This window comes from Dasypus novemcinctus, chromosome 16, assembly GCF_030445035.2.
Source record: "Dasypus novemcinctus isolate mDasNov1 chromosome 16, mDasNov1.1.hap2, whole genome shotgun sequence".
In the NCBI taxonomy this organism is placed as follows: domain Eukaryota; kingdom Metazoa; phylum Chordata; class Mammalia; order Cingulata; family Dasypodidae; genus Dasypus; species Dasypus novemcinctus.
The window spans coordinates 15488918-15560758 of record NC_080688.1 but is presented as its reverse complement, the minus strand read 5'-3'; the positions used below and the strand labels follow the sequence as shown (position 1 = coordinate 15560758).

The 71841-nt window shown below is 45.3% G+C and overlaps 1 protein-coding gene and 1 long non-coding RNA gene across 3 annotated transcripts; one reads left to right on the top strand and one right to left on the bottom strand.

Annotated features, from left to right (window-relative positions):
- Positions 1–41227: 41227 nt before the first annotated feature.
- Positions 41228–55963, bottom strand: SH3BP5L (SH3 binding domain protein 5 like). Of its 2 annotated transcripts, none has more exons than XM_058277259.2 (7): positions 55876–55963; positions 54872–55482; positions 47789–47851; positions 46721–46849; positions 44647–44808; positions 43517–43690; positions 41228–42746 (listed from the first exon to the last, which is right to left on the bottom strand). In XM_058277259.2, exons 2-7 carry the CDS (start codon positions 55052–55054, stop codon positions 42324–42326), a joined length of 1134 nt encoding a protein of 377 aa, XP_058133242.1. In that variant the 5' UTR covers positions 55055–55482; positions 55876–55963; the 3' UTR covers positions 41228–42323. The 2 variants fall into 2 exon arrangements, with proteins under 2 accessions (XP_058133242.1, XP_071064507.1); XM_071208406.1 differs by having other exon boundaries at positions 55742–55881.
- Positions 55964–56344: 381 nt separating this feature from the next.
- Positions 56345–63214, top strand: LOC139436650 (uncharacterized). Its single transcript, XR_011645915.1, has 2 exons — positions 56345–60563; positions 62430–63214. It is a non-coding gene; the product is annotated as an uncharacterized lncRNA (long non-coding RNA).
- The last annotated feature ends 8627 nt before the right edge of the window (positions 63215–71841 follow it).

The window sequence follows — 71841 nt, the reverse complement described above, 5'->3', positions numbered from 1 at the left end:
AAAGAATATTGAATTCCCATTCTGGGGAGTCCTGCCACATTCTCTAATAGAGGGGCAAGAATCTCAAGAGTACATGCTCAGTGCCTAGCAAGGGAAGACAGCCCAACATGCAAGGCCCTTGATGCTTGTACTTATGACCCTTTTCTCATGAAATTGAAACTTAGCCTAGTATTATATATTGCCTAAGTTACCTCCTGAAAGCCTCCTTGTTGTTCAAAGGTGGCCTCTCTCTAAACCAAATTCAGCATATACATTTGCTACCTTTACCAGGGCATTGGGCATGACTCCCAAGGATAAGCATCCTTGGCAATGAGGAATTATTACCAAGTGCCAAGCAATGATGCATATAGAAAAAGACTTTGACCAAAAGGAGGAAATATTAAATCCAAATGAGTTTTTATGGCTAAGAGATTTCAAAGTGAGTTAGGAGCTCATTCCAATGGATATGTTTGTGCACATCTCAGAAGGATCTCCCTGGCTGCTGCAGTAATAGGGAGAAATGAGAGAAAGGAGAGCTCATGAAGGATCTAGAGTCATCTAGACATATAGGCAGGGCAGAGAATCCCAAGAATTTAGCACCCTGGTCAGTGGGCCTTACGTTGGAATATATGATAACCTATCTCCCAATCTATTGGAGTTGGATTCATTTATAATTTTCCTACACATTGTTCCTATGCTCCTTTTATTTTAGCCTATAATTAGCACTATACCCATTAATAATGTGCCCCCAGAGACTTAACTCTTCTGGCTGTTAATATGCCTATTGAGCCCTAAGTTCTCAGCACAGTTGCAATCAATACCTACTCTCTAATTCATTAGACCTACTCAGGACAAACTAATAAAAGGATGATGTTACAGAATGCCCATACCTGAAACAGAGTATCCACAACTGCAAGCAAGATAGTTCCATCCATCTGTCCCATGGGATCTAAGCCCCCTCTCAATCAGAAGCAGAGTGGGTATAACCAACCCAAAATCCTCAATATTGGGGAATGAACAAACATAAGGATCCCCATGCAACTATGAACTAAAGTATGATTATTATTTTTCTAGTAATGAAAGAACTTGTAACACTGACATAAAAGCAGTGGCAACCAGAGGTTCTGAGGGGAGGGAGAAGGAAGAATAGGTACAACATGGGTGCTTGGGAGACATTGGAGTTGTTCTGCATGAGATTGCAATGATGGATACAGACAATTATATGTTTTGCCATAACCTATAAAATTGTGTGGTGCAAACTGTAAACAACAATATAAACTATAGGCCATGGTTAGTAGCAATACTTCAATATGTGTTCATCAACTGTAACAAATGTACCACACTAATGAGAGATGTTAATGGAGAAAAGTGTGGGAAGGTGAGGGGGTGAGATATATGGGAATCACCCTATATTTTTGATGTAACATTTGTGCAATCTAAAACTTCTTCAAAAATAAAAATAAAAATTTTAAAAAGCAGGTGTGGATAATATCTTAGATAATTCATGAAGCAAGTAGTCAAAGAAATTGAGTGCCATGTAACTTTTGTAGTTTTGTAAATTTCTTTTTCAATGATGTGGATGCAAATTTCAAAAAAAAAACAATGCTTAAAAACCAACAACTTGTTATAAAAGAAAGCCAATAATGTAGATAAGTGTCAGTAAGTTTCTCATCAGGTGGATGGTTTTCAAGGATAGGTATTTGTCATATATATTTGTTTTTTTCCCTGAGACCATCTTGACAATGCTGGTTTAGGAATTTTTTGTTTTGTTTTTTTTTAAAGAATACTCTTTATAACCTCTCATTAAGAGTTAACCAATAATCTGAGAAAATTTCATTATTTTAACAAGGAGAATTCATTCCCACAAACCCTCCACAACTTTCCATATTCACCAAAGCCTTGTACTACACATTCCTGCTTTTCATTCTGTGAAAAAACATTCATTTTACTTTAAAACAAAATTACACTCTATTCCTTAAGAAAGCACATCCTGCATACTTTATATACTTGCACAGCTTAGGTTACCAAAAAGATCTTGGAAATGTTGCCAATTTTGTCTAGGCTCTCGGATAAAGTGCAGGAAATTAATTTCAAGAGCAAGTCATGTTGATTAGGCCAGTAATTTATTAAGGTAGGGAGGAAGAGAAATGGGAGGGGAAAAATAATGGGTCCCAGATAGAGATGAAAGGACTAAAAAGAGATAAAGATGTCCAATTTATAGAATACGATTACCCATTATAAATTATAAATGCACAGGTTTTACTTGCATATTGATCCAGGTAGGGGTAAAGAAGGCCAGAATAGAGCATGAGTAGGCAAAAGGACAGGGAAAAGGCAAGAGAGAACAAAAGGCCTTCTCCCTTTTTTAAAATTGTCTTTTTGGACTCAGATTTGACCTCTCTACACATGCTTCATCTCTCACTTTTACTGATCCTATGATTGGCACTGGGGTTGGTGTATACCCAGGAGACTTGAATCTCTGGACTGCCCATGCACCAGCTGGGCCCTGAGCCTCAGCAGAGTTGCAACTCCTACTCTCCAGTTCATTGGACTTACCCAGGTCAGCCAACAAGGAGGTGAGGATGGTCAACCAGCACGTGAGGAAACTGAGAGCCTACAACTGCAAGCAGGAGAATTGCATACATCAGCAATGTGGGATCTAAGCCCCTCTTGATATAGAGGTGGAGTGGGCATCACAATTCCAAGGTCCAGAGGATGGAGGAATAAAATATGTATTAGAGAGGACTTGGTGGTATTCTACTAGAGAACTATTGTGACTATAACAATGGAAGAAATTGTATCATTGATGTGGAGACAGTGGCCATGGTAGTTGTTGAGGGCAGGGAGAGGAAAGAAGAGATGTGATGTGGAGGCATTTTGGGGACTTGGAGTTGTCCTAAATGATATTGCAGGGACAGATGCTGGACATTATATATCCTGCCATAACCCACTGAATGGACTGGGAGAGTCTAAACTGCAATATAATCTATAATCCATGTGCTGCAGCAATGCTCCAAAATGTATTCACCAAATGCAATGAATGTGCCACAATGATGAAAGAGGTTGTTGATTTGGGAGGAGTGGGGGCTGGGGGATATATGGGAACCTCTTATATTTTTTGTTGTAACATTTTTTGTGATCTATGTATCTTTTTAAAAAAAAGACAAAAAGTCAAGTGCAAAGGTCTTTTGCTCTCTCTTGATTTAGGTTTTGAGGTGAGTAGATTGTCATTTAGAGTGGCAGCAGTAAACCTTGGTGAGTGATTTCATGTCATTGAGCTTGTATGTCTGAGAGAATAATCATATATTAACAGATGCAGGTGGGGTGACCAAGGGCCTTCGTTAATATTCTTTTGACTGCAAATTAAGGAAATCAACTCAAGCAAGGAAACCGAAAGAGAATGTTTGGTTATGATCCTGAAATCTCTGTGAAACTAAAAGCCTGAATGGCAGTGGGGCCTCAGAAAGGGGCTTAGCATGCAGGTCCAAAGTGTCCCAGGGCAGGGAAGAGGATAAACACAGAGTGTCAGACTGGGTGGGCCCAGCAGGTTGAAGACCAGCCCAGGGACAAAGGTTTGTATTGCCTTCTCAAACCTGCATGGCAGGTTTTGACAGCCCTCTCTGAAGAGCCTGCCTTCCCTCTCAGCTTAGAATAGTAAGTTTATTGATCTGAGGTCTTTTTAGAATTAGTTATCTATGCCCATAGTCTTAGGTATCAGTCCTCAGTATGAATCAAAATCATCTGGGGAACTTTAAACATATACCCATGCTCAGGTTATCCTCAAAAATTCTGATCTAGTTAGCCAGAGAGGCCTAATCATCCTTTAAATTCTTAAATTTTCCCCCAAAAGAAGTTAATGTGACCTCACAGTTGAAAACCATTAGTGTTAAGGCCCAGAGGACTCAAAAATCACCTACTAAAGGGGTCAGCAAACTAAGAGCCATGGTCAGCATCTGTTTTTATAAACAAAGCTTTATTGGGATACAGCCATGCCCATCTATTCACTTATGAATTATGACTGCTTTTGCTCTAAAAACTGCAGAGTTGGGGGAAACGGACTTTGGCCCAGTGGTTAGGGCGTCCGTCTACCATATGGGAGGTCCGCGGTTCAAACCACGGGCCTCCTTGACCCGTGTGGAGCTGGCCCATGCGCAGTGCTGACGCGCGCAAGGAGTGCCGTGCCACGCAGGCATGTCCCCCGCGTGGAGGAGCCCCACGTGCAAGGAGTGCGCCCGTGAGGAAAGCCGCCCAGCGTGAAAAAGAAAGTGCAGCCTGCCCAGGAATGGCGCCACCCACACTTCGCGTGCCGCTGACGACAACAGAAGCGGACAAAGAAACAAGACGCAGCAATTAGACACCGAGAACAGACAACCGGGGGCGGGGGGGGGATTAAATAAATAAATAAAATCTTTAAAAAAAAAACAAAACTGCAGAGTTGAGCAGTTGCACAGACACAGTATGAACCACAAGTCTAAAATATTTATTAGCTGAACTTTTAAAAAAATGTCTGCTAAACCCTGACCTAATAAAATCCCAAAGACACACAAAAAATTATTCCTCCTCCTCTCTTTTAATAGCCCTTAGTTAGGGTAAGATAGGTTATGCTGTAGTTACAAAACTCAACATTTCATTGGCTTGACAAATAAAGGTACATATCAAATGGGGTTTGATGGGAGGTGGACTGAGGGAATCTTCTCCACAAACTCAGGAAACCCTGTTTATGGAAACCCACCTCCCTTTGCTTGACCTTCAGAACAAGAGGCTTCATGATTGCCCAGAAAGAGAAATAGAGCACACAGAATTCTCGCACCCACTCTTCTATGCTTCAACCTGAAAAAAATCAATGTCACTTCCACTCTCAGGCCATTGGTCCCAACTAGCCACATGGCTCCACCTCACTGCAAGGGGTGCTGGAAGAGCAGTTTCCAGAAGAGTGGAAGAACCAGATAAGAACCAGATAGTATGAGCTTTTACAATGATGAAGCAGACTGAGCTGATGTTAGGTATGTGAATAAATATGTGGTGTCCATTCTCAATGCACTAGGCACTCTTTCTCTGATCATACAATGGACCCCACACCCTCCACCACCAGTAACCAGCCACCCACTACCAGCAGTCAGAGTTGGCCTCAACCCATGATGTGAGATATTTTGTCTAAAATCCTTGATAGTTTTAAGATTTGTAATATGCTGAATGTTCTGTCTTGACTCTATTGAAAACTGGAGGAAATGCCACCGGTTAATCTGTGGGTCTAAAAGCCTATGGCCTTTCATTGAAGAGGAAGAGAGGTATGTGACTTATTTTAGTGACTCCACCGAGATAATAAGACTCTCAGACCACAGGAGTGTTAGAGATCCAAGAGCTGGCACCAAGTGAGTGGGATGCTTAAATTGAAAACAGGATTCTGAGAGTTACTAGGAGGATAAAAATGTGAGTACACAACCTTGCTGAAGAAAGCCTCCAGATTAAATCTCTGAGCTGGAGTCCAAGCAAGTGACAGGAGCATATTTTCAGCATGAAGCCAAGATGAGGGTTTGAGTCCCTGAGCAAAGTAGGCCAAGATTGCTGAGAAATATAGCTATAACTTTATAGGCCTTCTTAACCATTTCTGGGTCATGGACACCTCTGACATTTGGTGAAGCCTGTAGACCTTTTTGGAAATAGGGTTTTGGTTTTTTGTTTTTAATTTATTTTTGTAATTGTAGTTTTTTTTTTTTTTATCTTTAATTACTTTTAATGCAGTTCATTTTTCAGTCAAGGAAAATGGGAAATGAATCAGTGAAAGAACAATAATATCAATACCATAATAATAGCAAGTATTTATAAACATCACTTTTATGCTTTATACTCTATCTCACTTAATTTTCTTTTTTTTTTTTAATTTTTTTATTTTTTATTGACTTTGTAATAATATTACATTAAAAATATATATGTGAGGTCCCATTCAACCCCACCCCCCACCCCCCCTCTCCCCCCCCCCAACAACACTCGTTCCCATCATCATGACACATCCATTAGATTTGGTAAGTACATCTTTGGGCACCTCTGCACCTCATATACATTGGTTCACATCATGGCCCATACTCTCCTCTATTCCATCAAGTGGGCCCTGTGAGGATTTACAATGTCCGGTGATTACCTCTGAAGCACCATCCAGGGCAGCTCCATGTCCCAAAGACGCCTCCACCTCTCATCTCTTCCTGCCTTTCCCCATACCCTTTGTCCATTATGTCCACTTTTCCCAATCCAATGCCACCTCTTCTATGTGGACATTGGATTGGTTGTGTCCATTGCACCTCTATGTCAAGAGGAGGGTCAGATTCCACCTGGATGCTGGATGCAATCCTCCCATTTTCAGTTGTAATCACTCTAGGCTCCATGGTGTGGTGGTTGTCCTTCTTCAACTCCATCTTAGCTGAGTGTGGTAGGTCCAATAAATCAGATTGTATGTGCTGGAGTCTGTTGAGGCTCAGGATCTGGCTATCACATTGTCAGTCCAGAGATTCAAATCCCCTAAATATATCTTAAACCCCAACATTAACTGCACCTCCAGCACATTAGCATGAAAGTCTTATGAAGGGAGATCCCATCTGAGTCCAGATTCATCACACATAAACACCATTGTAATTGTAGTTTTTTGAAGATACATAGATCACAAAAAAAATGTTTTACTAAAAAATATAAGAGGTTCCCACATACCACACACCCCACCCCACTCAAATCCTCCCACATCAACAACCTCTTTCATCATTGTGGCACATTCATTGCATTTGGTGAATACAGTTTGGAGCACTGCTGCTCTGTATGGGTAATAGTTTACACTGTAGTTTACATGCTCCTCCTGTACATTCAGTGGGTTATGACAGGATATAAAATGTCCAGCATCTGTCCCTACAGTATCATTCAGGACAACCTCAAGTCCCAAAAATGCCCTCACATCACATCTCTTCTTCCCTCTTCCTGCCCTCAGCAACTACTGTGGCCAACTTCTCCACATCAATGCTACAATTTCTTCTATTAATAGTCACAGTAGTTCTATAGTTGAATACCAGTAAGTCCACTCTAATCCATATTTTATTCCTTCATCCTGTGGACCCTGAGATGGTGATATCCACTCCACCTCTAAATTGAGAGGGGGCTTAGATCCCAGGTGGTTGATGGATATGATTCTCCTGTTTCCAGTTGTAGGCACTCTCAATTCCCTGGTGTGGTGGTTGACCATCTTCACCTCCCTGTTAGCTGACCTGGGTAAGCATAAAATAAGTGATATAAGCTCAAAAGGAAATCAATTATATGGTTTATAACCAATTTATATTATAAAATTATCAAGATGGTAAAGAAATCTTGTGATAAATAATATATATAGTTACTTATTAACTCATTGAACAATAATATCTAGAAGAGGATATCATAACTACAGTAATTTTGAAGACATGGGTAGGGTAAATGAAATTTTGAGTTGTCTGTAACAACAAGGATGTGACAGGATCTGGGGACTCTACTGGCAACCAAGCTCCAGGTCCTGCTAACCCAACTGTATTTGGCTATCTCCATTCATCATGGCAGAAAAGGCTGCATTTCTTATAAAATTTAGGAAAAACAATCATTTTTACCCAGATCCCTGAATTCTTTTCATAGACACTGAATATCCAGTGTTAAGACCCCCTAGATACAAGTGGTCTACATAGGATCAGAGTATCTTTATCCTACACTCAAATTCACACACAACAGCTCCAGATTGTGGGAGGTATATAAGAATAAGGAGGGGTCCAACAGTAAGAACTAGAGGCAGAGCAGCCCACACAGGTGTGAAAGTGGACATTTATGGAGGAGAGAAATCACAGGTCCAATTATCTGGCTGGAGAATGTGGACCCATAGTTCATAGTCCTTAGACTCCTGGGGCAAAAGTATGTGGGGTGGATACAGGGGGGAGGGAATGTCCCAAATTCAGGACATGGGAAGAAGGACTGCTAGGAAGGTACAAGCAGAAGGAGAAAAGTGAAGAATTGCATACCTAGGTTTCCACCAGGAATGGTGAGCTCCATAAATGTGGGTTTATGACCTCTTGTCTACTACTTATCCATGGTGTCTTGGGAAAGCAGGCATTAAACAAATACATGTTGAAGACAATTTCTGAGCTGAACAGAATCTATGAAATTATCCCATCCAACTTTATTCTTTTCAAGATAAGGAGACAGTCTAAGAAGATTTTGTGCCCAGGGCCCCACAGTTGGGAGTGGCAGGGCTGGAAGGAGCCAATTGCCTCTACCTTCTAACCCTGACCCCACCCTCTTTTCAACCCCATGAAGCCCTGGCTCTTTTCTGTCACAAAAGCTATTCACCTATGGAGTTTAACAGGAGAGGGGGGCTTCTGGACATCTCTGATTGGGGTGTTAAGTGCTGTCCCTGATTCAGGGTCTATGTACTGTGAGGGGAATATTCTAAACTGAAACTGATGGATAGACATAGGGCTCAGACTGGGTTCTGTGGGCAGAAATGAATGGAGATTTGGTTGTTGCCCTTCTTCTAAGATAACAGGTGGAGAAGGGCATCAAAGTTCAAGGAGACTGCATGTTCCATTCCTGACCACTCAAGGATCTCTATCAACAGGAAGTCTTCACCTGGGAGGCAAGGAGCAGCATGTGTATCCCTATACCCTTGGAGCTTCCAGCCTGATGGAAAAACATTGGAGGTTGTAGTGTAAGGGACTTGAGAGACAAATAGATTCACTGGTGATATAAGCTAAACCAAAGGCCAGCTAGTTTGCAGGAGAGAAAAAGAGACATCTGTGAATAGCACTCCCAGAATCAGAAGAAATCTCAGTAGTGGCCTTGGAAACTATCCCTTCTAAGAATCCTGGATTTAATTGAATAAACCTGGAAATAAATCAATGCTGAGGACATTTTTGAAAACAATGGAGAAATCAGCCTACAATTAAGGGAGTTTAACAGCTGGACGTGGTCAGGGAAAAGATTCAAAGAGAGCTCTGCCAAATCTAGACTCAGATGGGATCTCTCTTCATAAGACTTTCATGCTACTGTGCTGGAGTTGTAGTTGGTGTTGGGCTTTAAGATATATTTAGGGGATCTGAATCTCTGGACTGACAATGTGATAGCCAGGCCCTGAGCCTCAACAGACTCCAGCACCTACAATCTGATTTATTGGACTCACCTCACTCAGCTAAGATGGAGTTGAAGAAGGACAACCACCACACCATGGAGCCTGGAGTGCCTACAACTGAAAGCGGGAGGATTGCATCCAGTATCCATATGGAATCTGAGCCTCCTCTTGACATAGAGGTGCAATGGACACAACCAATCCAATGTCCACATAGAAGAGGTGGCATTGGAGTGGGAAAAGTGGACATGGTGGCTAATGGGTATGGGGAATGGCAGGAAGAGACGAGATGTGGAGGCGTCTTAGGGACTTGGAGCTGCCCTGGATGGTGCTTCAGGGGCAATCACCGGACATTGTAAATCCTCACAGGGCCCACTGGATGGAATGGGGGAGAGTATGGGCCATGATGTGGACCATTGACCATGAGGTGCAGAGGTGCCCAGAGATGTACTTACCAAATGCAATGGATGTGTCATGATGATGGGAATGAGTGTTGCCTGGGGGGGAGTGGTGGGGTGGGGGCGGTGGGGTTGAAGGGGTCCTCATATATTTTTTTTAATGTAATATTTTTACAAAATCAATTTTAAAAAAAAAGAATAAGCTTGCATGTTACAGGCAACAAGATTCCAGAAGAAACCTTAAAAGCAGTAAAATCTAAGATGTGAAATCATAAACTATTACACCAAAAAAGTAAGAATTATGAGTCAAATTGTAAATTTTATATTTCTGTTGGTGTGTTGTATGTAATTGTTTTTGTGTTTGTTCAATGTCAGTATATATTTTAATATCTCTGGATGGTAATATGAATTGATAAATAAAAATTTCTACAAAAAAAAAAAGAGAAAGAGCTCTGCCAAAACCACTATCTCCAAGGATTATTGTGGACATACCCAAAGCTGTGTTCCCTGAGGGGCAACGTTAGAGGCTTCACACTGTGAGGATGAAGGGTTGGGGTGGAAATAAACACTAAACAAACACACAAATAACAATAATAAATCCTGGAAGTGAGGAGTACTAAAATTCAGAGTTGCTAGAATACATTATCTAAAAGATCTTGTTTTCAACAACAAAAAAATTAGACAAGCTAAGAGGAAAGTATGACCCATATACTGGAGAAACAGCAGGCAACAGAAATGAACTATGAGAATGAATGTATATTGGACTTAACATACAAAGTCTCTTCAAACTAGTCATTATAAACATACTTAAAGAATTAAAGGATATCATAATTTAAAAAGTAAAAGAAGTTATAATAACCATGTTACATCAAATAGAGACTATCATTAAATAGATAAAGATTACTTTTTTTAGTTACTGAGTACAAGGAATTGAACTCAGGACCTTGTATGCAGGAAGCTGGTGCTCAACCACTGAGCCACATTTGCTTCCCTGAGTTGGGTTTTTTATTTGTTTTGCTTCTTGTTTGTTTTTCTTTTCTCAGGAGGTACTGGGAATGAAATGCAGGGTCTCCCACATGGGAGGTGGGTGCTCAACTGCTTAAGCCACATCTGCTCCAAAGATAATTTTAAAGGACCAAATGGAAATTCTGGAATTGAAAAGTACAATAACTGTATTGAGAAATTCATTAGAGGGGTTCAACTGTAGATTTGAACTGGCCAAATAAAGAATTAGCAAACTTAAAGATAAGATCAATACATATTATGCAACCTGAAGAAGGAGGGATAAAGAATGAAGAAAAATGAACAGAGCCTCACAGAAATGTGGGACACCATTAAGTGTGCCAACATATATTTAATGGGAGTAACAGATGGAGACGAGAGAGAAAAATAGAAGAAATTTTCGAAGACAAAGTAGCTGCAAACTTCCCAGATTTCTTGAATAATATTAAGCTCAATGAACTCTAAATAACATAAATAAAAAGAAATCTACAATATAATAGACACATAATAGTAATAATTTTTAAAACAAAAGACAAAGAGAATATCCAACAAGAGCAGGAGAGAACAACTCATCACTTAGAAAAGAATCCCAATAATATTAACTGTTGATTTCTGACCAGAAACAATGAAGTCAAGAAGACAATGGAATAACTTATTCAAAGTCCTCAAAAAAACTATCAACCAAGATAGCTTTACTTTATTTTTTTTTAAATATTTATTTATTTATTTTTTTAATTACATTAAAAAATATATACGAGGTCCCATTCAACCCCACCGCCCCCACCCCCCACTCCCCCCACAGCAACACTCTCTCCCATCATTGTGATACATCCATTGCACCTGGTAAGTTCATCTCTGAGCATCACTGCACCCCATAGTCAATGGTCCACATCATAGCCCAGACTCTCTCACGTTCCATCCAGTGGGCCCTGGGGGGATGATCTACAGTGTCCCGTAATTGTCCGTGAAGCACTATCCAGGACAACTCCATGTCCCGAAAACGCCTCCACATCTCATCTCTTCCTCCCGTTCCCCACACCCAGCAGCCCCCATGGCTACCGTTCCCACACCCATTCCACATTTTCTCTGTGGACATTGGATTGGTTGTGTCCATTGCACACCTATGTCAAGTGAGGGCTTAGATTGCACATGGGTACTGGATGCACTCTTCCCGCTTCTAGTTGTAGACACTCTAGGCTCCATGTTGTGGTGGTTGACCTTCTTCAACTCCATGTTAGCTGAGTGGAGTAAGTCCAATAAGTCAAAGTGTAGGAGCTGAAGTCTGTTGAGGCTCTGGGCCTGGGTGTCATATTATCAGTCCAGAGATTCAAATCCCCTACATATATCTTAAACCCAGCACCAACTACAATTCCAATAAAGTAGCATGCAATTCTTGTGAAAAGAGATCCCCTCTGAGTCCATTTCCATCACGCAGAAACACCAGCTCCAAAGAAGGGCCATCTGTCATGGCAGTGAACCCCTTCTGCCATGACCATAGAACCCGTGGGTCTCTTTATCCCTCAAAAGAACCAATGCCTGGGGTTGTATCTACCTTATCTGTCTCTTAGACTCTGTTCAGTTGTACATAGGGGTATTCCTTCTGACAACCTCCAGACTCTTTTTTAGAGACTCACAGCCTTATAATCTCATTTCTCCTTTCCATTTCCCCCTTACATTAGGTCAAACCGCTTCCCGAAGTCATGTTATTATATGTAGACAGGTATATTCTGCTGTTCCGCATTGAATCTTTAATTCAAGGTCATTTTCTAGTTGCTTCTTCAGCTGGTATGTGGTAGTGATCCCTCGGTGCCAGGGAGGCTCATCCCCGGGTGTTGTGTCCCATGCTGGGGGGAATGCATCACATCTACACGCTGAGTTTGGCTGTGAGAGTGGCCACATTTGAGTAACATGAAGGCTGTCAGGAGGAAACCCCCAGGCACAATGCTACTCTAGGCCTTGTTCTTATTGCAGGTGCATAGGCTCAAATGTGTAGCCATTAGTATCAAGAGCCCACTGTTGGGCCCTCCTTCCTTCCTGGTTCTTGCCGTTGCACCTGGAGGATTGCCGCTGCTCTCCCAGGGCCCACAACAGTGACCCCCCGGCCAGGAGCCCAGTACCCCCCCCAGCTGTTGTTTTTAATTGTTTCCACTATGAGTATATATAGACATTACCATATACCTTGGGCATATGCCCTGTATAACTCCCTGTCAACCATATATATCCTGTCAATAACATCCCATATCAGTATTCCTCTGCTGCCATTGTTGAACCACTCTGTGATCCAAAACTTCCCGTAAAGTGAATCCCAACATAATGTCAGCTTCAGAAGAGTCTTAGATCACCAAAATTCATATATACAATATACAGTATTTCCCCAGATCCACCATAAAACCTTTTCCCTTCCACAGCAATAATCTTTTAACTTATTCATATCATATTTCCTGAAACTGATGTACAGATTCCAAAACTATAGTTTTCAAACAAGGTAACATTTGTGCTTACTATGTGGTCCATACTTTAGGTTGTACAGTTTTCTAAATTTTTTAGTTATCCTATGTTTTGTCTTATGGTTTTCATTATTAGTCTGTCGTCCCCTATATGTTTTTGGTGTAATATTAGCTGTTTTATATTCATCCTCGTGTACTCTCACATAACTCCTCTTTTGCCCCCTTATTTACCTTTGTTCCATCCATTGCACATCCATTTTCCCCTCCCCTTAGGGCCCACAACACCTGCCAATCTAATGCCCTGGGAGCCGTCCTTTCTCACGAGAGATACAGTTCTCTCTATTCGACGGCATTAGTCTTCCCCAGGATATGGGTCCACCCCACCCAATGGTAGAACCCACCTTGGCAAAATGAGCCTTCAGCTATTCCCTCCAGAGTCCATCCTGCATCAGACCATACCCCCTGAGCGTCCTAACCAGGTAACCCTCCTACTGATACTTTGATATGTTTTACTCAACATTTAGTTCTCAATGAACTTCTGGCACTCTCCCATGTTTGTATGTTGCCCCTCCCTCCCACCTATTTCTTGGACCATATTACCCCTCTTCCCATCCCCAGCCCCCCTCAAACCCAGAAAACCCCACCCGAAGGTAACCCCTTGCCCCCATTTTGTCCCTTCTTTGTGCTCATACTTACCCCCAGCTCATCACAGATTCCACCCCTACAGACATTAACTCACAGCCTTCCTCCACCCCCTGATTTCCAGTAAGCCACTTTTCCAGACTCTAGCTCTCTGAGGCAGTTAACTTATTTCATATCATTGAGGTCATATAGTATTTGTCCTTCAATGCCTGGGTTGCTTCACTCAACATAAGATTCTCAAGGTTCATCCATGTTATCACGTGCGATTGTAGTGTATTGGTTCTTACAGCTGAGTAGTATTCCATTGTGTGTATATACCACATTTTATTGATCCACTCATCTGTTGATGGACTTTTGGATTGATTCCAACTTTTCGCAATGGTGAACAATGCTGCTATGAACATTGGTGTACATATATCGGTTTGTGTCCTTGTTTTCAGATCTGATGGGTATATACCCAGCAGTGGTATTGCTGGGTCATATGGCAAATCTATGGATAATTTTTTGAGAAACCACCAAACTGTCCTCCAGAATGGTTGGATCCTTCTGCATTCCCACCAGCAATGGATGAGTGTTCCCCTTTCTTCACATCCTCTCCAGCATTTGTATTCTACTGTTTTTTTCATGACTGCCAATCTTATGGGAGTAAGATGGTATCTCATTGTAGTTTTGATTTGCATTTACCTGATAGCTAGGGATTTGGAGCATTTTTTCATGTGCTTTTTAGCCATTTGTATTTCTTCTTTGGAGAAGTGTCTGTTTAAATCTTTTTCCCATTTTTTAAATGGGTTGTTTATCTTTTTGTTTTCGAGATCTATGAGTTCTTTATATGTGCAAGTTATAAGTCTCTTATCAGATATATGGTTGCCAAATATTTTCTCCCATTGTGTGGGTTCCCTTTTTACTTTCTTGACAAACTCCTTTGAGGTGCAGAAGGCTTTAATTTTGAGGTAGTCCCATTTATCTATTTGTTCTTTTGCTGCTCGTGCTTTTGGTGTGATATTCATGAAGCCATTTCCTATTACAAGGTCCTGTAGATGTTTCCCTACACTGCTTTCTAAGGTCTTTATGGTCTTGGCTCTTATATTTAGGTCTTTGATCCATCTTGAGTTGATCTTTGTATAAGGTGTGAGATGGTAATCCTCTTTCATTCTTCTACATATAGCTATCCAGTTCTCCAGGCACCATTTGTTGAATAGGCCATTCTCTCCCAGTTGTGAGGGTTTGGTGGCTTTATCGAATATTATATGGCTATATACATGAGGTTCTATATCTGAACTTTCAATTCGATTCCATTGGTCTGTGTGTCTCTCCTTATGCCAGTACCATGCTGTTTTCACTACTGTAGCTTTGTAGTATGTTTTGAAGTAAGGAAGTGTGATTCCTCCTATTTCATTTTTCTTTTTCAATATGTCTTTGGCTATTTGGGGCCTCTTTTTATTCCAAATAAATTTCATAGTTAGTTTTTCTAGTTCCTTAAAGAAGGCTGTGTTGATTTTTATTGGGATTGCATTGAATGTGTAGATCAGTTTTGGTAGGATAGACATCATAATAATATTCAGTCTTCCTATCCATGAACAGGGAATATTCTTCCATTTATTTAGGTCTTCTTTGATTTCCTTGAACAATCTTGTATAGTTCTCGATGTATAAGTTTTTTACCTCTTTAGTTAAATTTATTCCTAAGTATTTGATTTTTTTATTTACTATTGTGAATGGTATTTGTTTCTTGATTTCCTCCTGATCTTGCTCATTATTGGTGTATATAAATACTACTGATTTTTGCGCATTGATCTTATAACCTGCAACTTTGCTAAACTCATTTATGAGTTCTAGGAGCTTTGTTGTAGATCTCTCAGGGTTTTCTATATATAGGATCATGTCATCTGCAAATAATGAAATTTTGACTTCTTCCCTTCCAATTTGAATGCCTTTTATATCTGGTTCTTGTCTCAGTGCTCGAGCCAGTACTTCCAAGACAATGTTAAATAGGAGCGGAGACAATGGGCATCCTTGTCTTGTTCCTGATTTTAGAGGGAAGGATTTCAGGATTTCGCCATTGTAAACAATGTTGGCTTTAGGTTTTTCATATATACTCTTTATCATGTTCAAAAAGTTTCCTTGTATTCCGATCTTTTGGAGTGTTTTTATCAGGAAGGGGTGCTGTATTTTGTCAAATGCCTTTTCTGCATCTATAGATATAATCATGTGGGTTTTTTTCTCTCAATCTGTTTATATGGTGTATTACATTGATTGATTTTCTTATGTTGAACCATCCTTGCATACCTGGAATAAATCCCACTTGGTCATGGTGTATAATTCGTTTAATGTGTTGTTGAATATGATTAGCAAGTATTTTGTTAAGTATTTTTGCGTCTAGGTTCATTAGAGAAATTGGTCTGTAATTTTCCTTTCTTGTGGTGTCTTTGTTTGGCTTTGGTACTAGGGTAATGTTGGCATCATAGAAGGAATTAGGCAGTGTTCCTTCTGTTCCGATTTTTTGGAATAGTTTCAACAGGATTGGTGTTAGTTCTTTCCGGAATGTTTTGTAGAATTCACCTGTGAAGCCGTCTGGCCCTGGGCTCTTCTTAGTTGGGAGATTTTTAATGACTGATTCTATCTCTTTGCTTGTGATTGGTTTGTTAAGATCATCAATTTCTTCTTTCGTCAGTATGGGCTGCTTATGTATTTCTAGGAATTTGTCCATTTCCTCTAAATTGTCATTTTTGTTGGAATATAGTTTTTCAAAGTATCCGCTTATGATAGTCTTTATTTCTGTGGGGTCAGTGGTGATATCACCTTTCTCATTTCTTATTTTGTGTATTTGCATCTTTTCTCTTTTTTTCTTTGTTAGTCTCGCTAAAGGTTTGTCAATTTTGTTGATCTTCTCAAAAAACCAGCTCTTGGTCTTGTTTATTTTTTCAAGTGCTTTCTTATTTTCTATTTCATTTAGTTCTGCTCTTATCTTTGTTATTTCCTTCCTTCTTCTTCCTGTTGGGTTACTTTGTTGTTGTTTTTCTAATTCCTTCAAATGTGCAGTTAATTCTTCAATTTCTGCTCTTTCTTCTTTTTTGATATATGAATTTATGGCTATAAATTTCCCTCTCAGTACCGCTTTTGCTGCATCCCATAAATTTTGGTATGTTGTGTTATCATTATCATTTGTTTCAAGGTAGTCATTGATTTCTTTTGAGATTTCCTCTTTGACCCACTGTTTTTCTAAGAGTGTGCTGTTTAATTTCCAAATTGTCGTGTGAAGTCTGGGTCTCTGTCCCTTGCAAATTTCCAGCTTGACTCCACTGTGGTCAGAGATATTGTTTTGTATGATTTCGATCTTTCTGAATTCATTAAGCCTTTCTTTGTGGCCTAGCATATGGTCAATCTTGGAGAATGTTCCATGTGCGCTTGAGAAAAATGTATATCCTGCTGTGTTTGGGTGTAATGATCTATATATGTCTATTAGATCCAGCTCTTCTAATATACTGTTCAAATGTTTTGTTTCTTTAGTGATTCTCTTTTGAGATGTTCTGTCCAGAGTTGATAGTGGTGTATTAAAATCCCCCACTATAATTGTAGATGCATCTATTCTTTCACTTAGTTTTTCCAGCGTTTGCCTCACATATTTAGAGGCGCCCTTGTTAGGAGCATAAATATTTATGATTGTTCGATCTTCTTGACAAATTGTCCCTTTCACTAAAATATAGTATCCTTCTTTGTCTCTCACAATTGTTTCGCATTTAAAGTCTATTTTGTTTGATATTAATATAGCTACTCCTGCCTTTTTTTGGTTGTTGTTTGCTTGTATTATTGTTTTACAGCCATTCACTTTCAACCTCCATGAGTCTCTGGGTCTAAGATGTGTCTCTTGTAGGCAGCATATAGATGGGTTATATTTCCTTATCCAGTGTCCCAGTCTGAATCTTTTGATAGGTGAGTTTAATCCGTTGACATTCAGTGTTATTACGTTTAGAGAGTTATTTATGGTAGCCATATTTTGGTTGGATTTGTGTTTGTTATATTTTGTTTGTATTATTTTATTTTCCCCTTCTATTTTTGTCTTTCTTGTTGCTTTTACACTCTCCTCCATCTCTGACTGTCCTGTTTTTTCCTTTCTTCCTGCAGAATTCCCTTAAGAATTTCTTGAAGGGGAGGTTTCTTGTTGATATACTCTTTCAGTTTTTGTTTATCTGTGAATATTTTGAATTCTCCATCATTTTTGAATGCTAGTTTAGCTGGATAGAGTATTCTTGGTTGGAAATTTTTTTCCTTTAGTACCTTGACTATATCATACCACTGCCTTCTTGCCTCCATCGTTTCAGATGAAAAATCAGCACTTAATCTTATGGAGTTTCCCTTGTATGTGATGGTTTTCTTTTCTCTTGCTGCTTTTAGAATTTTTTCTTTGTCTTGAACATTGGATAATTTGACAAGTATATGTCTTGGGGTGGGCCTGTTGGGGTTTATGACCAGTGGAGTGCGCTGTGCTTCTTGGATATGTACATCTGTCTCTTTCAGTAGATTTGGGAAGTTTTCATTCATTATTTCCTGCAACACTCCTTCTGACCCCTTTCCCTTCTCTTCTCCTTCTGGAATGCCTATAATACATATGTTTGAGCGTTTTGCGTTATCATTCAGGTCCCTAAGTCCTATCTGGATTTTTTCTACCTTTTTATTGACTACTTCTACTATCTGTTTGATTTCCAATGCACTGTCTTCCACATCACTAATTCTCTGCTCTGCCTCTTCTAGTCTGCTGATATTTGCTGCAAGTGTATTTTTGATTTCTTGAACTGTGGTGTTCATTCCCATCATATCTGTTATTTTTTTGCGCATGTCTGCAATTTCCCCTCCAAGTGTTGTCTTCACGCTGTTAACCTCTTTCATTACTTCATCAAATTTGTCGGTGATAAATGTTCTGAGATCTTTCATTGCTTGTGCGAAGTCCTGCCCCCCTTCCTGATTTTCAGTTTGTTGATTGGATTCAGCCATGTTTTCCTGATTACTGGTTTGGTTTGTAGATTTTTGTTGCTGTCTTGTCAACATTTTTTCTTGACGGGTTTAATCAGTTCCTTAGCTTCTTTGTCTAGTCTTGGAGATTAATTAGCTGTTGTTTTTGTGTAAGTGTTATATCTTCTCTTTGTCACTTTGTTCTTCTTATTCCAATTTCTTATTGCTAGTTAAGCTCACTTTAAAGGAAAGTATTAGTGCTGGGGAAAGTCAATTGTGTAAGGAAGGAAAAAGTGTGAAGTAGTATTGGTGATATATGCTTACAAAGCAACAATATGAGTTCTGGGAGGATGGAGGTTAGATCATGTAAATTGTGTAGAGTTATAGTAGTAGGAAAGTACCTATAATGAGGTAGACGACTGAATATGGGAGGAATGTGGTACGTACTAAGAGGCTATTGTTTTCGTGAGAGAGGGAAAGAGAAAAGAAAGGTAATAGTTTCAGGGACGAATACCAGATGGAAAACTAAACAAAGGTATTAGAAATTAAGAGTTAGACACTTTGTGGATCAAAGAAAGGGAGATGGAATATAGGAGAGATAGCAGATGGTGGAGGATATCAAGTTGTAGGGGAAAGGGGATAGTGTAGATAGGCTAAATCTATTCACAGAGAAATGAGGCAGTGGAGGGTGAGGAAACCCAGCAAATGTGAGGTATTTCCTGTAGGACCTATTGTATTGTTAAGGTAAAATAGTATAAGAAGAATATTGGGGACAAGAAAGAGAGGATTGAAAAAAAAAAAAAAAGAACAACAAGAACAACAACAACAAAAAATAAAAAAAACAAAAACCAAAGAACATAAACCCCGCCGCCAGGCTCGGCTGGGCTCAGCTGGGCTCCGGTCCCCCGCCCGCCGCCCGCCACGGCTCGGCTGGGCTCGGCTGAGCTCAGCCGGGCCCGGCTTTCCCGCCCGCCGCCCAGCACGGCGCAGCGCGGCTCGGCTCTCCCGCTCGCCGCCCGGCGCGGCGAGGCTGGGCTCGGCCAAGCTCAGCTGGACTCCACCCCCCCACCTGCCGCGGCTCAGCCGGGCTCGGCCGGACTCGGCTACCCTGGCCGCCACCCGCCGGGGCTCCGCGCGGTGCTAGCTGCCTCGGCTCCACCTACCCAAGGAGGGAATCCTCCACACGTAGCTGGGATCTCCGTGTATATTTCACAGATGGATCCTCTCTGTTACCTTCCCTCCAAATTGATGTCCAGACACCTCCGGACCAGGAAAAATCCCGAAACAGCTGGTCCCAAAGAGTCTCCGACGCCTCCCAGCCAATTCCCCCCAGGAGCTAGTAACCGGGAAGTTCACTCAGCCGCCATCTTGCCTCCCCCTCCTGAAAAGTCCCAATTTATATCTTATAGACCAGTCCTTTCCGTTACCTTCCCACCAAATCGATGTCCAGACACTTCCTGCCCTGAAAAAATCCTGAAAAAGCCTGGTCCCGGAGAACCTCCAGCGGTGCCCAGCTGCCTCTTCCCAGGAGAGACGGCAAGGCAAGCTCACTCAGCCACCATCTTGCCGGAAGTCCGCTTTACTTTAAAAGTAATAAAAAGTATATAAAGTAATAGCTATAATACTGTAATATTTGGTTTATAGCATTTATGGATGTAATATGTAAAATAATAACACCACAAAATTGATGAGGTGGGGAGGGAATAGATCTATGTTGGAGTAATATTTCTATATTTCACTGGAAATTGGCATTAACCTGAAGTTGGTTTTTATAATTTAAGGTGCATATGGTAAGCCCTAGAGAAACCACAAAAGAGATAACTCAAAAAATATAGTAAAAAAACACATTAAAAAATTAAAATACTGCATTAGAAAATATTCACTTAATGCAAAAAGCAGCAGTAAACAAAGAACAGAAGAACAAAAAAAGAGACTTGAGACAAATTAGAAACCAAACAGTAAGATGGCATACATAAATCTATATCAATAATAACATTAAATGTGACTGGATGAAACATTACAATCAAGATGCAGAGATTGTCAACCTTCATTAAAATAAACAAATCAAACAGTATGCTGTCTACAGGAGACACACATCAAAAATACAAATATATTGAAAGGAAAATGGGAATTTTGTATCACACAAACTGCAACCACATGAAAGCGAAAGTGGCTATAATGATGTCATAAAAAGAGAAATTTTTGAAAACAGAAAAAAAAAAGGTAACCAGAATTAAGAAGAGAAATTTTTAAATGATAAAATGGTCAGTCAAGGAAAATATTAAAGCTATAAAGATATATGCACCCAACCACAGAACATCAAAATGGAGGAAGCAAAAACTGACAGAAAATAAAGGAAAAATAGAAAATTCAATAATGATAGTTGAGAATTCAATATGGCCTCCTGATATGGATGGCTCTGATTATGAGCCTGTGTGCCTGAAATATGAACTAGGCCTAGCGCTACAGGGTGCCTAAGAGTTACCACCTGAGAGCCTCCATTTGCTCAAATGTGGCCACTCTCTAAGCCAAACTCAGCATGTAGATGCATTACCTTCCCCCCAGCATGGGAAATGACTCTGGGGAATGAGCCTACCTGGTGCTGAGGGATTACTACCAAGCACCAGCTGATGGTGTAACAAGAAAAAGACCTTGAATAAAGAGTTCAACTCGGACCAGCAGAATATCTCAGCCTACATGTAATATCAGGTGTTAAAAACTGCTTTTTGACTTTGAATAAAAGGGGGAAATAGGGAAACGGACTTTGGCCCAGTGGTTAGGGCGTCCGTCTACCATATGGGAGGTCCGCGGTTCAAACCCCAGGCCTCCTTGACCCGTGTGGAGCTGGCCATGCGCAGTGCTGATGCGCGCAAGGAGTGCCGTGCCACGCAAGGGTGTCCCCCGCGTGGGGGAGCCCCACGCGCAAGGAGTGCGCCCGTGAGGAAAGCCGCCCAGTGTGAAAAGAAAGAGCAGCCTGCCCAGGAATGGCGCCACCCACACTTCCCGTGCTGCTGACAACAACAGAAGCGGACAAAGAAACAAGACGCAGCAAATAGACACCAAGAACAGACAACCCGGGGGGGGGGGGGGATTAAATAAATAAATAAATCTTTAAAAAAAAAAAAGGGGGGGGGAATAGAAAGGACAAGTGAGTTTATATAGCTATGAGTCTCCAAAAAAGAGTCAGGAGGTCATCAGAGGGGTGATGCTTATGCATGCCTCAGCAGGGTACCAGAGTCAGCCATGGTAGATGGAAACACAGGTGGTGGTTCCCCTGAGGGCTGCAGTGACCCACAGGTTCTATGGTCATGGCAGATGGCTCTGGAGTTCAGGGACATGTCAGTTTGCCCTACTTTGGTGCTTGTGTTCCTGAGTGTGATGGAGTTGGACTCAGATATGTACTTTTTACACATGCCTCTTCTGTTACTTTTACCAGACCTGTGGTTGGCATTTGGGTTGGTGTATACTCAGGAGACCTGAATCTCTGAACTGTCCATGTGATGGCCAGGTCCTGGGCCTCAGCAGACTTGCAGCTCCTACCCTATGCTTTGTTGGAGTTACCCTGGACAGCTGACAGGGAGGTGAAGAGAGTCGACCACCACATCAGGGAGCCAAGAGTGCCTACAGCTGCCAGCAGGAGAATTGCATCCATCATCCATGTAGAATCGAAGCCTGCTCTTGATGTAGAGGGGACTGTACATAACCATCCCAGAGTCCACAGGATGGAGGAATAGAGTATAGATTAGAGTGGACTTACTGATGTTCTGCTGGGGAACTATTGTGATTAATAAGTGAAGAAATTGTAGTAGTAGTGATGTGGAGAGGGTGGCCACAGTGGCTGTTGATGGTAGGGAGATGGAAGAAGAGATATGGCATGGGGGCATTTCAGGATTTGAAGTTGTCCTGGGTGGTGCTGCAAGGATGGATGCTGGATGTTGTGTGCCCTGCCGTGGACCACTGGGTGGACTGGGGGACAGTGTGGACTACAATGTGGACAACTGTCCATGTGGTGCAGTGGTGCTCCAGAATGTATCCAACAGGTGCAGTGGATGTGCCATGATCATGGAAGAGGTTGTTGATGTGGAAGGAGTGGGGTGGGTGGGGTGGTGGGCATACAGGGACCTCATATTTTTTTAATGTAACATTTAAAAGAAAATAAAGAAGAAAATAAAAGGAAGTGGAAAACATGAACACTATAAAACAGCTAGCTCTAATAGAGATCAATAGAGCACTCCAGGAGGGTGGGGCAAGATGGCATCTCCTGCAAAGAAGCAGCTGAGTAGGGTCGGAGTCCTGCTGGACCAGGATGTTTTGGGTGTTTGCAGGGCAGGAGGTGTCTGGACATTGATTTGGTGGGATGGTGACAGAGGAGATTCTTGCAAAAGGTAGAATTTTGGGTCTCTTGCATGGAGGTTGGAGGTTGTGGGCAGGACACTTCCCCCTGGGGTTGGCGGGCCAGCCGCAGTGAACGCTAAAGGCTTTGTTGTGCTGCAGTGTTCCCAAACCCCATGTTAACCAGATGCATGGTTCCCAGGTCTGTGTCCCCTAAACCCTGGTGGCCCATGCTCCAAAGACTCACACACCTTGAGTTTGCAATATCACGGACTTCCCATCCCAGAATCCACTGCACTCTGAGGTCCGTCTGAGGTCCTTGATTACCCTATCCCTCCGTGTTTTTTCTTGTTGCCTTTTTCTCTCTTTCTCTCTTCTTGAGCTTGGAGGAGTGTACAAGCTGACTTGGGGAGAGTCTGGGAAGAAAGGAGAGGTGAATCTGCTGAGAAAGCCCAATTTACCTAAATGTACTGGGATAGGAAACTTAGTCTGGGAGAAGGTGGAGTCAGAAAATCAATTAGACCTCCCCTAGCACACTTAAGAGGGAGGGACTGTAGGAGGTGCTATCCAAGCTTCCAATAGCATATTTGGGGTTTCTGGTGAGGTGCAGGTGCTCTCACACTGGAAATAAAGAGTCATACTCTTCTGTGTTGACTTGGTTCAACAAGGACCTACTTGAATCTCCTTCTGGACCTCTCAGGCAGCTTTCATGCTGCCCTGGGAGAGAGAGAAGTGAGGAAGGGAGAAAGGGGGAAGGTAAGGTCCCTAAGCATTTTATTTAACTGCAAAGAGGATCCCTAGCTTGAAACGTTGGTTCATTTTTTTTCTTCTTCTCGTGGTTGCTAATATTACATTGTCTCCTGGACTTTTCTCCTGTTTATCCCCCAAGGTCCTTTTTCATTTATTTAGTTTTTTCTCTTTTTCTTTTTCTTGCTTGTTTCCCCCCCCCCTTTCTCTTTGCCCTCCCTTTTTCTCTTCTATTTTCTTTTATCTCTTTTTCTTCTTTTTTATTTTATTTTCTTTACATAATAGGTGCAGCAGGGAGCGCTTCACATTTGCTGTGTTTCCTCATCCTCCATTTCCTCTTTTCTGTGTGTATTGATTTTGGCCACCTACACTATCCCCTTTCCCCTACATCTTTCTATCCTCCATCATCTACTGTTTCTCTTACATTACACCTCCCTTTCATTGGCCCCCAAATTGTCTGAATTTTTATTTCTAATACCTTTGTTCTGATTTTTGTCTTCTATCCACTCTTGATATTATTGTCTTTCTTTTCTCTTTCCCTCTTTCAGGAAAACACTGGCCTTTTAATTAATACTATACTTCTCCCCATATTCAGTTGACTGCCTCATTATAGGTACTCTGCTTACTGCTATTACTCTACACAACTTACATGAGTCTAATATCCATTCTCCTAGATCTCACATTGTTGCTCTGTTAACATTTATTACTAATATTACTTTAAACATTTTCTTTTCTTTCTCATTTTGCTTTCACTGGCTCTAATATTTTCCTTCAAAGTGAACTTAGCCAGCAACAAGAAAATAGAGTAAGAAGAATAAAGTGACAAAGAGAAGACATAACACTTACACACAAACAACTAATTAATCCCCAAGACTAGACAAAGAAGCTAAGGAACTGATTAAACCCATCAAGATAAAATGATGACCAGACAGCAACAAAAAACTACAAACCAAACCAATAAACAGGAAAACATGGCCCAATCCAGTGAACAAACTAAAAACCAGGAAGAGGAGCAGAACATCAGACAGGTAATTAAAGATCTCAAAACATATATTAGAGTCCAACTTAATGAAGTAAAGAAACAGATTAACAATATGAAGAAAACACTTGGAGAGTAAATTGCAGACATACACAAAAAAATAACAGATATGATGTTACTGAACACCACAGTTCAAGAAATCAAAAATACACTCTCAGCAAATAGCAGCAGATTAGAAGAGGCAGAGGAGACAATTAGTGATGCAGAAGACAGTACATCTGAAATCAAACAGATAGTAGAACTGACAGATAAAAAGATAGAAAAAGCCCAGCTGGGACTTAGGGACCTGAATGACAATGCAAAACACACAAACATACATATTATAGGCATTCTAGAAGGAAAAGAGAAGGGAAAGGGGACAGAGATGGTGTTGAAGGAAATAATGGCTGAAAACTTCCCAAATCTATTGAGAGAGATGGATGTACATGTCCAGGAATCACCCCAAAACCATAAATCTCAACAGGCCCACCCCAAGACATACACTTGACAAATTATCCAATGCTCAAGACAAAGAGAAAATTCTTAAAAAACAAGAGAAAAGAAAACCATCACATACAAGGGAGGCTCTATAAGATTAAGTGGGGATTTCTCATCTGAAACCATGGAGGCAAGAAAGCAATGGTATGATATAGTCAAGGAACTAAAAGAAAGAAATTTCCAACCAAGAATATTCTACCTGGCTAAGCTACCATACAAAAATGGTGGGGAGTTCAAAATATTCACAGATAAACAGAAATTAAAAGAGTATACCAACAAGAATGCTGCCCTTTAAGAAATACTAAAGGGAGTTCTGCAGGAAGAAAGGAAAAAACAGGAGAGGCAGAGTTGGAGGAGAGTGTAAGAGCAACAAAAAAGACAAAAAGAGAAGGGAAAAAAACAAAGAAAATATGACAAACACAAGTCCAAACAAAACATGGCTAATATAAATAATTCCTTGAAAGTAATAACACTGTATGTCAACGGATTAAACTCACCTGTCAAAAGATGCAGACTGGAAGATTAGATAAGGAAATTAGACCCATCTATATGCTGTCTACAAGAAACACATCTTAGACCCAGGGATTCAAGGAGGTTGAAAGTGAATGGCTGGAAAACAATCTTACAAGCAAACAATAATCAAAAAAGGGCAGAGGTAATTATATTAATGTCAGAAAAAAATAGACTTTAAATGCAAAACAATTGTGAGAGACAAAAATGGACACTACATATTAGTGAAAGGGATAAACTTTCAAGAAGAATGAACAATCACAAATATTTACATCTTTAGTTAAATTTATTCCTAGGTATTTGATTTTTTTATTGACTATTGTAAATGGTATTTGTTTCTTGATTTCCTCCTGAGCTTGCTCATTATTGGTGTACAGAAATGCTACTGAATTTTGTGCATTGGTCTTATAACCTACGACTTTACTAAACTCATTTATGAGTTCTAGAAGCTTTCTTGTAGAAGTCTCAGGGTTTTCTATGTATAGGATCATGTCATCTGCAAATAATGAAATTTTGACTTCTTCCTTTCCAATCTGAATACCTTTTATATCTGGTTCTTGCCTCAGTGCTCCAGCAAGTACTTCTCAGACAGTGTTAAATAGAAGAGGTGATAGTGGGCACCTTGTCTTGTTCCTGATCTTAGAGGGAAAGAGTTTAGGATTTCACCATTGTAAATGATGTTAGCTGTGAGTTTTTCATATATACTCTTTATCATGTTCAGAAAGTTTCCTTCTATTTCTCTTTTGCAGTGTTTTTATCAAGAAAGGGTGCTGTATTTTGTCAAATGCTTTTTCTGCATCCATAGATATAATCATGTGATTTTTTTCCTTCAATCTGTTTGTGTGGTGTATTACATTATTGATTTTCTTATGTTGAACCATTCTTGCTTACCAGGAATGAAACCCACTTGGTTGTGGTGTATAATTTGTTTAATGTGTTGTTGAATATGATTAGCAAGTATTTTGTTGAGGATTTTTGCATCTAGGTTCATTAGAGAGATTGGTCTGTAATTTTCCTTTCTTGTGTCTTGGTTTGGCTTTGGCATTAGGGTAATGCTGACATCATAAAATTAGTTAGACAATGTTTCTTCTATTTCAATTTTTTGGAAGAGTTTCAGCAAGATTGGTGTTAGTTCTTTCCAGAATGTTTGGTAAAACTCCCCTGTGAAGTTCTCTGGCCCAGGGCTCTTCTTAGTTGGGAGGTTTTTAATGACTTTTTCTATCACTTTACCTGTGATTGGTTGTTGAGATCATTGATTTCTTCTTTTGTCAATGTAGGATGTTTATGTGTTTCTAGGAATTTGTCCATTTCCTCTAAATTGCATTTCTTGTTGGAATATAGTTTTTCAAAGTATCTTCTTATGATAGCCTTTATTTCAGTGGGGTCCATGGTGATATCACCCTTCTCATTGCTTATTTTGTGTATTTCTACCTTCTCTTTTTCTTTGTTAGTCTAGCTAAGGGTTTGTCAAATTTATGGATCTTCTCAAAGAACCAGCTCTTGATTTTTTTTTTTTTTTGAGTGCTTTCCTATATTCTCTTTCATTGAGTTCTGCTCTGATCTTTGTTATTTCTTTCTTTCTTCTTTCTTTGGGGTTAGTTTGTTGTTTTTTTACTAATTCCTCCAATTGTTCAGTTAGTTCTTCAATTTTAGCAGTTTCTTCTCCTTTGATGTATGAATTTATGGCTATAAATTTCCCTCTCAGTACTGCTTTTGCTGCATTCCATAAGTTTTGCCATGTTGTGTTATCATTTTCATTAGTTTCAAGGTAGTTATTGATTTCTCTTGAGATTTCCTCCTTGACCCACTGTTTTTCTAAGAGTGTGTTTTTTAACTTCCATATCTTGCTGCCAAATCTGGTTCTCTGGCCCTTGCAGATTTCCAGCTTCTTTCCACTGTGGTCAGAGAAATTGTTTTGTATGATTTCAATCTTTCTGAATTCACTGAGACTTTCTCTGTGGCCTAGCATGTGTTCTATCTTGGAGAATGATCCATGTGCACTTGAGAAAAATATATATCCTGCTGTATTTGGGTGTAATGTCCTGTATATGTCTAATATACAGCTCCTCTAATACATTGTTCAAAGTCTTTGTTCCTTTATATTGATTCTCTTTTGAGATATTCTGTCCAATGGTGACACTGGTGTGTTAAAGTCCCCCACTGTAATTGTAGAGACATCTGTTCCTTCTCTTAGTTTCTCCAGTGTTTGCCTCATGTATTTGGAGGCTCCCATGGTAGGGATATAAAAGTTTATGATTGTTCTTTCTTCTTGAAAGATTATCCCTTTCACTAATATGTAGTGTCCATCTTTGTCTTCACAACAGTTTTGCATTTAAAGTCTATTTTGTCCAATATTAATATAGCTACACCTGCCCTTTTTTGTTTATTGTTTGCCTAAAAGATTGTTTTCCAGCCATTCACTTTCAACCTCCTTGAATCCCTGGGTCTAAGATGCATTTCTTGTAGACAGCATATAGATTAGTAATATTTCCTTATCCAGTATCTTCCAGTCTGAGGGTCTTGACAGGTGAGTTTAATCCATTGACATTCAGTGTTCTTACTTTCAAGAAATTACTTATATTAGTCATATTTTCTAGGATTTGTGTTTGTCATATTTTGATTTTTTTCTCTTTTTGTCTTTTTAGTTGTTCTTACACTCTCCTCCAACTCTGTCTCTCTTGTTTTTGTCTTTCTTCCTACAGAACTCCCTTTAGAATTTCTTGAAGGGCAGGATTCTTGTTGCATACTCTCTTAGTTTCTGTTTATCTGTGAATATTTTGAACTCTCCATCATTTTTGAATGCCAGCTTAGCTGGATAGAGTATTCTTGGTTGGAAATTTTTTTTTTCCTTTAGTACCTTGACTATGTCATACCACTGCCTTCTTGCCTCCATGGTTTCACATGAGAAATCAGCATTTAACCTTATGGAGCCTCCTTTGTGTGTGATAGTTCTCTTTTCTCTTGCTGCTTTTAGTTATTTTCTCTTTATCTTGAGCATTGGATAATTTGACAAGTATATGTCCTGCAGTAGGCCTGTTGAGATTTATGTAGTTTGGGGTATGTGCCTCCTGGAAATGTACATCCATCTCCCTCAATAGATTTGGGAACTTTTCACCCATTATTTCCTCCAACACCCCTTCTGTCCCCTTTCCCTTCTCTTCTCCTTCTGGGATGCCTATAATGAATTTTGCATTGTCATTCAAGTCCCTAAGTCCCTGCTGGATTTTTTTCTATCTTTTTATCAATTAATTCTACTATCTGTTTTATTTCAGATGTACTGTCTCCCACATCAATGTTTTCCTCTGTCTCTTCAAATCTGCTATTATTTGCTGAGAGTGTATTTTTGATTTCTTGGATTGTGCTATTGATCCCCATCATATCCATTATCTTTTTGTGCATGATCACAATTTCTGCTGTATGTTCTCCAAATGTTCTCTTAATATGCTTAATCTCTTCCTTCACTTCATTGAATTGGTCCATGATACATGTTTTGAGAGCTTTAATTACTTGTTCGATGTTCCATTTCTCTTCCTGGATTTAGTTTGTTCATGGATTTGGGCCATGTTTTCCTGATTATTGGTACAGTCTGTGGTTTTTTGTTACTCTCTGGTCATCATTTTATTTTGTTGGTTTTATTCAGTTGATTACCTTCTTCATCTCAGGGTTTAATTAGTTGTTTTTGTGTGCACGTTAAGTCTTCTCTTTGTCACTTAGTTCTTCTTATTCTATTTCCTTGTTTTTGGCTAAGTTCCCCTGAAGGAAAATATTAGGGCCAGAGAAAGCAAAAGGGGTAAGAAAATGAAATATAATAGCATTGATAGTGAATGTTAGCAGAAGAACCATATGAGATCTAGAAGGATGGATATTGAACTCATGGAAGCTGTGTATAGTTATAACTGTAAAAAAGTGGAATACCTATAATGAGATATTAAACTAAATATGGGGAGGAATATAGTATGAATTAAAAGGCCAGTGTGGTCAGGAGAGAGGGGAAAAGAAAAGAAAGGACATTAATATAAAGAGTGAATAAATGATAGAAAACAGAATAGAGGTATTAGAGATAAAAAGTCAGAAATATTGGGTGCTAAACAAAGAGAGGTGCAATGTAAGAGAAACAATAAATGATGGAGGAAAGAATAATGTAAAGGAAAGGGAATAGCATTGGTAGACAAAATCAATACACACAGAAAAGAGGAAATTGAGGATGAGGAAGCAAAGCAAATAAAAAATGTTGCAGGGAAGCTGACTTGGCCCAATGGATAGGGTATCTGCTTACCATATGGGAGGTCCACAGTTCAAACCCCAGGCCTCCTTGACCTGTGTGGAGCTGGCCCATATGCAGTGCTGATGCATGCAAGGAGTGCTGTGCCCTGCAGGGGTGTCCCCCACATAGGGTAGCCCCACATGCAAGGAGTGCACCCCATAAGGAGAGCCACCCAGCACAAAAGAAAGTGCAGCCTACCCAAGAATGGTGCCACACACAGAGAGCTGGCACAAGAAGATGACGCAATGAAAAAAGCACAGATTCCCAGTGCTGTTGATAAGGATAGAAGTGGTCACAGAAGAACACACAACAAGTGGACACAGAGAGCAGACAACTGGGGGGGGAGGGTGAGAAATAAATAAATATTTTTTTAAAATGTTGCCAACAGCACCTAATATAAAAAAAGGGGGAAAAAAAGGAAAAGAGAGAAGAAAAAAAGCAAGCAAGAAAAAGAGAAAGGAAAAAAAGAGAAAAAAGGGCAGTGGGTGGGTGGGTGGGGGGTATATAGAGGAAGGAAAAACAAGAAAACAAACCAACAAAAAAGACCAGACAAGTCCTCAGGCAAGGAATCCTCTTTGCAATTGAATAAACTGTTTAGGAGTCTGACCTTTCCCTCTCTCCCAAGGCAGTAGAAAGGCTGCGTGAGGGCTCCTTTGGAAATTCAAATGGGTCCCTGGTGAACCAACTCACCTCAGAAAATAATGTCTCTTAATTTCTTGAGAGAGCACCCACCCCTTGCCATGAACACTAAATATGATATTGGAAGCCTGTAACGCACATCCTACTGTCCCTCCCCTTAGGTGTGCTACAGGAGGGCTAGTTAATTTTCTGATTCCACCTTCTCCCAGGCCAAGTTTCCTATCCCAGGGCTTTTAGGTAAATCAGCCTCTCTCAGCAGATTCACCTCTCATCTCTTCCTAGGCTCTCCTCTCTTCCTAGGCTCTCCTCAAATCAGCTGATATGCTCCTCCAAACTCAGGAAAAGGGGAGGTCCAGAAAATTGAACCTGCACTCCTTAGACTCCTCTGCACCTCCCACCTAAACCCTCTCACTCCCAGAGTTCATCTGAAACCTGAGGGGGAGGGAAATGCCAGATTTCCGAAAGTGCTGGGTTCAGAAAACAGAGGCCCAGGAGAATGTTGACTTGGGATATGTAGGTCTGTGAAATGTGGGCCATGGGAGTTCAGGGGACACAGGCTTGGGGTTCACACATTTGGAGAACATGGGGCTTGGAAACTCCCACCCCACGACTGACAGTTCTCAGTGAATGCTGTGGCTCTTAGCCCTAGGGGGAAGGGATTTACTATCCCACAGCTTCCAAGTTCAGTGTTAGAAACCAGCAGTTCTACCTTGAGCAAGCACCAATTCTAAACAGCCTCTCCAGATCCACATTCTTGCCCACATTTTAGGGGATGTAGACCCATTGTAAATAGAACTCTTCACAATGTTATTTCAGCTACAGTGTGGACCAGCTGAATCAGGTTGGGCTTTCAGATCACTGGAATCCTTTATAAGGCAAACTGAAGAGGAAGCAGAGAAGCATCCAAAAGTTGAAAGTCAAGAAAGAACGACCTAGAAGAGAAAGAAGATGCTGCCATGTGCATTGCCATGGGACAATCTCAAAGATTGTCAGTTAGATAGAAGATCCCAACCCCAGGAGGAAGAAAGCTGTCTAGACTGAAATCCTATGCCAAAACATTCCCGTGATTAAGCCAACTCATTTTATGGTATTTGCCTTAACCGCTAGGAAACTAAAACAATTAATGTTCTTGTTTTTGTATGCTCTATTGACTTTGGGCCTTTGTAAGTACTTTTCCACAGGGAATCTATATCTTGCAGTTCTTTTAACTGTAATCCATTATTACAATGGAGCACTGATAACGTGGTGGTAAGGTGTGGGGAGATATATTCTATAATCTTCCAGCAAAATCTGTCTTGTAGTCCGCCTCTGAACTTCGGAAGTGTTTCTTCTTTTATAGCTCCCTTGTCCCTTCAGGCTCCATGGCCTGGGGAAAATGCCCTCACCCTTGGCAATAAGCACTGATAAGTACTTTTCTCTGGAGATTAGCAAACTATGGAAATATGCTCTGGGCATATTTCATGATTACTCTTCTGCTGCTGCCAGCAGCCATGAAAGGTCTTCCTTGGATCTTCACCATGAGAACCTGGTAGAGTTCCTGGAAGTAAAGCCCCCAAGAGTTGGTAGCCCAAGGCTATGGTCCCCAGGAGTTTCTCACTCACACACTAGCCCATGTTTAGCCTCCAGCAATTCAGTCAAACTACCATTTAAGTGTTCCTACCAGTTTATGGCTCTTCTGACTTCTGTTCCAGGTTAGCAGTTCTTGGCTATGACTCTCTGGAGTCACCTGTCTCTCCAGATTATGGGTTGGTAATTTTCCCTGAAACTCATTGTCTGATGGGTCCTAGCAGTCACTGCTTTTCAGTTTGTCAAGTTTTTCTTGTTGTAAGGATGGGAGTGACAACTTCCAATTTCTTCCCATGACAGAGTTGAAATCAGAATTCTCTTACAATGGGATTTTAATAACAGTATTTTTCTATGGGTTTAAGGGATTGTTTTCTGTTTACTTATTTAATGAATCAATATGTTTGCAACAATTTTATTAATAATTTATTTTGAAAAATATTAGGTTTCTTCTAAATCAAAATATAAATTTTGGAGGAATAAACCCAAATTTAATTTATTCCAGAAACCTGGGTCTCCTATATCACATAAATCAAGTAGTATGGTACATGCTTGGGTGGAAGCTCCATGAAGGCAGGAGTTCTGTTATATTCTTTGAAGTAAACCTAAGACTAAGACCTTACTACTCAAATGTGGTCCAAGGACCAGCAGCAGAGATATGCAGCTTCTCAAACCCTGCCCCTGGCCCAGTGAATGAGAATCTGTGTGTTAACCATGTCCCAGAGTGATTCATGAACCCACAGTCTTGAAGGCGCTGATCTTGTTACCCAGTACAATCTATGGGCCCTGTTTGGGGCCTGAAGATCCAATATAAAAGGTCACTTATGGGGCAATTGTGGAAATTTTTCCTTAGCCAGAGTAATAGATGACATCAAGAAATTATTGTTAATTTAGTGTGGTATGATAAGGACACTGTCCTTAGGTTCGAAAGTCCCTATTTTTAGACATAATTCTGAAACTATAAAGGGCAAACAGTATTCTGCCATCTCTTCTGACAATGTTCATGGCTATTGTTTTTTCCCCTTGAAGTCAAATATCTTGACTCTCCTCCTCCAGAATTCATGTTAGATTTTTACTTCCACCCCTTTGAAGTTAGGCCAGGTGACTTGCTTTGGGTAATGAAAGATGAGCCATGTGTCTTTGGAGGCCCATGTGCCCCTTGCCATACCCTATGTCCCTGCCTCAAAGGTGTGGAAGTCTGACTCTCTCTAGAACAAACATACACCAGAATTACTAGGATGTGCCTTGCCACCTGCATATCTGATACAGTGTGTCTGGGATAGGGTCTGAGAATTTGCATTTCTAAGAAGTTCCCAGGTGATGCTTATGCTGCTGGTTTAGAGAATGCCCCTCTGGAACCAGGATTCTAAGAGGATACTCTCTAGCCTTGGGTTTTTGAGCAATGACTCCCTACTAAACCATATTTAACATGTAGCATGAGTGACAAACTTTTCTTCTGGCATTTCACTGTGGGATTCTAATGCTTTAACAGAAAAAAAAAAAAAAATCTCCCAAAGAAGCATACAACTCTCACAACCCATGAGTCCTTAAGAAAACTACACTGTTGATGAGAAGAGTTTGTTTAGCTTCTGCTGGGCTCAAAGTGTTCAGGTCCTCATTGGATTAATGGTGTAGAATCCTCAATAGGCCTTCATGCTTGTCCTAAGTCTTGTTCCCCTTGACCTCTTGTACTTAGCATAAGGATGACTTTTTTTTTTTTAGGATGGCTTTTCCCAAGGACAGCTTCCAGTAATTCTTAGGTCAGCCCTTTTTTCCAATGCCCCACATGGGCCCTGCCTATGTCTTTAGTTAGCTCACAGGATCCAGTTTACTATTATTGGACATCAAACATTGTTGGAGCCAACATAGGGTGGGGGTATGTCTGAAACAAGATTTATCTGTGGTTTCCCTGACATCAGAGTCATAAACCTCTGGTCAGCAGAAAGTACAGAATTCAGGCAGCTTCAGGAACATTCCCACACCTAAGAACTTTGAGATAGATAGAGATAAGGGAGGGCTATAAATGGAACCTAGGTTCAATTAGTGTTCACACACCTTGGAGTGCCCATTCGTACTACTCTTTTTGACACCTGTAGGTGCTTTTCTCTTTATCTCTCAGGTCCCTCCCTCCAGCTGAGGTCAGCTATCTTCATGGCCTTCTCCCGCTCCTCTGTTCCACTTCTTTCACTTTCTCCAGTAATTTCAGTTTCTCTGGCTACAGAGAGGTTTCTTTCATCTCTTTCCATCTATGCTTCCAGAACAATGTGCATGTCTTTCAGTCTGTCTCTGTCACAATGTCTCCACAATGCATTTAAATAATTTAAAAAGTAAATAAATTCAGAAAAAAGAAAAGGCATATCCAAGTATATGCAAGGGGGCAGGGAGAGTAAACATCTGGTTTCATGTTTTAAAATTTCGAGTTAGTTTTGTTGGTGTCATGAAAATACAGATTCCCTCTCTAAGGGAGTCCATCCTAAGGCTCCTTCACATTAACAGGTCCCTTCCTGTGGGGCCTTCTGCTCAAATGCAATTGTTTGAGAGAAAGGGCAGAGTTTGTGATCAGAGGTCTCTGAAATCCTGTCCAAAGCAGAAGAGGATCAGGTGAAAGGAACAAAGTTCAGCTAAAGGAAGGTCAGATGGGAGGAGAGTGGTAGCTGTCAAGACCCTACCACTCAGGGTCAGGGCAAGGTGGGTTCCTGGCCTCTGTCTCCAAGAGTGGGACACTGAAACCACAGGAAGATGGGTTAGAAGATGTGTTTGTGACATTTAAGCAATGGCCTCTCCACCTCTGAAAACAGTGACTAGTTCCTGGAAAGGCACAGAAGAGCTCCGTGAGCCTTCCACCAGGAAGTCATTTCCATTATTCCCTCCTTCCTCCAACAATCCCCATAAGAATTCCTGCTTCACTGGATGTGGGCCCAGGCCCAGGCCCTGGCACAACTGAAATTCCTTCCTGCTGGGTGTGGAGAGGACACTACCCCTCTCCTTTATGATCCTCCTAAGGACTGTGTGTGTTTCCCAGAAGTCATTATAGTTGAAAAGGTTTGAAGAACCTAGAAAGGGCATGTGAAATAAAGCAGCAGCTGAGGAAGACATTTACTTTCTCTTGCCAAACTCCATGCCTTTCTTCCCCAATTCACCCTAGAATGTTCCTGTTTCCTAAATGGTAAAAAACAAAGAAACAAAAATCCTCATTTCAATATCCTCTTCCTCCATACATTGACAAATAAGCCCATAGCTTTAACCACACAGTGTGGTCACCACCACCCACCTGGCACTCTAAGTTCCTCAACCACAGTGGATATCTTCACTGCACCCTCAGAAAAGAATATCTAGCGGTCTTCACTGCCTTCTGGCTGAGCCTAAGCAACCCAGGCCTCCAAGTTTCCATATGCCCACCCCAAAGTTTCTCTGGAGACACACCCACCATCTCGCCTCTACAAGAACCCGTTCTAGCCACCAACCGTACACAGGCATTGTCCACCACTCTTCCACATGGTCCTGAGTTCCATTTGCTGTATTTTAATGCTTTACCTTAAGATATAAGGTTATCTACCTGGTGTGGTCCCATTTTTTCCAAAGTGACTCAATGTGCACACAGCCACCCTTGGCTGAGACAGGCCAAGGACAGTCCTCACTGGGCAGCCTGTGTAGTGCTCGTACTTCAGCTCTGGACTCAACCAGCATTTACTGAGTACCTGGAATGAGGGTCACCACACATCCCAGCTCACCTAAGACAGTCCCAGTTTATGGACACCCCCGGCTACTCTGGACTGTCATGGTTGAGATGACATATGACACATGGTCATTCACTAAATGCTGAGTGAGATGGAGCAGCAATATTATGTGGTCCTTCTTCCAAGGGTTTAGGGGACATGAGCCAGGAGGGAACTAGTGGAGGATTAATTCAGACTGAGCTGGAGAGCTGGGGAAACAGGAAAGGCCTTCGGTCAAATGTCCACATAAGCTAGGCCTAAACAACAGGCAGAAGATTAAAAGGTTGAAATGGGGGAAAGCTTGAGCCAAGGGAAGCACAAGCATGTTTAGTGGAGAGTGTGTGCCAGGCTCTAACAATGCCAACATGGGTAAGCCACAGCCCCTGTTCTCAGGAGTTCAGGACAGATTCCAGAGATTCCAGAGAGTCTGGGGTCAGGGAAGCTGGGGGGGTGCACAGGGCCACAGCCTCTGGTTGAGAACCTCAGAGAGCAGTCTTTGCTGGAAAGCTCTCAGTTCTCTTTTCTAGCCTCCCAGACCTCTTCTTGACTACTTTCCTCTTTAATCATCCATTTCTTACTGCCTGGCCTCACCTGTTACCTTATCTGGCAGCCCCACCCACAGGACCATACTTTCCAGTATTCCAAACAGGACCTAACTGGGCTTTGCACCCTGAAAATTCCTGGTATTTCTTAATAAACATATCCATTTGCCAGGCTGTGAAATGGTCGCCTGGTCCTCTCCTCGGATGCTGCAGCATGGTGTGGTGCAATGTGGGGCTCAGGAAGGTGGGCGGGCGGAGGTGGGGGGAAGCCAAGTGGGTTTTCCCAGGGAGGAATATGGCATGCAGCTGGGATAGGAAGAGGGAGGACAAGGAAGGAGGTGAGGTCAGAAGGGAAGCGGATGGGCCAGCAGGCACTGAACGTGCCTCTCTCCAAACCAGCTCTTACACTCAGCAGGCAATTCCAAGGGCAGCTATGTCCAAGAGCCCTCTGGAGACACAAGGGTTTGATTCAGGTTACATGCACATTCTCTCACTGCCTGCCGGGAGTTGTTGCCAGGCAACACCGCAGGACAGGGGACACAGGAGGCAAAGTGTGCCCGCACCTGGTGAATGGTGAGCCCAGATTCCTTTCTGGTGAATGCTGCCCCCTGCTGACAAAGCAGGGCCATAACAATCAGAGAAGCCCAGGCCCATGCCAGGCTGAGGCTTCCTGTCCCTGAGAGCCTCATAAGGGCAACGGAACGTGGGAGCAAGATTGTTGGCTGTTCAAAATCACATCCACATGGTTGACGTATGTGATTCTCCTGCTTGGAGTTGTAGGCACTCTCGGTTCCCTGGTGTGGTGGTTGACAGCAGGAGAATCGCATCCATCATCCATGTGTGATCTAAGTCCCTCTCGATATAGAGGTGGAATGGACATCACCATTCCAGAGTCCACAGGATGGAGGAATAAAATAATAAAATATGGTTTAGAGTGGACTTACTGGTGTTCTACTAAGGAACAATTGTGATTAGTAATGCAAGAAACTGTATAGATCTGGAGAAAGTCACCATGGGGGTTGCTGAGGGCAGGGAGAGGGAAGAAGAGATGTGATGTTGGGGCATTTTCGGGACTTGGAGTTCTCCTAAATGATATTGCAGGGACAGGTGCTGGACATTATATATCCTGCCATAACTCACTGAATGGACTGGAAGAGAGTATAAACTACGATGTAAACTATAATCCATGTGGTGCAGCAGTGCTTCAAAATATATTCACCAAATGTGGCAATGAATGTGCCACAACGATAAAAGAGGTTGTTGATGTGGGAGGAGTGGGGGTGTGGGGTGTGGGGTATGTGGGAACTCTTATATTTTTTAATGTAACATTTTTTGTGATCTATGTATCTTTTTAAAAAAGACAATTCAATTTAAAAAAAATTTTTTTTTAAATCACGTCCAGCACAGGACAGAAACCTAACATTCAGTGGGGACTCTACAAAGTCTCCTTGTCAAGCACGCAACAAGAAGAGCCCCCTAAGTTCACTGCTTTCCAAAGCTGCAGAGAATCGGTAAAATGAGAAATGCAGATAATATTCATCCATTCACACCTAGATTTTCCCACTTCACAGGTGCTAAATGGCGGCATAGAGAGTGGATAATTCTCCTAGAAACTTGGAGACTGATTTTGGATGGTGTCTCTCTAGAACTTGACCTTCTAACTGCTATCCTAGTAGTCACCTACTAGTTTGGGATTGGGGGAAGGGTGAGAAGCAAAAGCACATCTACTCAGCATCTATGAGGAGCCAGGTGTGTGCTGGGTGCCAGGCAGACTAAGGCGACAACCACAGACCCTCAGCTGGGAGCACTCAGCCTAAAAAGGTCGTTACCACTAAAACAAGGTACAGGAAGGGGTGTGTGGCCCCACACTCCCTGTATTTGACCATCTCCTGATACTGTCCAGCTCTTTCCAGCATTACTTCCTAAAAGATGACTGCACCTACTCTCTCCACTCTCCCACTTTCCCTACTGGGAGGCCCTCCTTGAGGGGCTCACAAGCTTGGACTCTGCCCTCATCACCTCCTTGAAACAGGGGCAGGCTGAGTACTCTCCGTTTCCATCTGTGAAGGAGCTGTGGTGCTACCTAGGCAGAAAGCATGTCCACAAGCACTGTGGGCACCAAAGGCAACTGCCTGTGAAATGCAGCATAGGAGGTGAGCGCACACTTGCCACGTTTCCTTCACACCAAGAAACACCAGTAGCTTGAACCCTCCTGATCTTTCTCCCCCCACATTCTTTACCCACCCAAAGCAGGTGAAGGGGCTTACCTGGAGGAAACTTTACAAGGAGAAACGGGTGGGCAGCAATCTGGGGCTCCTCCTGCCAGGAGCCTGCCAGGTCTACTGTTTCCTACCAGGGATGCAGTGGGAAGCACATATACTCGAAGACATGAGCTACAAGCTCTACAAGCCTTCCAGGGATCAAGGAACCACTGGCACCTAGCTACCCATGCCTTATTGAACTTCTCAATGATTAGAACCCACATAGGGAAGCGCTCGTTCTGTGACCCTGATGGTGTCAAAGGGCAAGATGAGGATGCAAGGAATCATAGTTCCTGTTTGCCATAATGGTGTCCACTAACACCTGCCCATTATGCTGACCAAGTCATCATACACCTCCAACTCCTCCCCAAGATGCTGACAAAGCCCTCGTTCTCCTACGATGCCAGCCAAGCCCTTATCTCCCTCTAGCTCCTGACGATGCTGGCCAAGCGCTCGTTCCCCTCCAGCTCCTCCACATGATGCTGCCCAAGCCCTCGTTCCCTCCAGCTCCTCGTGATGCTGACCAAGCCCTCATCTCCCTGCAGCTCCTCCCCATGAAGATGGCCAAGCCCTCTTCCCTCTTCAGCTCTTCCCCATGACGTTGACAAAGTCCTCCTCCCCTCCAGCTTCTCCCCATGATGCTGGCCAACCCTTTGTCCCCCTCCAGAGCCTCATGGTGCTGATCAAGCACTCATCCCCCTCCAGCTCATCCCCATGATGTTGGACAAGCTCTCGTCCCCTCCAGATTCTCCCCATGACGTTGACCAGGCCCACGTCAAACTCCACCATTTCCCCATGATGCTGGCCAAGCTCTAGTCCCCTCAAGCTGCTCTCCAGGATGCTGACCAAGCCCTCGTGCCCCTCCAGCTCATCCCCATGACGCTGGCCAAGCCCTAAACCCCCTCCAATTCCTCCCCATGCTAGCCAAGCCCTCGTCCCCTCCAAATCCTACCAATGATGCTGTCCAAGCCCTCTTCCCCTCCAGCTCCCCACCTTGACACTGACCAAGCCCTCGTCTCCCTCCAGCACCTCATGATGCTGGCCAAGGCCTCATCCACTACAGCTCTGCATGATGCTCCCAAGCCCTCGTTCCCCTCCAGCTCTTCCTCATGATCCTGACCAAGCCCTCGCACCCTCAAGCTTGTCCCCATGATGCTGGCCAAGCCCTCATCCCCCTCCAGCTCCTACTCATGATGCTAGCCAAGCCCTTGTCACCCACCAGCTCCCCCCAATGCTGGTCAAGCCATCGTCCCACTCCAGCTCCTCATGATGCTGGCCAAGCCCTCTGCCCCTCCAGCTCCTCACAACGCTGGTCAAGCCCTCATCTGCCTCCAGCTCATGATGCTGGCTAAACCCGGCTCACCCCCTGCTCCCCATGACAACAAAGCCCTCGTTCCCTTGCTGCTCCTCCCCATGACGCTGGCCAAGCCCTAAACCCCCTCCAACTCCTCTCCACGATGCTGGCCAAGCCCTCATCCCCTCCAGATCCTCCCAATGACCCTGCCAAGCCCTCAGCCCTCTACAGCTCCTCATGATGCAGTCCAAGCCCTCGTCACCCACCAGCTCCTCACAATGCTGGTCAAGTCCTCGTCTCCCTTCCACTCCTCCCCATGACGCTAACCAATCCCTCATTCCTTTCCAGCTTCTCCTCACAATACTGGCCAAGCCCTCATCCTCCTCCAGGTCCTCATGACACTGGCCAAACCCTTGTCCCCCTCCAGCTCCTCCCCATGACGCTGACCAATCCCTCATCCCACTCCTGCTCCTCCCCATGATGCTGGCCCTCAGCTCCTGGCCTCCAGAACACATTTCCCACCCTGATTTTCCACCTACCTTCCTGGCAGTTCATCCTCTCTTCCTTGGCTGACTCCCTCTTCAGTGGGTTCTAAAAGCTGGAGCTCTGGCCAGTCTTGCTCTCCACCCACAGGCTCAGGTGCTCATCTCTCAAAGCCTGATTCCAGCTCACATTTCACAGGTACCTCTGATCACATGGCCAAACTCAAACCCAAACTGCCCCACCACCAGGTGAACCTTGGTTCAGAAGTCGCCTTTTAACCAGGGTCACCAGGTAAAATACAGGATGCCATTAAGTTTGCATTCCAGATGGACAATGACCAATTGTTAGTATATCTCTAACACAGCATGAGACAAACAGTATTCTTATGGGAAATCCAAGTTTAACGGGGTGTCTGGTGTGTTTGCTGGGTAAACCTGCCCATCCTACTCTTACCCTCCCCTTCACACATACATCCCAACACCCTGGAATTCCACCTGCCTGGCACTCCTTTGGGACACCACAGTGGTTGAAGGTGACTGCTGCCCTGTGCTCAGATCCTTCCCCAACCACGGCACCCACCGCCTTACAAAGCTGTACAGGTCACAGCTGCCCTGGCCTATGCATACCTGCCCACCACTCAAGAGCACTAAATTGCCCCAACCATTCTCCCCTGCTCCTGGCCAGCTCTCACTCAGGTGACAACTCTTGAGGACTGTCTCTGGTCTCCCCCACCCACCCAATCTAAAGAGCGTCCCAGTCTACCCTGCTCTTCCCCTCTTGCCCCACCCTTTCTCCTCTTCCCTCTGGACACGGACAGTAAACATGCTGTTATGTAAACTATTTTATTTAAATAAAACCAGAGGCAGGTTTTAACCCCCAGACACCCACACATGCATGCCTGGGACCTCATCCCTTCTCTCCACCTGATGGCCACCTCCAACCCCATGGTTCTCATTGTGACCACCCTCCCTCCACCCCAGAGGACTTGCAGACGCTCACTCCTGAGTCGTGGCAGAAGGCAGGGCAAGGCCCACTCTCCTCTGTCTAGCGCCTGCTTGCCACCTTCCTGGGGTGGGACAAAGGGAAGGACCCGCTCCCCCAAGGCGGCCCCAGATCCAGGGTGGCCTCCCCGGCCCTGCCCCCTGACAAGGCACCCGGGGCTGCTCTCTGGAAGGCCTCTCACCCCAGGCGACCCCACCCAGCATCACAGCAGTAAGGAACATGGCAGCCATGCCTGGCAACACCCTGAGGGATCCTGGAGTCAGGGTTGTTTGGAGGACAGCAGAGAGCAGCCGAGCACCAAACTCCCTAACGCAGCGATGCAGAAGGGTGCTCAGCTCAGCATCCCTGACCCAGCAGAAAAGTACAGGCACTCCGCACCAGGAGCACCGGGCCAGGAGCAGGGTTTCCTCACCACACACTCGCTTCGCTCCACAACCCAAGCAGCTGGGGTCGATGCTGGGGCTGGTATCATCTTGGCAAACACCATCACTGAGTCGCGCTGGGGGCATGGGGAACTGCCAAGGTCACGGTGAGGGGGAGCCCTGAAGGGAAGGGGAGTACTTCGACAAGGACAGCGGTCGTACAGGTTGTACATGGGTGGTCTGTGACAGGAACTCGGCATGGTGTTTCCAGGGGGCCTTGGTAGCCCCCGGGGCCTCTCAGGAGGCCTGCAGGGCATGGACCACCGTTCAGGCACCTGTGGTCCTCAGGCCTAGGGCCTCCCTGGGCCTCCAGGGCCTGTGTCCTGAGGGATGGCAGGAGAAAGGTTAGGAGGGAAGAGTGGAGCACAGGGCCAGGAACCAGCAGGAGCGGAGCAGAAAGGCTTCTGCAGAAGTAAGGCAAGGTGAGAGCTGCCCCTGGGAGGCTGAGGAAGCCAGGAGGGACGGACCAGACGGCGCCCAGAGCCAAGCACTGGGAGAGCCTAGAGGCTAACGCTGCGCTGGTGGCGGCCCCCACGGGCCCCGCCCCCGGGCCGCAGCTCCTGGCCATCCAGACTGGCATGGTCCGACAGGCCGCGCAGGTGCTCCACCGAGTCGCACTTCTGCAGGTCCGAGGCCACGGTGCGCAGGCTCAGGAGGCTCAGCGTGTCCGTGTCGGGCACAAGCCCGGGCCCCAGGCTGCCGCCCTCCTCGGGGCCACCGCCCTCGGCACCCTCAATCCCGCTGTCCTCGTCCTCGGCGCCCACCGGGGAGGAGCGCTGCAGGCCCGGGGTGTGGGCGGGCAGGCCCCGACGGCGGGCGTGAATCTGCTCGCTGATCTGTTCCAGGTTGCGCAGGGCCACGGAGTAGCGCGTCTTGGCCTGGGCCACCTGCTGCTCCAGCTCCGTCACCTTGGCCTTGTGCTCCTGCAGGGCAGATGGCCTGAGTACCTACAGATGCCACCCTCGCAGCTCCCCCTCTCCCCCCCAGTGCTGGCCAAGAAGCTGCAATGCTCCTTCCCCTGCTGTGGAGCTCCTCCCCCTGCCACGGAGCTCCTCCCTCCTGCTCCAATGCTCCTTCCCTTCTGCCCTAGTGCTCCTCCCGGCTCCAATGCTCACCCCCTCCTGCTCCAATGCTCCTCCCCCTGTTCCAGTGCTCCTCCCCCTGCTCCTTTGCTCCCCCTACCTGCACACTGCTCACCTGCTCCAACGCTCCTCCCCATCTACCACTGCTCCTCCCCTGCTCCAGGGCTCCTCCCTCTGCTCCAGTGCTCCTCCCCCTGCTCCTTTGCTCCCCCCCACCTGCACATTGCCCACCTGTGGGCACACAGGCGTCCACCCAGCACTCCCACCTTGCTGTCAACAGCTGCCTGCTCCTAACCTGACCCCACCACCCAGTGCCTTTGTCCCCACTGCTTGCCCTCCTCCTCCTCTTTGCAGTACTCCACCGCTCCCTCTTCCCCGTCCCCTGGTTTTTTTCTTCCTTGCCTCCTTTCTTCAGCTATGTTCTCTGCCTCCATAACAGCACCTTGTGCCACCACCAGTCTCCACACAGGTTGTTCTGCAGAGGCCACTAAGGCCTCATGCTGCCCACCCCAGGATGCCCTAGGAGGACCAGCGACCCCTCTGCCATCCCTCATGTCCTGCCTGCCCTGCTCTCACTCTGCCGGTCTTTCCTCCCCTCACCGGCGCGATACCTCTAGGATCTGGCTGAACTGGGCCTTGAGCTCGAAGTAGGGGCGGCTCTTGCCAATGGCCCGGCGGAGGGTCTTCTGCAGGGCCTGGACCCGGGCCTCGGCCTGCTGGCACAGCCGCGTCACCCGCTGGTGCTCCCGCTCACCTCGGAGCCGCTCCTCCTCTGCCTCATTCACCTGGGTCCAGGAAGGGCAGGAAGTCACACGCCGCTGACCTGGGACCCCATCCAGCCTCCCTCCGATGGCCTCTGCCCAGGGATCATGCTAAGCGCCCAGTGCTGCAAACCTCTGAACAAGGACGGCCTCTCGAGCACACACCTAGGTGGCCACCTCTCCCCATGCTACTGCCCACCAGTCAGCCGCACTACGGGACATTCAGCTCCGTGGTTGGCAGAGGGGGGCTCAGAGAACTCCTCAACCATGAAGATCATCACAGGACTGCCGTCTGTGAATGCACGCGCAGCAGGACCCACTTCAAGCATGCCCAGTCTAGAGCCACACCGGGCTCCTCTGCACAGCCAGGATGCAGCCCCGAGGCCTGGGCTCTGTGCAGCCCCACAGGCGTCCACCGACTTTATTGCCCTGTCGGACACAGCTGCTAGTCCATGACCACAGGAGCTCTGGAGCAGAAAGAGCGCCCTGCTCTGCACAAGGCGTGTGCTGCATTGAGGAGCATGCAAAGAGCAAGCGGAGATGCAACTTCCCCACCAAAGAGCTGACGCCTGTCCGTCAGCACACTGGGCTGATGCTAGGGAGCCTCCTGCACTCTGTCCCCCTTTCAGAAGCTGGGAAATGACACATTAATAAACATTAACAGCTAAAAACAAGGAGCGTGGCAGAGCTCCAAAGCAGGACAGTCAAGAAGTCAGAGCTGAAAGTGGCAAAATGTGAGTGCTGAATCTGGGGCGTCCAGCAGGGGTATGCTGTCTGGAGCAAAGTTTGGAGTATAGTCTAAAAAGGCATTCCAAATTATAGGGAAACAGGATGTGGGAAGCCTTGAGCCAACAGGAGGGGAATGAGGAAAAGGTTTGGGCTGAAACAGAATCAAAGTGAAGGGAAACCTGGAGGGACAGACGAGGAAGAAGGAAGGAGTAAAGGGGGTAAGGTGGGCAAGGGCTGCCCCACCAGCTCACCTTGCCGGTGGCATGGTTGAGCATCTCCTGCCACGTAGGATCCAGCCGGTTCTTGTCAGCCATGACGCCCTGCTCGGCCACGAACACCATCTCCCGGGCAGCATTGTGCATGCTCACCGCCCGCTCGTACCTCAGCGCTGCCTTCTGTGTCTCCTGCTGGGCCTGCGGAGGAGCGAGCTGTCAGGACCCAGGCACGGGGGGTCCGAGGGACAGAGAGAGGAGGGCTCCCCGTGACACGGCTTCACATCCCAAACCCACACATGCACTGACGATGAATGCTCCCGTGACACGGCTTCACATCCCAAACCCACAAATGCACTGATGATGAATGTTCTCGTGACATGGTTTCACATCCCAAACCCACACATGCACTGACGATGAATGCTCCTGTGACACAGCTTCATACACTAACCCGCACTAAGGATAAATGCTCCTCTTACATTGACTTCACATCCTCAACTACACTAAGGATAAACGCTCCCTGTGACACTGACTTCACATCCCAATCTGCGCTATGGATAAATGCTTGTAAACAACATTCCACGAAGACTTATTTTAAAAGGAAAACCAGAAAGAAAAAAGAAACTTAGAAACAGATTTAAAATAATGATAATGCCAGTGGAAGGTGGTGTTCAAAATGCAACATTCTAAAAGCTGCCTGCTAGAGAGTACACCAACAAGTCAGCAGCAGTCGGCTTGGAAGGAGTCATCACCAGAGATGGAGTTTCACCAAAAGCAAGCCCCTGCCACCCTCACCTGGGAATCTAGCTGAAGGAAATGGTCATGGGTGCACAGAGACTTTCATCACAGCCTTGATTTTGAAACAAAAAACTGGAAACCTTTCTAAGTTTCCTGGTGAGGATAGCAAAACACTGTGTACATAATTAATACCACTGTACTCTACACTTGGAAATGATTAAAATGGAAAATATCAAGTTGTATATACGCCACCAGAATAAAAATTAAAAAGACAAGTTTTCAGTTATAATGAATTGGCCAAATGAATAACAGTACATTTAATATAAGGAAATATTAAGCAACCCTTAAAAATGAACGCATGGATGTAGATTTGCTACCATGAAACCATGTCATAATTCTAAGTAAAATAAAGGAACAAATAACATATGTTGTTTTAACTCCAATTTGGTAGACTATATACCAAAATTTAAAAAAAAAAAAAGATATCTAGGCATGGGATGGTAAGATTTGGTGTGACTTTAGGTTTTTTTTATTCTTTTAATCACTTTTATTGATACATGTTAATATAGCATACAATTTATCTAAAGTGCATAATCAAAGGTATTTGGTATAGTCACCAAATAATAATATTTGGTAAATATTTGTGCATTCAACACTTCAATCATTATTAGAGCATTTTCATTATTCCAATAGGAAAAAAAAAATCAAAAAAGCTCTACCCCTTAATAATCACCTCTCAATCTCTTAATGCTTCCTCCTGCTTTACATCTTATTTAAGTTTTATTTTATTTTGTTCTGTTTTGTTTTTTTGAGGTGCCAGGGCCAGGACTGAACCTGGGACCTCATATGTGGGAAGCCAGTGCTCAACCACCAAACCGCATCAACCACCTGAAGTTGGTTTTTTTCATTTGTTTTGCTTGTTCTTTGTTTTTTGTTTTTAGGAGGTTCCAGGAACCGAACCTAGGACTTCCTGTGTGGGAGGCGGGTGCTCAACTATAAGCCAAATCTGCTCCATATTTTGTTTTATAACTGTCATCCAATGATAACCATACATTATTTGTGTAAAGAAAAGAAATGGGGAAGGAAAAAAAAAAAAAGATGCAGACAAGAGACCTGAGCCAAGGGATGAGAGGGGAAGATGAGACTAGTAAGATAGTGGAACTGAAAGTATGGAGTCCTCAGCATCAGCTTCTGGACCAAGCTGTCCAGATGGACCCCACCGTTTAACAGAGGGTGAGCCCAAGCCTGCAACAGACACACACTCCTGCCTGCTAGTTGGCCCTGAGTGGGCCAGCCACACCCACTCTGCACACCCGATGTCCCAGCAGGTGCTCACACCTGCTGAGCACACCCCAGCCGGCTCCGGCCACTGTACCTCCTTCGCCAGCCTCCGCGCCTCATAGTAGGGCCGGGCCTTCTCAATGCAGCTCCCCAGGTGCGAGCCCTGCGTGTTGAGCTTCCTCGCTGACTCCTGCAGAATCCTCCGGTAGGTGGTCCGCGCCTCCTAGACAGAGAGGGATGTGGAAAGAGGTACAGGCAGGGGTCCTGGACCTCAGGTCACACACACGCCCGTCCCCACAACCAACTGTGACCATGGAGACAGTGTGCAGTAAACTGTGTACTGTGAGCAAATCCAGACAGACCTCTGGAGTTGGGAGCTCACCATGGAGGATGGATGAGTGCAAGCACTGAAGTGACAGGGGGACGATGACCAGCAGGGCCTACCCACTAGGGGCCGAGGCCCTAAGGACCCCTGGAGCTGTGAGCATCACCATGGATGATGGGTTAGCGCAGGCCCTGAGCAGGGCCTACAGACCAGGGGCAGAGGTCCTGCCAGCAGATCAATATGTTTTTTAATCTTTAAAGAATCTTTAGATTAATAAGTGTTACCTAAAAATATAGGGGATTCCCATATGGCACCCCCTCACACACTTTCCCACATTGATGACCATCATTCCTGAATGTGCTGCACTTTTTACAATTATGAGCACATGTTGAAACATTGCCACTAACCATGGACCAGACTTTACATTATGATTTACTCTCTACCCCACACAATCTTACAGGTGTTGAGTAAATGCATAACAGCCTGTATCCTCTCCGCAATTTCCCCAGAATGCCCCACATTCCACCTACTCTTCCCTCTCCCTCCCCTCAGAACCTCTGGGGGCCCCTGCCTTTACATCAGCATTAAAGTCCTTCCACTGCTAGAATAACAGTCATCTATGATGAAATAATAGAATAACCAGGGGGATGGAGATGCCCACTCTGGAAGGTTAAAGACCTCTGGCCTCTGGGACTGTGAGAAGATAGAGTTCTGTGGTTCTGAGCCACTCTGTTTGTGGTACCTCATTACTGCAGTTGTAGGAAACCTAGACAGTGGGACAGATGAGTCGGACGACCTAGAACCCGGGCAGTGGTGGCAGTAAAGGGCCATACTCACATCCAGCTGCAGCTCCACCTGGTTGATCTCCTCGCTGGCCTGGTTCAGATGCTCCAGCTCCTCCTGCAGGGAAAAGAGAAGTCAGGGTGAGCAGTCTCCCTGCGAGCAGGCAGGCACACACGGACTGCACCCTGGATAAGACGCTGAGCCGGGTGCCTCCATAGCATGGTTCGGGCCACATCTCAGGTGATGCTCACGGCCTTGCCCGTCCTGGGCATGAACCCCCCTTCTCAGAGGTGAGGAGACCATGGCTCAGAGAAGGCAGTCCCATCCACCTCCCAGGACGCCTACGGCAGACTCCCGGAGATGCTCTCCCACAGAGCGAGGATGCGTCCTGTGCCCAGAAAGGCGACACCCGCTCAGCACGTACACTGCACACTCACCACAGCCCAGCGCCAAGGGCCCAGCGAGGAAGCCCCAAGAGCAGGCCAGAGGCCCTCGGTGGAGCAAAGAGTTGTGCCGAGGAGAGCGCAGTGCCTGAGAGGCTGCGGGTTACACCTGGGCAGCAGAGGACGAGGCTGCCCAGGAGACCCGCGCCCAGGCTGGGCCTCCACGGACACCCAGTGGAGACCCCGCTTCAGGAGGGCCATGGGATTGGCACTCTACTTACTAGGATGGAACCGCCTGCCGGAAACACTACATGAGCCATAGATGTAATTGTAACTTTTCTGGTAGCCACGTTTTTAAGAGTAAAGCAAAAAGTGAAGTTGTGACAATGTATTTCATTTAACCCAAAATATCACCATTTTTGCATGCAATCCACGTTAAAAAAATTTTTTTTGTATTAAGTCTTGGAAATCCTGGGTGTACCTGAACCTCCCGTACATCTCAACTCGGACCACCCATGTTCCCAGCACTTGGCACCGCACATGGCACAAGGCTCCTGCACAGGACTAGAACTGGCACATGCGAGCATCCTGATTATTGCTGTAGTAGTTTGATATAGTTCATGAATTCCAAACAGAGATACTGAATGATGTTTGTAAACTGGTCTGTACCTGGGCGTGATTAAGTTATGATCAGGGCTTTGATTGGGCCATGTCATTAGGCTGTTGAGTCCCCACCTCTTGGTGGGTGGGGACTCACAGATAAAAGACATGGCAAAGGGCAGGGTGGAGAGTTTGATGCTGGAGTCTTGAGCTGGAGCCCTGAGAAGTGAACACACAGAGGAGCTTGGCCATGAGGAAAGAGAGAAGGCCCTGGGAAGACAGAGGAGCTGTTCACCTGGTAGTCTACAGCTGACCTTGTGGAGAGAGGCAGAGCCTAGAGAGCCTCATAGTCTATAGCTGGCCTTGTGGAGAAAACAGAGGAGCTGAGCCCAGAGGAACCCAGGAAGCCTGAACCCTCACAGACGTCAGCAGCCATCTTGCTCCAACACGTGAAAATTGACTTTGGTGAGGGAAGTAACTTATGCTTTATAGCCTGGTATCTGTAAGCTCCTACCCAAAATAAATACCCTTTATAAAAGCCAGCAGGCTTCTGGTATTTTGCACCAGCACCACTTGACTGACTAACCCAGCATCCCTAAGACAAAAACAAACCAAGTTTTGGGGAGCGGCTCAGCCTCTCCCGACCCTGCTCAGAGGGCCTGGAGGCGGCCCTGGTGGTGGCACCAACACTGCCCTGACAACAGTCTCAGCAAGGACCACTCTCATCAGCTTCGAGCCTGAAGGAAAGGCCATTCCCGCCAGCTGCCCATGGCTGCGACTCAACCCAAGTGGGCTTCAGACAGCAGCAGTGACTGCCCGTGCCTTTGGCATCCCCTCCGGAATACTCGTTCCCAACTCACCTGCACTCGGCAGATGGGAACAGCGGGCGAGGTGCCCAAGGACAGGTGTGTAATTACTGACAGGAGTTGGGCCCACTCCCAGGACCACTGCTGGCCTGCCCTCCTGCCACCAGGACCACTCTCTCGGGGCTCCGACGCCTCTGATGGACTGTGCGGAGAACACAGGAGTGCTGTAGTCAGGAGACCCGCAGCCCAGCCCTGGCAGGAAACGGGTAAGACCTGGGAACGCAATGAGCACTGATAAGGGGAGAAGCCAGCGGGGAGGAGGGGGCAGGCAAAAAGCCGTGACACTGGTCTGCACGGGTGTCCACTGATCTCGTGGACACCCCGAGGTCGAAGACAGTGTGCCCCTGGGCTGCACGGGCTCAATGCCCCGCTGCTGAGAGCCCATCCGAGGGACGAACTGCTCAGCACAAGTCGTCCCCACCAGAAAAACGCACTGAAGGGCTTCTACCACTGACCAAGGGTGGGGCAGGCATCCTCTTCCGACAGGGAAACGGGTCGTGAAAGCCTTCATTGAGCACAGTGAGACTGACTTCCAGGGAGACCGCAGGTCTGCCCCTCAGAGTCACAAGTTCTCCCTAAGAGAACCAAGAAACGGCTGCCGAGCATGGCCGGCCGAGGGGCAGGGTGGACAGGGAGAGGCAGGGATACCCAGGCTGCATGGACGTAGGGTAAGGCCAAGCAGGAAGCCACCGTGCGCCGCTTCAGGAATCAGCAACACTCCCATCTGGCCTGCTCTACTCGGACTCCTGTCCCTGGGGTGAAGCGGGATTTGGGAGGACAGAGTCTGAGTCAGCACATACCAGCCAGGGAGGTGGCCTTCCCAGAGCCGGTTGGGTCCATTCCCGGGATGCCAGGTCCCTGAGTCAGATGCACAGTGTATGGCCCCGACGACGCCTGCCCCACCCAAACTGACTCTACTGGAGCCAAGAGCTTGGTGAGTTTATCCCATGGCAAGTGAACTGGCACTTCTGGATGAGGACTCAGGGGGTTCCAGTGGCCCCAGAGAAAGTTGATGGGAACAGGTAAGACTGTAGAGCACCCAAAGCATACAGACACACAGAAGGAAAGAGGGTGCCCGGGCAAACGTGGCTGGACACGCAGAGGTTAAACAGGTCCTTCCTAGTCCACCATCTTCCCTCCTTCCCTCCACGCAGACCCTCTCTCAAACAGCCAAGGGCACTACTGGAGACCCTGGAATCTGTACCGCAGTAAGGACACCAGAAACAAAGGACAGTACCCTGGAGTGCTGCGGTGAGGACCCCAGAATCAGAGGACTGCACTGGAGTGCCGCGGTGAGGACCCCAGAATCAGAGGACTGCACTGGAGTGCCACGGTGAGGACCCCAGAATCAGAGGACTGCACTGGAGTGCCGCGGTGAGGACCCCAGAATCAGAGGACTGCACTGGAGTGCCACGGTGAGGACCCCAGAATCAGAGGACCCTGGAAACAGAGGACAGTACCTAGAGACCTGTGCCATGGTGAGGACCCAAAATCAGAGGATGGCACCTGGAGTGCTGCAGTGAGGACCCAGAATCAGAGGACGGCACCTGGAGTGCCATGGGGAGGACCCAGAATCAGAAGACTTTGGAAAGAGAGGACGGCACCTGGAGACCTGTGCCATGGTGAGGACCCAGAATCAGAGGATGGCACCTGAAGTGCCGCAGTGAGGACCCCAGAATCAGAGGACCCTGGAAACAGAGGACGGCACCTGGAGACCTGTGCAATGGTGAGGACCCAGATTCAGAGGATGGCACCTGAAGTGCCGCAGTGAGGACCCAGAATCAGAGGATCCCAGAATCAGAGGACGGCACCTGGAGTGCCATGGTGAGGACCCCAGTATCAGAGGACGGCACCTGGAGTGCCATGGTGAGGACCCCAGTATCAGAGGACGGCACCTGGAGTGCCGTGGTGGGGACCCCAGTATCAGAGGACCCTGGAAACAGAGGACGGCACCTGGAGACCTGTGCTGTGGTAAGGACCCAGAATCAGAGGACGGCACCTGGAGTGCCATGGGGAGGACCCAGAATCAGAAGACTCTGGAAAGAGAGGACGGCACCTGGAGACCTGTGCCATGGTGAGGACCCAGAATCAGAGGATGGCACCTGAAGTGCCGCAGTGAGGACACCAGAATCAGAGAATGGCACCCTGGAGGCTACCCGCTTGCCCTCTTTAACTCCCAGAGGAATTCCACCAATCACTGCAGGATGCAGCTCCCTGCCTACAAGGAGCACTCCCCCTCAGGAGGGGGTTCGCTCTAAGGGCAGCATCTGGGAGAGGCTCAAGAATGGATGTTTTTTAAACTCCGGTGGGTTTTGATCAGTCTGTGATAGAGATCTACTGCATGCACAGAAAACCCAGAACAAGGAAGGCCCACCTAAAGCGATGCAACAAGGATTGCATGTGGCTCAACAGTTGAGCACCTGCCTCCCACAAGGGAGGTCCCAATCCAGTTCCCAGTGCCACCTAAAGAAGGAGCAAAACAAACAAGCAGGGAGCAAATGTGGCTCAAACGACTGGGTTCCCACCTGTCATACAGGAGGTCCAGGGTTTGATTCCCAGGGCCTCCTGGAGAAGGAAAGCTGCCCTGCGCATTGAGCTGGCCCACATGGAGTGCTGCCCCAGGCAGGAGTGCTGGCATGCATGAATTGCTGGCCCACGTGGAGAGCTGGCACAGCAAGATGACGCAACAAAAAGAGACCAGAGGAGGGACAATTAAGAGACACAGCAGACCAGGAAGCTGAGGTGGTGCAAGAGACTGAGCACGTCTTTCCCACTCCAGAAGGTCCCAGCATTGCTTCCCAGAGCCACCTAATGAGAATACAAGCAGACAGAGAAGAACACACAGCAAAGGAAAACAGAGAGCAGACAATGAGGGGGGTGGGCAGAAATAAATATAAATAAATCTTTAAAAAAAACAAGAAGCAGGGAATAGATGTGGCTCAAGCAGTTGGGCGCCTGCCTCCCACATGGGAGGTCCTGTGTTCATTTCCCAGTGCCTCCTAAAGAAGACACACAAACAACAAGCAAAACCATGAGCAGACAACGAGCAAACAGAAGAGGGAGCCAACTCAGGGGAGCCAACTTGGGAGCCGATGCGGCTCGGTGGTTGAGCACCAGCCCTCCACAAACGAGGTCCTGGGTTCAATCCCTAGTCCTGAACCTAAGAAAATAAATAAAGCCCCGCAGCACAGTACCAAGGTAGCATGGTCATGGACACCATCACCATTAAAAGGGACCTCAAGAGACATGGCCCGATCTTACCCAGAAGAGCTCAATGCTGCCCAGCCAACCAGGTGTCCTCTCCCACATAGTAGGGGCAATGGGCAACCAAGATGACTGCTAAATTCCCACTGAGGCTGGGGCACTGGCCTAGCCACACATTTGTCATCAAACAAAGGAGGCCACTGAAAGACTTGCTCTCCCGACTGCACCCCACACATTCACAAGTTCAGCCGGAGACAAAAGAGTCAGATCTACCCCTCTTGCACTGGAGGCCAGTAAATCTTATGCCTCCTCAATAACCCCAACCTTTGCAGAGCCGGTCCAAAAGAAAACTGCGTGTGAGGATGGAAATGTTCTATTTCTGTACTGTCAATACCACAGCTGGAGATATGCATATTTTATTTACTTTTAATTGATCTTCACTAATGTAGCTACACGAAGCTGGTAGCTATCTTACTGGACAGCACAGTATGAAAGAGACTTAAAACTACTGGCTTCACGCGTTTTTAGGCATCAGAAAAGTGGGGGGCAGGAGAGGCCAAGCAAAGAGACTGCAGGGGATTCTCCTCTCGAAAAGCTTCCTCTAGAGAAGGGCAAGAACAAAGAGGGAGGCAGGGGAGGGGTGAAACAGTGACAGTCCTCCTCCCCAAGAAACAGATCAGGGTCTTTTCCTCAAAGGGCTACCTACAAACTGTCATCAGAGAACAAGCAAAAAGAGTCAGTGAAAGGAAAGTCACAGGACTGTGGAGCAGGGTGGGAAGGGGTCATGCAGATGAGCTACGCCAGCCCTCACTTGACAGATGAAAAAAGTGAGGCTCAAGAGAGCTTAAGTACCTGGATTAAAAAACCAGAAGTCACAGGGCTGGAGGGAGGTTGCAGGAATCTCAGCCCAAGTCTCTTTTCACTGCAACTTGCTTCTTTGGTGGACAACAAAGTTGTAGCATTAGCAGGAGAAATTAAGCTGATTTTAATGCAACACCCCTGAGGCACGGCAGAAGCAAATTACTAACTCATTACAAAAATGAGAGGGTCACCACTACTCCATCATAAGCATGGACACAGTTCTAGAGGGGCCTCCCCACACACACACCCTGGGAACCCTCACAGTGAGGGGAGGGGTGATGCCAGGGACGGTTCTGACTTCTCAACTCACTGGAGTAGTCCAGCCCCAGGATGCTCCTGCTCACCTACACCGAGGGGTGAGTCAAGTCTACATCAGGATCTTGGAGACGTCCCTGGGCCAAGTGGCAGCCTCAGACCCCAAACATTGGGAAGCATCCTGGCCCTCACCAGCTTCCCCAGGAGCCGCTTCCAGCTCCAATGCAGGCACACCCATGCATCTCTCCTCCTCACCCACTGACCCAAGATCCTCTTCACAGAAATCTGCTTGCCCTACCAACGAGAGCATAAATACTCCAAGGCAGTAAACTGACTCTTCTGTTCCTCTGGTAGCCGACACAGCATCCTAAAAGCCGAGAAATGTGCATTAAGGACTGACCATGATCAATACAACTCCCTGGACAACATGCTGTTTCCTCATAGCTCAACTTGATGCCACCTTTATACGACCTCAACAGTCTCACCCTCCTCAGATGTGCAAACCCCTGGGAAGCACAGAGAATAAGGTGGGAGAAGAAGAAAGAGTCCGTGCAGTCTTATGTGCTCTCCCATCCCGCTCATGCCCGCATCTCTGAGTAAACGCCCCCTCTTACTTATCTGGAAAGAAGAACAAGAGTTCGACAGTCTAAACTATTCCTTCAACAGACCTAAAGGGTGCCACCCTGTATATGCTGCCAATCTTTTGCCCCATATCAGTGAAGCCTTCAGTCATACACCCCAGGCACTCAAGCCCAGCCTCTCCCTGCACTCCCATCAGCACTTCAGATGCAAGATTCTTTTGCACTTGTTACACTATATTGCATCTGTATGTTGACAAATTTGCATTTCCTTTCCTGCCCCAGCACACTAGAGAGAAAATAAGTTTGACCCCTTACCATTCCTCTGACAGCTCCACAGGACGTTTGGAATCTGGGTTCCCTATCTCTCCCCCAACTCAGTCTTCTCACCTGTATTCGGGGGTCCAGTTCTTCCTCCTCTCTTGGGGACAATTTGGCATCACTGCTGTGGTTTCCTCCACCTCCAGGCTCTTCTGTGACTGGGCTCCTCGGGACCTCATCCTCCACAACTTCTGGCCGCAGCTCCCCCTGTGGGGTCTCCCGTCCCCCTGGAACCTGCCTGAACTCAGCCATGCTGACCGGGAGAGGGCAGAGCCCTATGCACAAGAGCAGACTGACATGCTGGGACCAGGGCCCCAGCTTGAGGCTTCCTGGGCTTTGAGGCAGCAAGGGAGAAGGCTCCCTCTCTTCGGAGGGTGGAAAAGGGGGCGCAAGAAAAACTTCACACTCAGAGGCTGAGGTTCAAGTTGTCAGTGAGGTTCCCAAAGAGATGGCCCTGTCTGGGCAAAAATTCTTTCCTCCCTGAGGCAGGGAGTCCACCAGGAGAGATCTGGAGCAACAGCTCCGAGGCAGGGGGCAAAGGGGGCCTGGATGCTCGGCCGAGGCCTGCGAGGAGGAGCACCATTCGGGAGGGTGGAGGCAGGCGCCTCCAGGTGGTAGTGGCAGCTGGGGAGAGAAGGCTGGGTCCGAGCAGAGACTGCCCGAGGCGCGTCTCCGGGAAGCTGAAGGGGAAACAAAGGCCAGGGTCAGGGCAGCATCATGACTGAACTAGCCTCCTCCCCATGCTCCCAAGTCCAGGCAGCCCCCGTCCCAACTTCTGTTTTCGTCCTCAAGAACTCTGTCCTCCTTTCCCGGTCCTGGCTCCCCTTGCCCAGCCCTCCCCCGCACCCCCTCCCCCCACCCCGACGTCCTCGGTGCTCCCACCGCTCTTCCTTCCCTTCCGCCCAGTCCGCCTCAGCACCGCCCGGCTGTGCAATTCACCTTGGAACCCCCGGCCACACCCCACTGGCCTCCCGCTTCCAACCGCATTCTCCCTGAACCGCGAGGGCCCCTCCGCGAGCCGTCGCCCCCGGCCAGGCACAAAAGCCTCCGGCCGCAGCCTAATCTCTGTTTACCTTCCCGTGATCGGAGCTCTCCGGCTGCAAACAATCTTCCCCCTCCCTCTCCACAACCCGGTCCAACCACAGCAGACAGGGCGGAGCGGAAGCGGAAACACATCATCACCGGCCGTCCAATCGCCCCTCCCTCCCACTGCCTTGCAGGAGAGAGTCCGCTCCAGTCCCGCTTCGGCTCCGTACAAAATGGTGCCCCCCTATAGTTCAGGCTCGCTAACGTTGCCTGGAGTGCACCCTCCACCCCGGATAGAATGAAGGCAAACAGTGAGCGTGTTGTGCCGAGAAAATCCAAGGCTAGTGATGTAAATCGAAAGTCCCGGGGGAGCAGGGAAGTGCTATAAAGTAAACGGAGAAAAGGCAGCAGCGCCTGAGAGTGCGCCGCCATCTTGCTTTACGGCGCTGCGGTGCGGCGTCTGGCTGCGTAAAGTAACTTCCGGCCGCGCCCGGGAAGGCGGTCCGTGGCGCCGGAAATGAGGTGGTGCGCTTCCGGCCGTGGCGGTACGTTGTCCTCGTCCAGGGAGCAGATAACTCCGCTGTTGGCTCGCGAGGGCGTTTCCTAGAAGTGACTTCTCGCCGGTTGGAGTCAGCGGGACACTCTGGAAAGAGCGTCTGGGCGGATGCCTGATGGGCGGCTGAGGCCCCTGAGGCCTCAGCCAGCGCTGTCACCGCGGCGGCGGCAGCAGCCCTTCCCTTAGCCAGGCCTCGCACCCTGAACGTGCGCGGGAGCGAACGCCGTTTTTCTGGGGTTGTTGGTTTACAGGGTGAACCCAAATTGGAAGCTTCGTCTGCGTCAACTAAATACTTGCAGCAGTTAAGGACTCCAGCCCTGCAGGAGGGGTTTCTGTTTGTTACTTGACCTTGTGTTTCCTTAACGACTCTTTAAGAAATAAGCAGACCCGTTTGGAGGACTTTAACGTCATTTTTAGGGGTTACCAGGCAAGGCCAGTGCCTGGGACGTGAAGGGATAGGCTGAAGGGCCAGATGTCTTGTTTTTGCAAAAGGCCTACTTTCCTCAAGTTAATGCAAGGTTTACCCTGGAGGTGGAGGAAGCAAATGGACTGAATTCTACCCTTTGAGTGTCCTCCCTCATTAATAACTGCATTAAAAAGTAAAAAGCACACATGTTGTGGGAGCCCAGGGCCAGACTTCCCCCTCCTTAAAGGAAATGCAGCCCAGAACAGGGACTCTTTAGTTTAAAAAGTAACAAGCCTCTCCAGAGGAAAAGAATATACAGATGACACTTTAATCTTCTCAAGGCTGTATACTCCCTTCCTGCAGTAACATCACCAGGTGCCCCGTTTGTGCACTTTGTGGAACTTTGGCAGAAATTCTGGTCTCATACCCTATGGAATGTCTTCTGAGACCCCTTATACTGCCCCTCCTTTTTTCACCTCTTTGCAGAGCGCTATCTTGATTCTCTGAACCGCCAGCTTTGGAAGGTCTCTTCTGTTCCTAAGTCCCAGTAAAGCGCATGTCTGACTCGGTGCCTGGTGTGTTCTTTGGCCTCTCAGCTGTCCCAACTCGTGTCCTTCAGGAGTTCAGTTGGAACAATTGGCAAGCCACCAGCCAGGAGAACAAAGGACAACCAGCAGTGGCCGACATGAGGGCCAGGAAGGGAGTGTCAGCGGGGGAAATCCCGAGCTGACGTGTAACGTCCATGCCGGGAGGGGTGGCTGCCCTCCTGGGTGAGTGGGGACCACGGAGAGAATATGGAGATGCCCTGGAGGTTCCAGCTCGTTTACTGGCTGTGCTACAGCAGGTAGCAGAGCAGCTGTGTTTAAATAAGGAAAGGGGAGACTGCCAGATAGAGGCAGCCATAGCGTTAGGAGCCTTGTGGGCAGGTACTGAGGCAGAAAAGTGGCAAAGGCCTCTGTATGCCACTTAGAAGATAGTGATTCAGATGTAGCAACTATAGAAGAAGAATCTTTAAATCTTAATGAGAATGCCTGTGCAAAGGAAGGCTAGATCACAGGTACATCCCACACAAACAGGAATGCTTAACAGGGCATTTGTCAGTGAAACTGGGCTCCTAAGAAAATACTCTGCTGTAGAGTTAACTGAGATAGGGAAAATATTCCAGCAACAACTCTGCACACCTCCTGCCACCTGGGTGGTGTGACTGTCTAGCTGCTGGAGAAGTGGAAAACTTAGCAACATTAATGTTCTCTGTTCTGTTTCCATTGAATTGTAATTGGGCATTGATAAAATTGCTGCTGTTAAAGTTTAGTAACTTTTGAACTGGATAACTCTGAAAATAAAAGAGGAAATGAAATAGAAACATGCTGGCTACTTTGTAATCCTGCAATTCAATCATGGCTCAGCCATGATAGCAGCTGATCTACTGGGCCAGCTTGCCTGTAGAAAACTGTTTCAGAAATGTGTCCTGATAAATGTTTCATATTATATCTCACTGGAAAACTGGTAAGTAGTAAACTAAAAATCCCTATGTGCTATCAGTTATATACTTTTGCATGCTATTAGGTGTTTAAAATCAAGAAAAGTTGTGTTTGTATATATCAAACTGAGTCATTAACAAATTTTTTAACATCAATTTTATTGATACATATTAATAAACATACAATTTATTCAAAGTGTACAATCAGTGGTATTTTGTATGATCACCATTCATCACTTCAATCATTTTTAAAGCATTTTCATTATTGAAATAATAATAATAGACAAGAAAATTCCTCACCTCTAAGTCTCTGTTTCCACTGCTGTACACAGCTCCTATTTCTGGCTATTCTTGCACAATTATCTATTTGTTTATTAAACAGTTTTGTTGAGATATATTCACATACCATATGCTCTATCTAAAGTGCATAATCAATGACTTTTTTTTGCTGTTAAAACGTCCTTTATTGTAAAATTGTAAAGTAAATAGAAAAATAGGTGGAAAGAAATTACAAATTTTAAAAGAGAATGCAAAGTCAGATTAGATTTAATCAATTATAAAAAATAGCATAGCAACAAACCTTTATAAATGTAAATAATAATTCAAGTATAAGAGAAATTATAACAATTCTAATTTTTATATTACAGCTCTAACTATTGGAAATAATCTCTAGGAATGAAATTAATTATTGGTTTAGTTATTTAATTTCCATTTGGACCATAATTTTTTCTAGATAATCAAATCCCTATTTCAGAATCCTTCACATCTCATTAGAATGAATTACAGCAGATAACAACTTGCCAACTCATAATTTTATGAGAAAGAAAAATTCAAAATCCTGTTCAACAGTAGTCATGCTAAATTATTGATCAAAACACATTATTTTAATTGAAGAATATGATTAAGAAAGTCTTGTCAGTGGGCCCTACTTTGGAATTTGTGCTCCTGAGTGTGATGGAGTTGGACTCAGATGTAACCTTTCTATGTAAGCCTCTTCTGTCACTTTTACTGAACCCATGGTTGGTGCTGGAGTTGGTGTATGCTCAGGAGACTTGAATCTCTGGACTGTCCATGTGCCAGCTGGGCCCTGAGCCTCAGCAGAGTTGCAACTCCTACTCTCCAGTTCATTGGACTTACCCAGGTCAGCTAACAGGGAGGAGGATGGTCAACCACCACACCAGGGAACCAAGAGAGTCTGTAGCTGCAAGCAGGAGAATTCCATCCATCATCCATGTGAAGTCTGAGCCCCCTCTTGTGTTAGAGGTGGAATGGACATCACCATCCTAGGGTCCACAGGATGGAGGAATAAAATATGGATTAGAGTGGGTTAGTGGACTAATACGGATTAGAATTATTGTGACTCTAGCAATGGGAGAAATTATATCCTTGATATGAAGACAGTGGCCATGGAAGTTGCTGAAAGCAAGGAGAGGGAGGAAGAGATGTGATGTGGGGGCAGTTTTGGGACTTGGAGTTGTCCTGAATGATATTATAGGGACAGATGCAGGACATTATATATCCTGCCATAATCCACTGAATGGACTGGAAGAGAGCGTAAACTATAATCCATGTGGTGAGGCTGCACTCCAAAATGTATTCATTAAACGAAATGAATGTTCCACACTAACAAAAGAGGTTGTCAATGTGGGAGGAGTGAGGGGATGGGGATTGGGGGTGTATGGGAACCTCTTATATATATATTTTTAAAGATTTATTTATCTCCCCTCCTCCTCCACCCCGGTTGTCTGTTCTCTGTGTCTGTTTGCTGCATCTTCTTTGTCCACTTCTTTTTGTTGTGTCATCTTGTGTCAGCTCTCCCTGTGTGCGGCGCCGTTCCTGGGCAGGCTGCACCCTCTTTCGCGCTGGGTGGCTCTCCCTACAGGACGCACTCCCTGCGCGTGGGGCTAACGAAACTACGCAGGGACACCCCTGCGTGGCATGGCACTCCTTGCACACATCAGCACTGCACGTGGGCCAGCTCCACACGGGTCAAGGAGGCCCGGGGTCTGAATCGTGGACCCCCATGTGGTAGACGGATGCCCCAACCACTGGGCCAAGTCCGCCGCCCCTCTTATATTTTTTAATGAAGCATTCTGTGTGATCTATGTATCTTTTTTAAAAAAAAGATATTAAAAAATACATATTTCACCCACGTAGGCAAAAGCTGAGGGAGTTCCACAGAACTAGACCTGCCCTACAAACAATGCTAAAGGGAGTTCTTCAGACTGAAAGACTGAAAGGAATGGACACTAGACAGTGGGATTGAAGTGGCATAAAGATATAAGGACCTCTGGTAAAGTAACCGTATGAGTAATTATAAATGTCAATACTATTGTATTATATTTTGGGGTTTGTGACTCCACATATTCTTAAAGTTTCTAAAGTGCAAATGCAAAAGTGTAATGATAAATCTTTGGTTTTAAACAAAAAATAAAAATAAAGTGTTAAAGAAAAATGAAGTATCCAAAAATATATCTCCTCTCCAGTCCCCCTCAATAAAAAGCAGTATTTGGGGCGAATATTCAATATTGCAGAATACTGATCACAGGAACAATTTGCCAGTTGCACCGAATAATTATTTTTCATATGTTATTTTATATTTATCAGGTCTACTTCAGCTCTTTTTTGGTTTCTGTTTGCATGGAATAACTTTTTCCAACTTTTTAACCTGGTTGTGTCTTTACATCTGAGGTGGGTCTCGTGTAGACAACATATAGATGGCTAATTTTTTTTTATCCATTCAATCAGTCTATGTCTTTTGATTGGGGAGTTCAATCCATTAACAGTCAGTGTTATTACTATAAAGGCATGGGTTACTTCATCCATTTTGCCCTTCAGCTCTCTTTTAGCATATCCTTCTATTGTCTGTCTTATCCTTTAGTTTAACCTTTCTAATAATCTTCATTTCTAAACTTTTCTCCCTATCTCTCGCCTTTTTTTTTTTTTCCTTTCAGGCTGAAGTACCCCCTTTAGAATTTCTTGAAAATCTGGTCTTTTGGTAACATATTTCATCAGTTTTTGTTAGTCTGTGAAGACTTTGAACTGACCCTCATTTCTGAAGGACAGCTTTGCTGGATACAGAATTCTTGGCTGGCGGTTCTTCTCTTTCAGTACCTTAAATACATCATACCACTTCCTTCTCTCCTCTATGGTTTCTGATGAGAGGTTGGCACTTAATCTTATCAAGTTTCCCTTTTCTATTGCTTTTCTCTTGCTGGTTTCAGAATCCTCTCTATCTGTGACATTTGTTCTTCTGTATAGTAGATGTCTCGGGTAGGTCTATTTGATTTATTCTGTTTGGGATGCATTTTCATTCTTGGATATTGATATTTATGTCCTTCATAACATTTGGGAAGTTTTCAGTCATTATTTCCTCAAATATCCTTTCTGCCCCTTTTCCATTCGCAAATGTTTGTGTGTTTTGCATTGTCATTCAATTCTTTGAGACTCCATTCCATTTTTTCTCTTCTCTTCTCTTTCTGTACCCCTGTCTTTTCCAGTTCAGATGTTCTGTCTTTTAAATCTTCAACAATTCAAAATCTGCTCTTCTGTGCCTCTAATGTATTTGTAATATCCATCATGTTTTTCATTCCCATAAGGTCTGTTACTTTTCTTACAGGTTTTTAAATTGTTCTTTTTGGTCTCCCAATGTCTTCTCTTTTTTTTCTTTTTTTCTTTATTTTGTTTTGAATGTTACATTCAGAAAATATGAGGTCCCCATGCACCCCACCCCTCCCACATCAACAACCTCTTTCATCATTGCAGCATATCCACTGCACCTGGCAAATACATTCTGGAGCATATCCTTTATTTCTTTAGTCATGTTTTCTTTAAATTCTTTGAAGTGATTTGGGAGAATTGTGTGATTATCACTGATTAATTGTATTAAATCCTGTTTCTCTTCAGGATATCTGGTTTGTTCTTTTGGCTGGGCCATTTCTTCATGTTTCCTGGTTTAATTTATAATTTTTTGCTCATGTCTGGGCATCTTAATATGTTGGTGAATTTACTCTGATGGCTAATTTCTCTCTCTTGCCTATTTTTTCCCCACAGCTCTTCTTTGTTATTTCCTTCAACTTATTCTCAGTTTTTAAAATTGCCCAGCTTAAGTTTTCAAAATCAGACCAGGACTCACTATGGGTCGTATATTTTTTCCCAGGGTTTGGATACAGAGAGAAGGAGCAGTTTTTGTCCATGCAGTTTCCAGACTGGCCAGCAGATGTCATCCAGCAACACACATTTCTGTGGTGGTGTTTCAAATCTAGCCTTTTTTTTTTTTTAAAGATTTATTTATTTCTCTCCCCTCCCCCCCCCACCCCTGTTGTCTGTTGCGGTCACCCCTCGGGCTGAAGTGTGGTTTGCTGGCCTGGCGGGGGAGCAGCTGCGGCAGGCCAAGCTGCTGCCCCCATAATAGGGTGGCTGGTCGGACTCACCGCCACCCCTGAAGGGAGCTCGGCATGGGCGCAGAGTGCCCTCGGGTCTCCCCTTCTTGGCAGCCATGCTTCCACGGCTGCCCCTCCTCCCGGATGGCTCCACACGATGCCTGTGGGGCAGCACCCTTCTTCTTTCTCCCTGCGCAGGCGCAGGGCGGAAAATTCCAGTCTGCCCTTTTCCCCTCCCCTGACAGCAGCAACAGCCAGGCGTGGGCAGAAAAATCCAGTCTGCCCTTTTCCCTCCCCCCGACAGCAGCAACAGCCAGGCGTGGGCGGGAAACTCAAGTCTGCCCTCCACCCCAGCAACAGCAGCCACCAATCCCTAAACCCTGCCCCTTCCCCCAGCAACAGCGACAGCCAATCCCTAACCACCACCCCTCCCCCATCCAGTACCGCCCACTGACCTTTCGCCGGCAACCAATCAGAACAGGGCGTGGCTTTGACCAATCAGCCTTCCCCAGCCCCTATAAAACTGTTGCCTCTCCCTCAATAAAGTGGACTTGCGTGTTTACCTTGTCTCCGCGGTAGTTCTTCTGCCGTGCGCCCTCCAGTCCTGAGAGCCCCCGACAAGGGCCTGGCCTCCCTTGTCCCCAGTTCGTCGCCTGCTTCTCCGGGCGACCCCTTCGTCGCCGGCTTCGCCGGGCGACCCCGTCAGCCAAACCGCGCAACCCCTGTGAGACCGACCCCTCGTCTGCTGCCGGACCGACCCCTCGTCCCAAGTGGGACCGACCCCTCGTCCTAAGCTGGATCAACCCCTCGTCCGCAGCCAGACCCCACCTCTACCGACCGAGCAAGCCGCCGCAGTCTGTTCTCTGTGTCTATTTGCTGCGTCTTCTTCTTTGTCCACTGTCACCATTCCTGGGCAGGCTGCACTTTCTTTTGCGCTGGGCGGCTCTCCTTACAGGGCGCACTCCTTGTGCGTGGGGCTCCCCTACGTGGGGGACACCCCTGCATGGCATGGCACTCCTTGTGTGCATCACCACTGCGCATGGGCCAGCTCCGCACGGGTCAAGGAGGCCCGGGGTTTGAACTGTGAACCTCCCATGTGTTAGACGGACTCCCTAACCACTGGGCCAAGTCCGCCGCCAATCTAGCCTTTCTTGAGTTCCTGTGCTGAATCTTGAGAGCAGAGATTCATAGTGGGCTCTGCTGCCTGAATTCGCTGAAGTAAACCTCCCTGACTCCCCCTCCCTTTTCCCTTGAAATAGCTTACAGGGAGGAAGAGGTCTGCTCCCCTCCTGGTTGACTGCAGTGAGCCAGGGGTTTTACCCCAGCTTAGTATCCTGGGGTGGGGAAGGGGAGCCCTTCCTGCCACCACTGGGGCTTGGTAACTCTCATTTCTCTTTTCAGCTTTTGTCCCTTTGTCCCTCACCCTCCTGGAAGCTGTGTAGCACTGTCCTGGTCTGCTGACCCCCAAAGCAGGTCCCTCAGACAGCTTTTGGTTCTTCTCCATTGTTTTTGTGAAAGAATTCAGCTCTGCCTGTCAGTCTGTCACCGTCTTCCCACAATCCCCTCAATTCCAACTTTTAATGCTGATGGAGACCTATTCTGTTGATGTAATGACACACCCATGGTCTGAAAACCCTATTCTAAATGTCAGTGCTTCTCAGTCCTGATTTTAGCTTCTGACCATCTCATGGTCACAACCTTCCTGAGTGTCCTTACCCACAGGATCTGCCTACACACAGATTCCCCATAGGGCACATCCTGAGATCCAGCAGCCTTCAGATTTTACCACTGGCCTGTCCCAGGTTTGCCTCTCATCAGACCTAACTGATGCCACACTCCTTACCCCCAAACCTGCTCCTTCTTTGCCATGTTGGTGAACAGTTCTACCATCCACCTAGTCACCCTAAGGAGAAACTTAGAAGACATCTGTAGCAGTTTGATATGGTTATAAATTCCAAAAATAGATATTGGGTTATGTTTGTGATCTGGTCTGTACCTGTGCATGATTGAGTTATGATTAGGGCTTTGAATGGGCCATGTCATTAGGGCATTGAGTCCCCACCCACCAAGGGGTGGAGACTCACAGATAAAAGGCATGGCAAAGGACAGAGTTGAGAGCTTTTGATGTTGGAGTTTTGATGTCGGAGTTTGATGCTAAAGACTTAAGCTGGAGCCCTGGGGAAAGAGAGAGAGTCATTCACCTGATAGTCTACAGCTGACCTTGTGGAGAAAACAGGAGCTGGGCCCAGAGGAACCCAGGAAACCTGAACCCTCGCAGACATTGGCAGCCATCTTTCTCCAACACATGAAAATAGATTTTGGTGAGGGAAGTAACTTATGCTTTATGGCCTGGTATCTGTAAGCGCCTATCCAAATAAATACCCTTTATAAAAACCAACCAATTTCTGGTATTTTGCATGAGCATCTCTTTGCCTAATACAGCATCTTAAAAGCATCTCTCTCTCATCACTTTGCATTAAGATGTACTCCCTCCTCTCTGTTTTATTGCCATTGCTTCAACTTAGATCCTCCTCATTTCTACCTGGATAACACACCTCAAGAGTCTTGCAAACCATCTCTGTCCAGTAGACTTCCAGCAATGATGGAAATGTCTATGACTGCACTGTCCAATATAGTAGTACCTAGCATGTGTGGCTCTTCAGCACTTAGTGTGGCTAGTGCAACTAGGGAGATACATTTGAATTTAATAATTTAAGTAGACATGTATAGTTAGTGGTAACTATTAGCTCAGGTCTAAATGATCTCTCTGCCCCAAGGGAAGCCCCTCCCAGTCCCTTGCCCAAATAAGCAACCAACCAACCCCTGCTGACTAAGCTAATGGATAGGACATAAAAATGTGAAAACAATATAAAGATAAGATAGCAACACTATCAATTATTAGGTACTATCACAAAACAAATCTATTTTTCAGTTAAATAAAATTTTTTCATATATTTCTCTTGGTAGCTGTGTTAGTCAAGGTTCTCTAGGGAAATAATGGACAGGATATATCTGTAAATAGCATGAGATTATATAAAATTGTGTCATGCAACTGTGAGGATACACAAGTCCAAATTCTGCAGGGTAAGTTGCAAATCAGGGGCTCTGAAGAAGGTCCTTTATGAGTTCCCAGGAGACGCTGGCTGTCTAAATTAGAGATGAGAATTTTCTTTCTCATTGCTGAAATCACTTTCCCTTTTAAGGCCTTCAGCTGATCAGATGAGAGGTCATTCACTGCTGGCAGCAATCCCTTAGTTAACTGTAGATATAACCAGCCATCTATGCAACCAACTCACTGAAGATCGAAGTCCATGAAATGTCCTTGTATCATAATTAGCCCAGTGCTTGCTTGACCAAATAGCTGGGCACCATTACCTGGCTGAGTTGACACATTAGCCTAACCATTAGTGACTATTTTCTTTTTCATTTCCTCACATAAATACCCTAATTACCTTCAACACTAAAAATGCCATTTTTTAATTTACTTTTTCCACCATTAGAAACTACCTTTTTAAGTTCTTTGTTTTTTCTACCATCAGCTGAATATTTAATAAATAAAATAATCAATTGCTGATTAAACATTTTAGATTAAACTGCAGTGACAGGAGATCAGTGGTTGCCTGGGAAAGAAGCAGGAAGGATTACAAAGGGGTATGCAGAAATCTGTGGATATATTTACTATCTCGATTGTAGACATGAGTTCATGAGTGTGTGTGTGTGTATCAAAACTTTTCCAACTGTACACTTTGTATAAGTGCAATCCATTATATGTCAGTTATACCTCAGTAAAACTGCTTAAAAAAATCGGGTTGACTTGTTCCCAGAAAATACAATGTAAAAGCAACTAATGTTCAGATAAGGGGCAACCTAAGTTACTAAGAATCCTGAATTATTTCTTCCCTTGTTAAATTTGCTGGGTTTTCTAGAATAAATTCTTTTTCCTTGAGTTGTCCCTGACATTCAGTAATGAAGACAGCAAACACATCAGTGTTTACCAGGCACTGTTGTGAGTGGTTTATATCTGTTCATTTGATCCTCAAACAACCGGTAAATTGTATCTCCATTTTATATTTGAGGAAAGCGGGGCACAAGGAGGTTGAATAACTTGCTTAAGATCATACTGCTTGTAAGTAGTAGAGCTAGTCTTTGAACTCAGTCCAGGCCTTAGAAGCAATATACTATACTGCCTCAACTAATAAGGAAAGTATTTGAGATTGTTTTAGTATTTTTTTAATAACATGGCAGGGAAGCACATGTGGCTCAACTGATAGAGCATCCACCTACCATATGGGAGGTCCAGGGTTTGATACCCAGGGCCTCCCAGCCCATGTGGTGAGCTGGCCCATGTGCAGTGATGCCGTGCACAAAGGAGTGCCGTGCCATGCAGGGGTGCCCCTTGTAGGCATGCCCCATGTGCAAGGAGTGTCACCTGCAAGGAGAGCCGCCCTGTGTGAAAAAAAGCACAGCCCACCCAGGAGAGGCACTGCACACACAGAGAGCTGGTGCAGCAAGATGATGCAACAAAAAGAGACATGGTGCCACCTGACAAGAATATAAGTGGACATGGAAGAACACGCAGCAAGTGGACACAGAGAGCAGACAATGGGGCGGGGGGGGAGGGGAAGTGGAGAGAAATAAATAAATAATAAATCTTAAAAAAAATACCATGGCATATGTCATGTTTAAGTGCATTTATTTAAATTTTAGATGTCCTCAATTTGTGAAAAACTAAAAACCAAAACGCAAAATATTTTCCAAAGATGCTGCAAGTTACATATGATGCCAGTAGTATTTAAATGCTATTGCTCTTGGTTAACCTTTAAAGTGGTTTCAGTTGTAGATCAGTCCTGCTTCCCAATTTTAAGCTAATTTTCTCTATCTTATTTTGTGAACCACTGATTCCTATTGTGCATGCTGAACCTAACTTTCACCCAACACAGTGTGACAGTTTGAGGCTAGGTAGACCCCAGAAGATCGTGTTCCCTGAGCTAATCCATTCCTGTGCATAGAGACCTTTTGATTCCATTACCTCGGTTAGGTGCCTTTGATTAGACTGTGTGACCCAGAGTGGGTCTTAATCCTCTTATTGGGATTCTTTATAAACAGAGGAATAAAAAGCCATGGACAAATTAAAAAGAAGCTGCAGAGACAGAGAGAACCTAGAAGCTGACAGAGAAGATCCTGGGAGCAAAGGAGCCACATGAGCAAGCAGCCAAAAGCAAGGAGCCCCAAGAAGAGGAGAGACAAGCAGACCTGGCAAATGGCTGATTGCCCACTACTGCAACTCAGTGAGAATACATCACCAATTATGTCTCAACTTAGACTCTTCAAGGCCTCATCCTATTGTAAAATCCAGCTCATTTCTGCTCTATTGTCTTGGCAGCATTTAGCAAACTAAAACACATACTTTTTAAAAATATTACCATTAATAACAAGGAAAAAGCTTGTAGTCTTTTTAAAAAGTCAATCTTTAAAAATCTTCTCAGCAAATATTCTATTTTGTGTTATACCAAATTTATCTAGTTTTTACCATAGCTCTTCACAATTGGTTTACCTGCTGTAGCACTTTGATATAGTTATGAATTCCAAAAATAGATATTGGATTATATTTGTAATCTGGTCTGTACCTGTGCATAATTAAGTTATGATTAGGGCTTTGATTGGGCCACGTCATTAGGGCATTGAAACCCAGCCCTTTGGTGGGTGGGACTCACAGATAAAAGGCAGGGCAAAGGACAGAGTTAAGAGTTTTTGATGTTGGAGTTTGATGCTGAAGCCTTAAGCTGGAGCCCCGGGAAGTAAGCTCACAGAGGAAAGAGAAGCAAGTCCCACAAAGAGAGGAACGCTGAGCCCAGGAAAAAGCAAGCCCTGGGAAGAGAGGAACCCTAAACCCAGAAGCAAGATCCTGGAGGGAGGAACCCCGGGAAACCTGAATCCTCACAGATATCAGCAGCCATCTTACTCCAACATGTGAAAATAGACTTTGGTGAGGGAAGAAACTTATGTTTAAGACCTGGTATCTGCAAGTTCTTACCCCAAATAAATATCCTTTATAAAAACCAACCCTTTTCTGGTATTTTGCATCACACACCTTTGGCTGACTAATACACCTGCATAGATGTAAAAGGGTAGCAGTCTTTCTGATGGAATCTGTGCCTGGACTTTGAAGTTTACTTCAGACTCTTCTGTTGTTAAAAAAAAAGGCTAACCACGGAAGCGGACTTGGCCCAGTAGGTAGGGCATCCGTCTACCACATGGGAGGTCCATGGTTCAAACCCCGGGCCTCCTTGACCCATGTGGAGCTGGCCCACATGCTGTGCTGATACGTGCAAGGAGTGCCCTGCCATGCAGGGTTGTCCCCACATAGGGGAGCCCCATGCGCAAGGAGTGCACCCCATGGGGAGAGCCGCCCAGCACAAAAGAAAGTGCAGCCTGCCCAAGAATGGCGCCACACACACGGAGAGCTGACACAACAAGATGACACAACAAAAAGAAACACAGATTCCCGTGCCACTGACAACAACAGAAGCGGACAAAGAAGAACAAGCAGCAAATAGACACAGAGAACAGACAACTCGGGGGGGGGGGGGAATAAAATAAAAAAAATAAGTCTTTTAAAAAAAAAAAGAAAGGCTAACCAGCACAAATTCCAAATGTTTTCTATTAAGAATGCTGTTTAAATTGATTTAAATGACATTTATTTAATCCTCTGTGTCATGTCATTAAAATTAATGATTTGTAATTTGTGCAATTTGCAAATTTCTACTAGTTTTTCTCTTTTACTCCCTGAAATATTTTTTTTTTTAAGATTTATTTTATTTCTCGCCCCTTCCCCCCATTGTCTGCTCTCTGTGTCCATTCACTGTGTGTTCTTCTGTGTCCATTTGCATTCTCCATGGCACCGGGAATCTGTGTCTCTTTTTTTTTTTTTTTTTTTTTTTTTGCATCATCTTGTTGTGTCAGCTCTCTGTGTGTGGTGCCACTCCTGGGCAGGCTGCGCTTTTTTCATATGAGGTAGCTATCCTTACAGGGTACACTCCTTGTGCATGGGGCACCCCTACATGGGGGACACCCCTGCATGGCATGGCACTCCTTGCGCACAACAGCACTGTGCTCACCACCTCACCACATGGGTCAGGAGGTCCTGGGGACTGAAATCTGGACCCTCCATATGGTAGACTGATGCTCTATCAGTTGAGCCATGTCCACTTCCCTGAAATCTATTTTATTATGGCTTTATATTAATGATTTGACATTAATAAAAAATCCCCATTCTTTAAAAAATGGCAATTTAGAATTTTCATTAAGTCAATCAAATGCTCCCTGTCATTATTCTAAATAGTTATATTTAATTTTTCTGTACTTTGTTCCTTCCACTATGAAAAACTGTGTCATTTGACATTTGGTGAATTATTTGGGAAACCACTTAGAAGTCACTGTGTTCTAGAAACCAACATTTTTATACATACTTAACTAAAACTGGAGTACTTGGAGAATGAAAACCACTGTATTTAGTTAGATAGGAACAAGCTATAATAAAAAGTCTTCCAAACTGTGTCTAGATATTCTGAATATCCATTAAGTTCACATTTCAAACAGGGAATTTGAAATAGTGGTCTCTATCCTCAGCCTTAAGTATTTGCCTTTCATTTGCCCCTCAACTGCAATATAAAGGGTGTAATATATGCTTGCTCCACATGTGTGCAACCAGTAAATATTCTTCTCATTTACTTCTCTCCCTGTCTGTCCCTAACTCTCTTAAACCACAATAGTGCCTTCGAACCCTAGCCAGGGTCTTGATGATGCCATGTGACTAACTCCAACACTGGACACTGTCCACCACTTCCTCTTACGGCATCCAAGACACAACCCTCTCCTGAACCTGCTTCTCAAAACCTTTACTCGATGTCTCTTCTATTTTTTTTTTTTAAGATTTATTTATTTATTTAATTTCCCCCCTCCCCTGGTTGTCTGTTCTTGGTGTCTATTTGCTGCGTCTTGTTTCTTTGTCCACTTCTGTTGTTGTCAGCGGCATGGGAAGTGTGGGTGGCGCCATTTCTGGGCAGGCTGCTCTTTCTTTTTCACGCTGGGCGGCTCTCCTCACGGGCGCACTCCTTGCGCGTGGGGCTCCCCCACGCGGGGGACACCCTTGCGTGGCACGGCACTCCTTGTGCGCATCAGCGCTGCGCCTGGCCAGCTCCACACGGGTCAAGGAGGCCCGGGGTTTGAACCGCGGACCTCCCATATGGTAGACGGACGCCCTATCCACTGGGCCAAAGTCCGTTTCCCATGTCTCTTCTATTTTTGCCTCCCCTTGAAGACTGATGCTCTAGGGTTCTGCACTCAGCAATGTTTTCTTCTTCTTTTCTTTATTTTCAAAGAAGCTTCAGGTTACAGAAAAGTCACATAGAAAATATAGGGGATTCCCTTGCACCCCATGCCCTCCCCTTCTCACATTTCCCCCTATTAATAATATCTTACACGAGTATGGTATATTTGTTATAACTGATGAACAAATATTGAAGCATTGCTACTAACCCTGGTCAATGGTTTACATTATAGTGTACATTTTGCCCCATACGCTTTTTTAGGTTTTGACAAAATGTGTAACGGCCTGTATCCATCACTGCAAGATCATGCATAACAATTCCAGTGCCCTAAAAATGCCCTATGTTCCATATATTCTATTCTTCCCTACTGCTCCCCTCAGAACCTATGGTAACCACTAAGGTTCAAGTTTTGAAGAATAAAGTTCATAGTTACATGCAGTAATATTGAGAGCTTGACATATTGGTCTGTTTTCTTTTATTAGTCCTATGTTCTTGAGAGATTCATTCCCCTCTAATTGAGAACATAGCAGGACTCCCCAGGGTGGGAGTTTAATATTTTCTTGTTTACTGTGTGGCTCTCCACCCACTGAATTAACAAACCAGGACAAGATGAGAAATTTCATATTCCATAGATGCCTGCCCTATCCTGCATATCCTCCCACCCCTGAAGCCCTACACCAGTAACCCTCCCCTGCCATATTTGCTGAAAGAACATTTCCACAATTGTAATTTTAACCACAGACCTAAAAATCCCCAGAGTTCACCTATTCCTTCCTCCAGCACTCCATGGCAGTCCAACCCAACCCCTCCACCCTTCTCCCCCTCACATCCCAGCACCATTGACCCCACACACATCCTG

Excerpts from the sequence above, each read along its gene's own strand:
- SH3BP5L (XM_058277259.2), bottom strand. The coding sequence starts at position 55,054 with ATGGCTGAGTTCAGGCAGGTTCCAGGGGGACGGGAGACCCCACAGGGG. Across the intron at positions 47,852-54,871 it reads AACTGGACCCCCGAATACAG|GAGGAGCTGGAGCATCTGAA; the intron begins GTGAGAAGACTG and ends TTTTCCCTGCAG. Across the intron at positions 43,691-44,646 it reads TCAACCATGCCACCGGCAAG|GTGAATGAGGCAGAGGAGGA; the intron begins GTGAGCTGGTGG and ends TCCTGGACCCAG.